The sequence below is a fragment of the Mauremys reevesii genome, linkage group 1 (assembly GCF_016161935.1).
Source record: "Mauremys reevesii isolate NIE-2019 linkage group 1, ASM1616193v1, whole genome shotgun sequence".
NCBI classification, from domain to species: domain Eukaryota; kingdom Metazoa; phylum Chordata; order Testudines; family Geoemydidae; genus Mauremys; species Mauremys reevesii.
The window spans coordinates 168,290,283-168,343,661 of record NC_052623.1 but is presented as its reverse complement, the minus strand read 5'-3'; the positions used below and the strand labels follow the sequence as shown (position 1 = coordinate 168,343,661).

At 43.4% G+C, this 53,379-nt stretch overlaps 2 protein-coding genes across 12 annotated transcripts; one reads left to right on the top strand and one right to left on the bottom strand.

Annotated features, from left to right (window-relative positions):
- Positions 1-818: 818 nt before the first annotated feature.
- DNAJC28 (DnaJ heat shock protein family (Hsp40) member C28) lies at positions 819-7,654 on the bottom strand. 4 transcript variants are annotated; one of them, XM_039510386.1, is made up of 2 exons: positions 7,373-7,654; positions 819-2,186 (listed from the first exon to the last, which is right to left on the bottom strand). In XM_039510386.1, exon 2 carries the CDS (start codon positions 2,149-2,151, stop codon positions 1,012-1,014), a length of 1,140 nt encoding a protein of 379 aa, XP_039366320.1. In that variant the 5' UTR covers positions 2,152-2,186; positions 7,373-7,654; the 3' UTR covers positions 819-1,011. The 4 variants fall into 4 exon arrangements, with proteins under 4 accessions (XP_039366320.1, XP_039366310.1, XP_039366300.1 ...); XM_039510376.1 differs by lacking the exon at positions 7,373-7,654 and adding an exon at positions 6,705-6,884; XM_039510366.1 differs by lacking the exon at positions 7,373-7,654 and adding an exon at positions 6,239-6,570.
- LOC120388475 (trifunctional purine biosynthetic protein adenosine-3-like) lies at positions 6,751-52,782 on the top strand. 8 transcript variants are annotated; one of them, XM_039510322.1, is made up of 23 exons: positions 6,751-6,980; positions 7,522-7,621; positions 13,153-13,337; positions 16,292-16,387; positions 18,617-18,791; positions 21,022-21,133; positions 21,853-21,921; positions 22,874-22,999; positions 27,366-27,453; positions 29,556-29,641; positions 30,510-30,678; positions 33,815-34,046; positions 34,184-34,278; positions 35,252-35,361; positions 37,896-38,094; positions 38,585-38,836; positions 39,195-39,347; positions 43,342-43,545; positions 44,553-44,702; positions 47,309-47,442; positions 49,768-49,909; positions 51,492-51,607; positions 52,279-52,782. In XM_039510322.1, the coding sequence occupies exons 3-23, from the start codon at positions 13,193-13,195 to the stop codon at positions 52,558-52,560; spliced, it is 3,135 nt and encodes a 1,044-aa protein (XP_039366256.1). In that variant the 5' UTR covers positions 6,751-6,980; positions 7,522-7,621; positions 13,153-13,192; the 3' UTR covers positions 52,561-52,782. The 8 variants fall into 8 exon arrangements, 7 of the variants coding, with proteins under 7 accessions (XP_039366256.1, XP_039366234.1, XP_039366288.1 ...); XM_039510300.1 differs by having other exon boundaries at positions 35,210-35,361; XM_039510309.1 differs by lacking the exons at positions 6,751-6,980; positions 7,522-7,621 and adding an exon at positions 10,060-10,345 and having other exon boundaries at positions 35,210-35,361.
- Positions 52,783-53,379: the final 597 nt, after the last annotated feature.

Below are 53,379 nucleotides of genomic sequence, written 5' to 3'. Positions count from 1 at the left end.
TTGTGCGCATCACACCAGTCTTTTACTTGCGCTGTCTGCTCATTTCTTATGGGGGCGGGGGGGACGGACTACAGAAACCGACAAGAATCCTGGAATCTGGCTCTCAGGTTTTTCAATTTCAGTCTTTTGCCATATCACAAAAACAGAGACTGCACGGGCAGCACACGCACAGTACAAAATGAGTGTACGTGTAAACAAATGAAATAAATTCAGGTTTGATTGTTGCTAGATCACCTGTCAAGGAGCTGTGATTTTAAAACTGTTTCAGCTTTCATTTGGAATGGTCAGATACTAGAAGCAACCATCGGGGGATGAAAAGTTGTTGTAGTGATACGGTTTACATTTTGGGCCTGTCAGCTTTCTTAGAAAATGGAACTATGCTCCCAGCATTCTCAGGAAAATGTTCAATCTACTTATCTAAAGAAATATGTACTAGCTCATGCGAGCAGGGACTCTAATATTAGCCACAATTCCTTATACCAGGAAACAGTCTCTGACATGAATATTTTTTTAAATAAGAAAAATGTATTACTTAAAAGGGCCTTTTTTTTTTTAAACCTGCCCACTGTTCCTTGCTGTGAGCATTCAAACTAAGAGGGTAGAATGGTTCAAATAATAGAGCACAGGATAGGAGGTTAGAAAATATAGATTCTATTCTTGGTTCTGTCACTAACTTGCTGTCATTTCTTTGCACCTCAGTTTCCTAATTTGTAAAGCAAAAGATAACGGTACTTTTACAAGGTTTAATTATTTCTGATTTACCCAAGTAAAACACTGGTTCGATAGATGCAGAAGAATAAGCATGACAAAAGCAAAACTGGCTGAGAAAAATTATTTATTCTTAAGCAGCTTTCATATTGACCACTTGGAGAACCAGGTCAAGCAGCTAGATTCCTTCTAAACATTGAAACAGGTAGGTTTTATATTTTCAGTAAACCTGAAAAATTCTCTCTCAAACTACGAAATGTATTAACATGAACATTTAATCAAAACTGGTATATCTGTTTTATTTTATTTCAGCATAAGATTTATCCACTTCAAAAAGCTGGATTTAAGCCTAAATATTTTAACTTTTTCCTGTTCATTTTCCTTTGTATCCACATCAATGGTCTTTGTTTTTTCCATCAGGATCTCATAAGCCGCCTGTGCTCGTGCAATTTCTTTGTCTGCATTAAAATGAACCATTTGTCTGTTCAGAATGGGAACAATTAAATTAAAGTCATTAATTCTTTTGTTTAGTTTCTTGATATCTTCTATTAATTGTTCACAAATCTGACTCCATTGTTTCTGTCTACATGGTGTCATTGGCTCTCCAAGTTTATTCCTAGATGCTACTATGTTCTTTCTTAGTTCCTCAATAGTTTCTCGTATTTCTTTCTGCATCAGAATCCATTCTGGTTGGTATCCATTATCTATGAGAATTCTGTTCAGGTTGTGAGTCATAGGATCAATATGTGGACAGTATGAAAATTTCTGCAATGGTTTTCCTTTACCACTGAGGTTATCAAAGTCTCCTTTAGCCATTGATTCCTGGATGAGGTCCTCAACCAAACGGTCAATTGCTTGGGTTATTTTTATCTTCTTACTCTGCCTTATATCTTTGGCTATCATAGCGTTCATAGCATACTGGCTCTCAAGTTTCTGCTTTCGATATTCCATCACCTGCTCAGCTGCACGGTCTACTCTAAACTGCTTGTACTGTCTCTCTCTTTGACTTGGAGTCCCAAAACCAACACCTTCAAAACTTAAATACTGCCTGTGCTGTGGTGCTTTGGATTTGAATTTGGTTTCCTCTTCATCTTCATTTTCACTTGATTTCATTTTCTTGGCCACATCAGAAAGCACAGTCCGGTATGCTGCTTCTATCTGCATAAATGTTGCAGAATCAGCTGTGATGGAACCACTGTCTGGATGATACTGTTTGGCAAGATTTCTAAATGAATTTCTTACATCATCTAGGGAACACCCCTCCTGAAGTTTAAGAAGTCTGTAAGAGTCTTTGATGTTATCTTTAGATTTGTAACCTGACAACATTCTATGCTCAATTATATAGGGATAAGGAAATGTTTTTACTTTTTTGGGAATCACTGTTGAAAGTGCCCAGAGATGACATCCAATTTTTTTTGTCAATATGACACAAAGCCACTTCATATTTCTTCAGATGCTGCTACATCCTAAACAATGACCTGGAAAAAATAAATAAAAAAAATAAAAACACTGAACATAAAATGAAACTAACATGTTGAATTTTAAAAGCCAATATTTCTTAAAAACTTCTGATATTAACTAGTTTTCATTTACTTCCAAAGATTATCAAAATACAGACTATTTTTTATGTACAAAAATCTTTATTTTAGAGGCCAACTCTCAGTCATACACTTGCCAAAATATATATAATGTAACAGCAGATTAGCACTGTTTACACACACAAGAATCCTGTATATACTACAAATGAAAATTCATTTGCAATACAGCTCTCCCAGTATCACAAAAAAAGTTCTCTTTGGCAGGGTAAATATCCTAGGCTTTACACAGGGATGAAGTTTTAGCATGTTTCTTAAAACACAGTTAGGTCCTCTCTACATTGCAGAGAGCTGTGCTTTATAATTATGTTGAAGACATAATTGTGTAATAACAGAGCCCTGCCAATACAGTTGCATTTTAGTCAGGCTCTAAATATAAAGTACCCACCAGCTGGACTCTATATCCACAATTATGAATGCCCCAGGATCTATTTTCCAATGTATACTTAAAAGTTTATTGGACCAGACCCTGGTGAATTTTGCAGCATAAGTTAAAGCCATATTCATATTATTCAGTTATTTAGATGGCAAACTGCTGTACCCCAGCAAGATTCAAATATCCTAGATGCCAACCTCTTTTACTCCTGTTAGTAAGATAAAATAAATCTAGAACATTAAGTTTTTAATAAGAATAGAAAAGAGCAATAATGCCTTAACTTTGATTCTGCTGAGAAGACTGGTTGCTGAAAGTGCTGGGATCCCAAAGCAATTCTTTTTCAAACACTTACATAAAAGATGATTTTTCACACAAAAATCAACTATAGAAAGATAGGAAGCAAGCAAAAACTACACACCAAATACACCACTGAAACAACCCATTATTGTTCATGAGAATCGTCATCCTAATTCCTTGTACAGTACACTAAGATCATCTTTACTTTCATAGCCACCACCACCACAAGTCTTTGTGTCAGCTTGCATTACAAGATATAAAACTGGACAGGTTGAATCAATTACTGTTACTTAAATTTTATGCAGCTAGCAGGCTATCTATTTGGAAGAACCTTTTGAAAAGAGGCAAGATTAGAAGCATTCAATGTTGATCATTTGTCCTGAATGCCTTGTAAAGGTACAACTGCACACATACAGGATCAAAGAATGGGTTTTTAAACTTAAGATCAGCAGGGGTTTCTTTTATTTTCTAATCACCTTGCCTTGTTTTACTTTCTTATTATAAACACTACCACTGTGAATTCTTATGGCTTTGGTTATGCAGGAGGTTGGACTAGATCAGTAGTTCTCAAACTTTAACAACCTGCAAACCCCTTTCACTAAAATGTCAAGCCTTGCGAACCCTCTCCTAAAAATTAATATTTCCAGGGATTATCTCCTTTACCCGAGTATAAATTATAAAAGCAGTCATCTTAGACATATAAAATTTGTTTTTATGACATGCTTATTACACACTATTTATTATTATTTTTATTACATTATGAAAATGGCAACACTCTTCCAAGATCTCAGTTTCATAGCTTGTATCACTTTGAATAAGCCTGTTATAAGACAAGGCTCCTATGTTTCACCAAGGAGTATCAGATGTGAAACAGCATGAAGGTATTTAAGATGCCAACTCGAAGAGTTCCTCCTACACAAACATTCAGGTCTTCAGCAGTCCAGGCAAACAACCCATGTTACAACAAAGCTTAAACTTGTTCTTCATAGTAATTTAAAAAACAATACCAGCTGCCTATTTAATTTTAAAAACAGCAGAAAATATCCACCTCCCTTTCCATTTCTTATAAGGAGTCTTGAAGTTTAAATCTCCTCCCTGTGATAGATATGCTTGCTTTGATCTGCTTAGCTCTGGGAAGTCCAGGGGCTCTGGGCTGCTGGCCCCGTGCTGCCTGGGGTCCCTAGGGACAGCTCTGTCCCCCCATTATGGAATTTTCCCCCCAAAAAAACCCTGTAACATTTTGCAAACCCCAGTTTGGGAACCACTGGACTAGATGATGATTATAGTCTCTTGTTGCCTTAAAAAAGAATGCAAATGTGTTAAATAAGATCAATAGACCATCTCTTAGAACTGAGTGCATTAGTCAGAGGACGAATCCCCTACAACTCTGTGTAACTGTTTTTCATATATTCATGCTTACTCAAAATAGTGTGTTGAAAGTTTTTATGTCCATTAGCCACTTTGAGTTGCTGTCAAATTAAGATTAGGCTCAGAATTAAACCTGCTTTATATTTATAATCTTGTTGGAAAAAAAATTCAGATTCTAAGTACTGTATCACTTAAAAGTATTTGTACAATCCACTACTCTTGTTACTATTGACTATTGTTTAAATCTACCTATTTACCTACATGCCTTCAGCTTCCATCCAAGACACATCACACACCCTAAAATACAACCAAATTTGCTCTAATCCCTCAGACCGAGACAAACATCTACAAGATCTTTATCAAGCATTCTTAAAACTACAATACCCTCCTGGGGAAGTGAGGAAACAGATTGACAGAGCAAGATGGGTACCCAGAAATCACCTACTACAGGACAGGCCCAGCAAGGAAAATAACAGAACACCACTGGCCATCACGTACAGCCCCCAGCTAAAACCTCTCCAGCACATTATCAACAATCTACAACCTATCCTGGAAAATGATCCCTCACTCTCACAGACCTTGGGAGGCAGGCCAGTCCTCGCTTACAGAAAACGCCCCCAACCTGAAGCAAATACTCACCAGCAACTACACACCACACCACAGAAACACCAACCCAGGAACCAATCCTTGTAGCAAACCTCATTGCCTACTCTGTCCCCATATCTACTCTAGCGACACCATCAGAGGACCCAACCACATCAGCCACACCAAGGGCTCATTCACCTGCACGTCTACTAATGTTATATATGCCATCATGTGCCAGCGATGCCCCTCTGTCATGTACATTGGCCAAACCAGACAGTCCCTACGTAAAAGAATAAATGGACACAAATCGGACATCAGGAATGGTAACATACAAAAGCCAGTAGGCGAACACTTCAATCTCCCTGGACATTTTATAACGGATTTAAAAACTATTCTTGAACAAAAAACTTCAGAAACAGACTTCAAAAAGAAACAGCAGAACTAAAATTCATTTGCAAATTTAACACCATTAATTTGGGCTTGAACAGGGACTGGGAGTGGCTAGCTCATTACAAAAACAGCTTTGCTTCTTCTGGAATTGACACCTCCTCATCTATTATTGGGAGCGGACTACATCCACCCTGATCGAATTGACCCTGTCAGCACTGGTTCTCCACTTGTGAGGTGCTTCCTTCTCTTCATGTGTCATTATATAATGCCTGCATCTATAACTTTCACTCCATGCATCTGAAGAAGTGAGGTTTTTTACCCACAAAAGCTTATGCCCAAATAAATGTGTTAGTCTTTAAGATGCCACCGGACTCCTTGTTGTTTTTGTAAATCTAAAAGTAATATTTGATTGTTGATCATTTTAAATAAAAGCTGCTACGATTATGTATAATATTATATACAGTGGTGTGTGGTGCTTTATATAGGATAGTTATGTAAGACCTATGCAAAGTGGTATTTTGTACTATCATGCGCTACAGGCATCTGTGAGAAAAATTAAATGAACATTTCCATCTGCAAACACTCAGGGCAGGTCTACACTTCAAACGCTGCACCTGCACAAATGCACCTGTGCCACTGAACATTTAAGTGAAAATGCTCCTGTGCCATTGGGAGAGCTTCTCCTGTCGGCACAGTTAATCCACCTCCCCGAGAGGCGGTATAACTGCATCAATGGGATTGCTGCTTCTGTCAGCCTAGCGCTGGCTACAGGTGAGGATAGGTCAGTATAAGTACATTGCTGGGGGGGGGGGGGTGGACTTTTCACACCCAAGTGACATAGTTATACACCAGTATAGATCTGTAGGGTAGACCTGGCCTCACTTTGCTCACAGCACTAGAAGGGTTACTCTAGACTCACCATTTATGGTAAGACTTGATCATCCAGCTCTAGGGCTACCTTTCCCCCAGGCCAAGCACCGCCTTGGCAGCAGCGGGTGCCCGCGGTGCAGGGACGTGGGGAGACCCCCCCACAGCTGGCTCCCCGCCTTGCCGTGACAGACTGACCGCCCCGCCTGAGAGCGGACACGCCGCCGCACGGGCCGCGGCCAGGCTGGGGCTGAGAGGCCCGGGGGACGGGCCACTCCCGGAGCTCTCCAGCCGCAACCCAGGGGCCGCCTGTGGGTGGCGCTGCCACTAACCGGCATCACCCCGCTCAGGGGGCGGGGCCAGAGGGGGACTGACAGAGTCACACCCCCAGCCAAGGCCTCGGCACAACCCCCGGTGTTCCCCCCCCCGGGGGCCGAGCCGGGCCCTGCAGCCCCCCTTGCCCCTCCCCCACTGCCCCCGCCTGCCAACGCCGCGGCTGCCCGACGCCCCCGCCTCACCTGGCCCCCCTCCCGCCCCCGTGCTTGGCGCATGCGTAGGGGGGCGGGAAAGCACGCGCGCGTTGAGGGGCGGTGTCTGGAAGCGCGGAGGGAGGGGCGGCTCCTAGCGGCTCTCTCAGGCGGAGCGGCCCCGCCCTCCTCCCATTCCAACGTGCCGCCTGGGATTGTGGGCCATGTAGTCCCGACCATAGACAGAGGCCTCTCGCGTGACCCCGACCGCTCCCGCCTCCGCCTGACACGTGACAGAGTCCGGGATTGTTGTGACCCGCGGCCCGCGTGAGAGAATTCACAGGAGCTGGGCGGGCGCCACGTGGGCGGGAGACCCCCCCCCAGTGGGCGGGGCTGGGGGAGGGGCTCTGAAGGCTGTTGGACACAGCAACAAACAATAAAAAACAGGAGTACTTGTGGCATCTTAAAGACTAACAAATTTATTTAAGCATGAGCTTTCGTAGCTCACGAAAGCTCATGCTTAAATAAATTTGTTAGTCTTTAAGGTGCCACAAGTACTCCTGTTTTTTTTGCGGATACAGACTAACACGGCTGCTACTCTGAAACAAGCAACAAACAATGAATTCCCTGCCCCTCTCCCCCCCAGTGGCATCTGTAACGTAGAGCCCGCCCCGAGACAGTGCCCCCCCCCCCCACAGCCCGAAACACCTCCAACTTACTTGAAAAGCCCACGTCGTTGGGACCTAAAAGCCTGGCGAAGTCCCCTGGGAAACAGAAGGAAGCTCTCAGGGCCAGGCCAGCTGTTAATTTATCGTGGTTAGAAACATGGTAACTTGGAAAGAACTGGGCATTCCTTATCCCGGGACAGGTGCTGGGTGAATGGACTCTCCGTGATGTCAATGAGTGCTTCAGGCTTAGGCGATGCCTTCAGTCGATCTCTTTGCTGGCTAACAAATGAACTCTGCCTGGTAGGTGCTGAACTTTCATATCTTTTAGGCAGTATAGATATGAAGTGTGGTTTGTGCAGCAGTAGTTGCACTGAAGCATAATGGTATCTTTTGTGAGGTAGCGGATTCAGTTTATCTGTGGATGGAATATTGGTTTCAAGATAATGTGTGCCAAACTCAGAAGTGATGTACATGGGGGTACAGCCAAGCTCTAAGATACAACCGTATTTGCTCCAATCCCTCAGACAGAGACAAACACAAGATCTCTATCAAGCGTTCTTAAAATTACAATATCCGCTTGGTGAAGTGAAGAAACAGATTGATAGAGCCAGAAAAGTACCCAGAAGTCACCGGTCAGTTTGTTCTCCTTTTGTTTGATCTGTATATGAAAACTGCAGCAAACCTAAACATTTACATGAAGTGGAAATGATGCCATGGAAGAAGTGTTTTTGTTTGGGTGTTAGACATTTCAACAGTTTGTGTCTATTATTGTTCTCTCTCTTTATTATTGCATGTCTGTCTGTCTCTTTCTTATCCGACCTAAGAAAATGACTTAAGTCAGATAATTGCAGTATGTTGTGGGCAGTTAGAATGAATGCAAATTTTCAGTATCTCCCTCTTATGTGATTGGGTAGAAGAAGACAGGGTTTCAGAATTGTGTGGATCCTTGTGATCTACACTGCAGGATCCCTGTGAATGTAAGAAGAAATGGCTTAAATATCTACAGACCAAATTGTGCCTCAGCAGTTGTGTGCTTGTTTGATCGGATTCCAACTACGGAATCTCCCTCTGTTTGTCATTCCCTAGAAGAAAGTAAAAGAGACGTGTGACTTGATAGGTGATGTTTAAGCTTATTGCAATGTGCATGGCTTTTTTCACTGTGATGCTAAAATCTGGCATCTGTCCATCAATATGTAAGGAACTGGAAGGTGTGCATGTGTGGGATTATCCTGTTGTTTATTAATGTAAATGTATTTATTTTAATGATGTGAGAGGAATGTATTGCATTTTAGAGACACAAACTTTTATTTCTCACTGTTTCAGTGTGTGCTTGTGTTAGGCCTGAATAAAGATGTAGCACAAAACCAGTGCCAAACCCACTGAAAGTCAGGGCTAACAGGAGGTTTCTTAATATCCAGAGAAAAAAAAAAACTGAGAAGCAGCATTGTCTCACAAGCCCTGGGAAAGAGGAGATAAATGAGGGGGTGTACCAGCCAGCTGTGTTTAGTTAGGAACAGTGTTTGAAGAACTGATAAGAAACACTATCCCACATCTAACTCCCTAACTCTTTTTTTTTTGTTTTTTTTTTTTTTTAACTCCTCTTTTCCTTTTTTTTGGCGTAAGATAAAATAAATAAAATAATAATAGAGTAGGCACTAGGCATAAAATAAAGGTGTTAAATCTCTAGTTGTTTTGTTAGACAAAGGGGGTGGCTCAAGTGAATGATAATGATGTCTATAAAACTATAATATAGGCTAATAGGGGCTGCTGGGGGGCTGGGGCTCTCTCTCTCTGTCTGCTCTCTGCTTCTGCTGATGCACTTGTCAATAAAGAAAGGCTTTGCTGGTGTTGCCTGTCTCTGGTGCTGTCTCTCTCACGACACTTGCTCTTTCGAGTCGGTTCGGGACTTGCTTTTAAGAACTTCACACACAGGTCTTGCTCAGTGATATATCAGCATGTTTTGATTTATTTTTCTGTAAACAATTGTAGTATTGGAAACATGGTGTTAGTCATGTCTCTTAATGCACTACTGGAAGATGTTCAAATACTATGGCGGTGAGGATGGTATAAGAACCTATAAGGAATGGAATAGAACATATTACTTATTGTGCACCTATCTCCAACGCTGAATAAACCTCATTTTATTTTCCACAACGTTAAAAGGTTCCATGTCCTAATTTAGGATTAAAGGAAAAACACTTAACTTTAATATGTGCTAGATATTAAAGTAGATTTTAAACTAATCTAAAAGTGTATTGATATTACTGATTTGAGATAGTGGGGAGTTACACATGCACATCAAGGAATGACTCTTCAATATTAATTTAAAGAATGTCTATCCCATCCTCTGACATCAGAAAAGAACAGTTTTTAACTTCTGTACTGTTACCAAAGATGTTTGTTTTATTGTTATAGAAAGTTGCCTTGAGATTCATTACTTGAAAAGGGCCATACATGTGCAGTTAAATGACACAGACTGATGAGTACATTGACCAATGTCTCAGTTTCAGAAATTATAATCTTTGTTTTTATAGGGAATGGGGAATATAGAGCTTGTGTGGATTACCAGCAAAAATACAGAACTGATTGGTGGAGAAGTAATGCCATATTATTTGTTGTTCTCCTGTGAGAAATCCAAAGAATGGAGACTAGCAAATGTTACATAGGTTTTTTGGAGGCATCCTGTTTTATATTGTTTTGTTTTTTAAAGGAGCGAGTCAGCTGCATTACCAGCAGGAGTTAAAGTAAGGAGGAGTACAGCTCTCTCTTCTCTGCTAAAAGGAGAATGGGAGCACACGCTCTCCTTCTTGTCCTTCTCCATGGCTTGGAGAGCTTAGCTCCGCAAGAGCTTGTCGTCCTTGGCTATGAGATCAGCTCTCATCACACAGAAGAATTTGAACTGGGAGCAGGAGGAAGGGGTTGTATCTGTCTGGGGAGTTTCTGGAATCATTAGATGGAGCAGTACTGCCTGATGTGGCAAGCCGAGGTCTCTCAGCTGCGAGTCCCCATCATATCTCCTCTAAAGTAAGTTCTGTTCTTCCACTAGCTCGCTTTCCTGCCAAGATGCCTTTAAGTTGACTGCAAGAAGGGGGGAAGAGAGAGGAAAGCCCTCTCCTTTTTTTCTTCTGTATGATAGGAAAAGAAAACATGCATTTTTTTAAGCACGAAGGGGTTTCTGCTTGTGTGTGTTCCCCCCCCCCATTAGAAATTTAGATCGATTCTACCTTGAAAGACTCTACTGAACTAGTGAAATTATGATGGGTCAAGAAGAGGTTGAAAACTGAATAATTGTGAGGGGAGAGGATTTAATTCAAATTTTTAAAAACTTTTTTAGTTAACACCTATTTAATTCCAGTGTATACTGAGCATTTGGGATAAATGGATGTTTTTGTTAAAATGTCATCAAATTCAACCTTTTGTTTATTGTGAGCTCTCTCATCCTTTCATCAGTACTGTAAAACACACACCCCAGGAAAGTCTTCCAGCAACAACAAGGAAGATCAGACTTAACATTTCTGGAATAGCTAAGACAAAAGGCAGGGCAGGGAGGGAGGGGCAGGAAAAATAAAACTTCATAAAGAAGCAAAAAAGGGAAGAACCCAACTTTTTAAAAAAATTGCACAAGGTAAACTTTATTTCAAGGTAATCTAATGTACGTATTTAGTGTGTCTAATGTATAGTACCCTTACTCTGAAAAAAAGAAAAAACAATGGAAAATACTTATTATATAAAGTAATCCTTTTCCCTGTAGATGCAGGATAAAGTCCCATAAAAGAGGGTATATAAAACTTTTTTAAATGGACATTATACTTGATCAGCTCCGTCATTTTGTAAATGTATATAATCAATGATTATTTTATCGATATTGGTGCTATCTCTGCTAGGAACCAAAATCTCTTTCCTAAAAGGTTACAGTTTACTAAAATCTGTTCTTAAACATAATGCTTTTGTATTTAAATATTGTCTCTGATTTTGTTTGTAAGCTATACAGTAAGCTCCCCACAGATCATCTGTTCCTGAGAAAGAGCAATGTTGTCTTGGTTGGAAAGCTGACATTTTTATGGTGTTCTTAATTTATTATGTATTTCGTGGCTATGGATTGGTTAATGTCAATAGCATCTATCTTAAAGGTCATATTCTGGGATTGGTTTTGTTCATGACATTTATATGTGCCCATTTTAATTTCATATTGGAAAAACTAAATCAGCAGATGTAAAATACATTGCATATTATAGTGTTTCTGAAATGCATCAAAACACATCTGCCAAGAAATACTATTGAGATAATTTTAAATGTCAGTGTACAGTAACTCCTCACTTAACGTTGTAGTTGTGTTCCTGAAAAATGTGACTTTAAGTGAAACAATGTTAAGCAAATCCAATTTCCCCATAAGAATGAATGTAAATGGGGGGGTTAGGTTTCAGGGAATTTTTTTTTTTGCCAGACAGTACAGTATAGTTGGGAGGTGCCCCCACCTTACCCCACAAAGGCACAGCCTACTGGCACTGGAGACAATGAGGCAGGCAAGGAGGCTGAAGGTGCTGTTGGCTAGGAGAAGCACGGTGCGCAGCGGCAGCTTTCCCTACTCTGCAAGCACCAGGGTCAGGGGGCTCAACCATTGGCCCACCCTCTCCACCCCTTCCCCCAAGCCCCCACCCTTAACCCACCTCTTCTTCCCCCCTCCCCCTTTACTCCGCATGGCACCTCCTCGCTCCTCCCCTCTCCCTCCCCTGCCTCCTGCCTGTGGCAATCAGCTGGTTTGTGGTGTTCGGGAGTCAGGGGAAGGAGGGGGAGCCTGCGCGCTGAGTCCTCGCTCCTCCTCCTCGCAATCCAGCTGATTGCTGTGGGCAGGAGGCGGGGGGAGGAGGGGGAAGGCGCTGATCTGCGGGGTCTGCTGGCGGGAGGGAGGCGCTGTGGGAGGGCATAGGGGAGCTGATGGGGGGGCTGCCAGCTGTGGACAAAGCCGGCAGCCAAACATTATAGCGATGTGTTGCACAATTTCAAATAGAGCATGTTCTGTAATTGAGCAGGGACGTAAGACAAACAAAGTTAAGCGAAAGGATGTTAAGTGAGGAGTTACTGTATTGGGGGGAACAGCAGGTGTATTCAGCACATTATTCTATCTTAGCAGCATTCTCACTGATTTTTATAGTTTGACAATTGCTGTTTTTAAAAAGTTACATATTTTAGTGCTCATTAAAGTTTCTGGATTGACATCCTCCATATTGAAGACTACCTTAAAGGTAAGTTAAATACAGCATTTGTATAAGTTTTCCCACACTGCCAATGTGCCTCAGTACTTCTGTGGAGGAACCAGACCTAGGTGGGTAGTTCAGTCACTACACCAGGGATCGGCAACCTTTGGCACATGGCCCTGGAGGGCGGGGCCAATTTGTTTACCTGCCGTGTCCATAAGTTTGGCTGATCGCGGCTCCCACTGGCCGTGGTTCGCCGCTCCAGGCCAATGGGGGCTGCGGGAAGCAGCACAGGCTGAGTGGGAGCCGGGATCGGCCGAACCTGTGGACGTGGCAGGTAAACAAACCGGCCCGGCCCACCATGGGGTTTGTCAAAGGTTGCCGATCCCTGCTCTGCATGTTGGCCTGTATACTTAAGGGATTAAATCTTGACCCCATTGAAGTCAATGGTAAAACTTCCACTGACTTCAGTTGGTCCATGAATTCACCCAGAAGACCAACACTGTTGCCAATCAATACCATGTGTGATGGTGTATTTTTGTCACCTGAATACCTATATGCTGGGAACTAGACTGAAGCTACCAATTATGAGTGGCTGTTAGAGACATAATTCATATGTTTTGTTTTTTCCCATAGGACTCTGAAATAAGTACAGTGACTGGCTCTTCACAGACTGATGGCTGATCGAGTGCTTGTGATTGGCAGTGGAGGCAGAGAGCACGCTCTGGCCTGGAAATTGGCACAATCTCCACATGTAAAACAAGTACTAGTTGCTCCAGGAAATGCAGGAACAGCCAATAATGGAAAGATTTCAAATTCAGGTAATAGAAAGCAAATAAATGCTATTTCAAGCTGTGCACATATATAGATATGTGAATATAAACAAAAACTGTTCAATATTATATGTTGAATCAGTAGAAATTAAGTGTGTCTTATTCTTTCCCACAAAAGATATCACGAATTATACCACGTGCAAATAATTTTTGCTGTGTGTTTGGGTTTCTTTGAATTGTCAGATTATCTGATAAAACACTTACTCCTGGGGGCATTCTGCGCATGCACCGCATTTATGTCCCCCGCAGATTTCTTTGCTTCCCCATAGAAAAATGACTTTCTGACAGGGAAGCAAAGGGAAGCCACTAGAGTGGTCATGCAACCCTGCCCAGCAATATGTTTCAGGTATCTAGGGCAGCTGGCAGAGAGATAAATCACTGTGGGGCAGGAGACGGGACTGGGGAAGACCTGGCTGGTGGCTCCTACTCTGTGCCGTGCTCAGCTGTTAGTCACAGCTGGGCTGGGGAGGATGGGACTTCCTCTTCCCCTGTACGGCATCTGGGGCCGGGTCAGACCCCACCCAGATTTCTCTCCTGGTTGCAGAAAATTCTGCAAAAACTCCCCACCCGCCCCCTCCGCTTCCTGCACTCATCGCTCCTCAGCTGCAGGGGGAGGAATCCCTGTACAGAGAGTTGCTCCCCCAGCCCCCGTGCATCCAAATCCCCTCATACCCAGAACCTCCTGCTGAGCCTCACCCGCACACTCTCAGAACCCCCCCAATGAGCTCCACTCCCCATGCACCTGGACCATCCCAACAAGCCACCAGCACCCGGATCCCTACCCCACCGAGCCCCAACCCACTGCACTTGGATCTCTACCCCACTGAGTCCCACTCCCCCAGCATCTGGACCCCCCACTGAACCCTCCACACCCAGACCCCCCACCAAGCTCTGTCCCCCTGCCCACCTGGATCTCCCCCACTGATCCCCAACGACCTTCACCTGGACACCTCGCAGAGACCCATTACTGTTTCACCCAGAACCCCCAACAAGTCCCTGTGCATCAAGATCCCCCACTGAACCATCCACACCCAGATTGCCCTACACAGAACCCTCTCAACCCTAAGCCCCTTCACACTTGGATCCTGCCTTGCTGAGTCTCCCTGCCCACACAGGGACCCTGGGGTGTTTCTGGGGCAAGCATAGTCCTTGCGCTGTGTCAGGGTTGGGTGCAGCCTCACTGCTGAGTCTGTGTCCTGGGAGGGAAGCTGCAGAGTGATTTCCCATCTCTGTGCAGCCAATGGCCTGTGCTTCCCAGTGCCATGCTGGAGCCTCCACATTTACTTAACAAATAAAATTTGCAGAATTTTAAAATATCGTACACAGAATTTTAAGTTTTTGGTGGAGAATTTTTAATTTTTTGGTGCAGAATGCCCTCAGGAGTAAACCCTGTATCACATGTGTTTTGATATAGCGCCAAGAATTAAAGTAAACAACACATGAGACTTGAGGACAGCTGGGTATAAATGGATACTAACCACTCCCAAAAACAAATACAGAGGTTCAAAAATTAATAGAGTGAAACTGATAAATCTGTCAAATTCACAATGTATTTTAGGTTCTACCTTCTTCAGTGGTAAAAGATTTACTTCACTGTCACTGAATCTGATCAGTATGTGTTTTAATGCTTGTATATGTGAGAATAGTTTGTCTTGCCACTGTTCCTAAAGTACAGATCAATGAGAATCTTTCTACTGATTTCAGTCGTCACTGGATCAGGCTCATGATTTACTCCTGGGGGAATTCTGCGCCAAAAAATTAAAGTTCTGCACACAATATTTGAAAATTCTGCATATTTTATTTGTCAAAATAACACAATATAATCATGCCAGTTACAATTATTTTGGTAATTTTTTCAAAATATCTGTCAGCAAGTATGTCTAACAATACAGACCAAAGGAAAAAAAAAGATTCTATTTTGGTTTTTTTGACAGATTCCTCACGAGGCATATTAATACAGAACTTTGTGTAATTCATTTAAATGACAATACAGAATTATATTTCCTGCACCTGTCAGAAGCAGTGCAAAGACTTGGGGAGTCAGGGGTAATGGAGGATCTGAGGGAGAGGGAAGGAGCATAGTGGTGTGGGTGAAAGTTTTTGCTTTGAGAGGGGGATTGTTAGGGTGTTCGGAGGTCTCCCCCATGCAGATCCTGGCTGACCCCAAGCCTCTCCCATTCAGTCAGGCACATCTACCCCTGTCCCCACACCCCCCATCTCCATGGGTCTCTGCAGCTCCTCTCCACTGTCCCCAGGCTCAACAGTGTCACCCACTATTTGAAAATTCTGCATATTTTATTTGTCAAAATAACACAATATAATCATGCCAGCCCATGCTCCAGTCTGTCCTCCCAAGTAGCCATTCTGAACCGCAGCCTGTTGCCCCTCCTCCCCCCCGCAGCCCTGTGGGCCCCACTGTGTCCTAACCTGGCTCTGCAAACAGAGTGCTGTGATGAACTCTTACTCCTGGGGGAATTCTACAGCACTGGGTATAGAATTTTGTATTTTCCTGCATAAAATACATTTTGCCTAAGAAGTGCTGCAGTTCCGTCTTCTGCCCACCAGAGGCAGCTCTGGTGCTAGAATGCCTTCCTTTTTATTTTTTAAATATGCTAGTCCATTTGTATAAACATGTTTTTAAAATGTTTGCTTGGGCTACCCAAAATAAACATAGCGTAATTAATATTTAATGACGGTATATTTATCAGATATTGTGCATAACCTTCAGTTATCTATTCTGGACTCCGTTTTTAGTTCTATTTCAGTTTTGATAACGTCTGTAAGGGCTTAACACCCTTTAAGTTGTTCAGCTCTCCTATAATATCCTATTCCAACACTGTATTGTCACTGTTTGGGGGTGGAATTATAGCCCCCTTTGTCTTTGATTCAGTGTACAAGTGTTTTATACTTGTAACTTAATTATATATCTTTATTCTTTTCAGCTGTGTTAGTCAGCAATCATACTATCCTTGCCCAGTTCTGCAAAGACCATAACATTGGACTTGTGGTAGTTGGACCAGAGGCACTCTTGGGAGCTGGTAAGGTTAGAATAAATTCTCTTGTTAGAAAAAGCCAAATGCCTTGAATTTATCTTAAAAGAATAATAATAATATTGAAGTTTTAAACTGTATTCTATCTTAATTTAACTGAAGTGTAAGAATATTCTAGGTTTTTCTCTGTACTGTACATATAAGATTATTTTATATCTAATTTTTGCTTCATAGCTGTGTACATGTTAGACATGTGCAGTAGCTGGATGGTCTCACTACAAGGCTTTGTAAAATAAGATTAAAGGTCTCTTGAAACCAAATGATGAAACAAGTAGCTTAAATCCATTTGTAAAATAACATTTTGAGCATTAAACTGTTCACTATACCAAAGGACGTAGCAGGCTGCTTGGATGGTGCTTTGGGAGGTACTTAAGAACATAAGAACAGCCCTACTGGGTCAGACCAATGGTCCATCTAGCCCAGTATCCTGTCTTCTGACAGGGGCCAATGTCAGGTGCTTCAGAAGGAATGAACAGAACAGGTAATTAACAAGTGATCCATCTCCTGTCTCCCATTCCCAGCTTCTGGCAAACAGAGGGGTAAGGAAACCAGCCCTGCCCTCCTTGGCTAATAGCCCTTGATGGAATCTATCCTCCATGAACATATCTAGTTCTTTTTTGCCTCTATCTAAAACCACATCTTGAATTCTGCATGCAGAACTGGTTGCTCCATCTCAAAAAGGATATATTGGAATTGGAGAAAGTACAGAAAAGGGCAACAAAAATGGTTAGGGATTTTTCAGCTTGGAAAAGAGACTGCTAAGGAGAGATATGATAGAGGTCTATAAAGTCATGACTGGTGTGGAGAAAGTAAATAAGGAAGAAGTGTTATTTACTCCTTATAACACAAGAACTAGGGGGCACCAAATGAAATGTAGGCTTCCATGCTAACAGTGCCCTGAATATTTTCAAATGAGGGATGAGAACAAAAATAAAATGGTAATAAAGCACACAAACCTATCAATAATGTGAAGATGTTATAGAATAACTGCCTTCACCAAACAAGGACACTCCACTAGAGAAATAGATTGCATTATGGAATGGGTCACCCAAATACCCTGAGAGAACCTGCTTCAATTCAGAAGAAAAGAACTCTCCAACACACCCTCCTAGTTGTCACCTACCACCCCACAATGGCACACTCAGGGGGTATCATTAAACAATTACAGCTTATACTTGATGGGGATCATATCCTGAAAGAAATCTTTCCTGAACCCCCTCTTCTGGCCTTCAAACAACCCCCCAGTCTTTCCAAGCTCATTGTCAAAAGCGAGCTCCCACAGATCAGGGCACTCCATCTCAAAGCAGCACCAGACCCTGGCATAACAACGGATGCAAAACCTACAGACATATCTCCACTGCTAGGATGATCAACTCCCAGCACAATGCTCCTTTCAAGATCCATGGGTCCTACACATGCCTCTCACAATATGTAATGTACCTTATCCAGCGCACTAAATGCCCCAATAACAACTGAGTGGGTGAAACCAGACAGTCACTATGCCTTGAATTCACACAGAAAAATGACAAAAGACAAAAAGACCGCGTCACCTGTAGGTGAACACTTTTCATGAAATGATCACTCCATATCTGACCTCTTAGTTCTCATCCTCAGAGGAAACTTGCACAACACCTTCAAAACATGAGCCTGGGAGCTTAAATTCATAACATTGCTAGACACTAAAAATGTATGGTCTTAATAAAGAAACTGGATTTATAGCTTATTACAACAATGTATAAACCATTAACACCCCTCCCCATTTTTTATTTTTTTGTCCTATGACTGGAGAGTTGTTAACAGGCCACTTCACCTTGAATGGTCTCTTAGAATATGGGTTAACTATTTATGCTAAACAATCTGTCCCACCTTGTATTTACTTCTGACACTCCTGAATACCTTTCCCAGACCTGAAGAAGAGCTCTGTATAAGCTTGAAAGCTTGTCTCTCTCTCTCCAGCAGAAGTTGGTCCAATAAAAGATGTTACCTCACCCACCTTTTTTCTATTATAGCAGTGGTTTTCAACCTTTTTTTTTTTTCATTTGTGGACCTCTAAAACATTTTGAATGGAGGTATGGAAATATTAGACACAGTCTGCAGACCCCCAGGGGTCTGCGGACCATAGGTTGAAAACCATGGTCTTATAGAATAAAAAGGCCATCTTAGGGAGACATCTGAATATTTGAGTGCATTTATCTTTTGGCACTTTTCAATTACTAGGAATTGTGGATGACTTGATGTCAGCTGGAGTTAGATGTTTTGGTCCCTCAGCCAAGGCAGCTCAATTAGAGACCAATACAAGCTTTGCCAAAGCCTTTCTGGATTGTCATAGGATCCCAACAGCAAGATGGAAAGCATTTGATAATCCTCAAGAAGCTTGTAGCTTTATTACCAGGTAAACCATCTGTCACTTGAAGCTTATTCACTTTTTGAAGTATCTTGTATATTTGGTCTTACCCATGGGTGGCGAGTATAATAGCCCAGGAAAGGCTAAACCTCCCCTGGCAGAGCCGCTGCTGCGGGACAGTGGGTTGTGGGTTTTTGCTTATTATTATGCGCTATGCCGGTTCCAGGGCAGCTGAGGCGGCAGTATCTGCTATTCAGTTTCCTGGGTTCATCAATAATCTCCCTGGACTCCAGAGCGATTACTGATGAACCCGGGAAGCTGAGTAGCAGATACTGCCTCCTCAGCTGCCCTGAACCTGCATAGCACATATAAAAAGCTCAGCATTCACCTGCTGGGCATCTGGGGGTCTCAGGAGGCGAGGCACACTGCCTTTCCCATTCTCCATCTCGGGTTGGTCAGCCAGCACAGCAAGGGCCAGCCCGGGGCTCCTCCGTTTGTGATGGGAATGGATTGGGGTTCCACCGGCCCAGGGCTTCTCCGGCCATGGGAGGAAGGGCGCAGGGCTCCTGCCGTGGGGGAGCGGGGCTTCATCTGGAAGGGGTTGGGCCATGGGACTAGCCTCCCCAATGTATATGGGGGGGGTCCCCCTGCCGCCCATGGTCTTACCTCATGATATTTTCTTTTACTTGTTGATACTTTATTAGCTACTAGTTGTCATTAAGGTGCTTTAATAATCAAAGACAAGGGTAGCCATTGGGCAACTGAAATGGCACTAGTTTTTCTAGTTTCAGCTCAGAGATCATAGAGGTTTTTCTCTGTTAAACTACATAAGGATAACAGTTGGCCATCCATGATAAGGGAAAAAAATGATCTAAGAAAAATAACATTGTATTTAACTAAAGTTTTCTTCAGCTATTTCATATATGGATCAGGCTCTCCTGTGTGCAATCACAGATAACAATGTTATTCCTGGAGCACTATGAAAGGATACACAAACTCACAGCTGAAGCTCAACTTCTTACTCATTTAAGGCTAGATTGCATATTCCTTACTCATGTTGGTGAGCAGTGACTCTAAGTAGTCCCACTGAAGTCAGTAGGATTCTTTGGGGGAGTGACTCTCAATTGTGAAAGGGGTTCACAATCTGGCCTTAAGTAGTGATGCTCCATTACCGCAGTGCAATTGACCACAGAAGAAAGCTACGGCTGTACAACTGTTCTGTTCTACAGCCATGCATTGGGTCCACAAATTGTGTTTTCTCTTATGTCGTGTATTACGTGTGGTACTATCAATGAGAACAGGCATTTAAAAATAAAATCTTTCTTCGTACTAATTTTGCCCAAACAAGTTTAGATTAATAGTTTCATAGACTCTAGGACTGGAAGGGACCTCAAGAGGTCATCGAGTCCAGTCCCCTGCCCTCATGGCAGGACCAAATACTGTCTAGACCATCCCTGATAGACATTTATCTAACCTACTCTTAAATATCTCCAGAGATGGAGATTCCACAACCTCCCTAGGCAGTTTATTCCAATGTTAGTAAGTTCTACTACACTATTTTCTATTACAGTTATGCAAAGGAACTTTGATATGTAAACAATAAAAGAACCTACAACACAAAGAAGAAAAACAATCCCAGATTGGCATTCCATGCACTGCAGAATATGAGCTTTTTGTGCTTGCTCCTGCTCCTATTGAAGTCAAGAATTGGGCTTTGTGTCAGTGGATTAAAATATGAAAGAGAAAACATGCTGTATCAGAAAATGTGTGTCTATTTGCATGCTGGTGTTATGAATAATCTGTTCAAATATTCCATTTAGTTTTGCTATCCAATATCTGAGGGAGGAGGAAAGATGTATAAAATGTGGTTAAACTATCTTTCGGAATTGGATAATAAATCATTTGATGCTCAAAGAATACATGCTATAATGTTGAGTAAAATACACCATATTCCTCATGTAACAGAGTAGCTGAATCTCTGCTTTAAGTGCAAAACTCAGCATTAATTATGACTGTGACCTGCACAGTGAGCGAATGTCAGAGCCCACACTAGTCCTCAGGAGTTCCTGGTTGCCAGTCCTGTGCTTAGACTTAATGTGGTCTTGTGGCCTATCTGAAAATATGACATGTAAGATTGGCACAAGCAGGTACATTTTAATGTATTATTCCTCAGAAAAAGGGGAAAATTTTAGAAGTGTTCAGCTTAGAAATGTACCTTTTAGAGGATGCATTGGAGATGTCTGATCCTGACTCTAATATACCCTGCCATCACTTATAGCACAGACTTTCCTGCACTGGTTATAAAGGCTAGTGGCCAAGCCGCTAGAAAAGAAATAATTATTGCAGCCAGCAAAGAGGAAGCCTGCAGAGCTGTGCAAGAGATTTTGCAGGTAAGCTACCCTTTGTTTAAATACTGTGAGGTCTGATTCTCGTTGCGCGGTGACCTGGAAGAAATGAATTTGGGGATTTCACGTCATTCTCTAGCCCGAGCAGACAAGTGTTTTTCATCACAAAACCCACCACTTTGTTGGCCTGAGAGCTGAATGGACCTTGAAACTGAAGTATTTTCTTAACCTAAGGAGGTCTCTCCAGCTCAGGGCTGGTGTACTGGGAAGCTTACTCTGCTGCTGTCTATGCTGTACCTGTTCTCTGGGTAAAAGGAAGGTTTCAGTCACCAAAACTGTCTGCTTCTTGTGACTGTGGGCCATTTTCCTGATGCCTTGCCCAGGCACATATCTGGGCAGAGTTCCTCTGGATGGCATCTATTGATTCCTTTGACCCTTTCTCATGGCAATGGGTGTTGACAAGTGTTCTCTGCTCGGTTTCCCCCTCTAGATCCCTCATTTTGTATTTGTGATCTTCACCCCTGTTTTATTATCCCGTCTGTAATCAGTTAAGTTCTGGGTTCTGTGGTGCCTCTCTGATCTAAAGGGGGTGGTCTTTTCATTGCTCTGGTTGTCTCTGCCCAGAATCCCAGGATTAACATAAACTGGCTCTTTTCATATACTTTGTCTTTCCTTCCCTTTGCGATGCTTTTCTTTTCTAAAGAGAAGACATGATCTAACTGATGGATGTCACAGCTAATAACTAAAGAATATTTTTAATGCAGGATAAAGTGTTTGGAGAGACTGGAGAGACAGTTGTCATTGAAGAACTTCTTGAAGGGGAAGAGCTATCTGTATGTTCAGTTTTGGCTCAATAGTTTGGTCCAAATTCTTTTATGCACTTGTATTGTTGTTACACTTTTTGCCTAAAAGCATAAATTCTTCATTTTAACTAGTCTGTGTTGTATATGGCAACACATAAATATGTAAGACATGCAGTCTGATGTCAAGTTAGTCAATATACATTCTCAGCACAACTCTATTCTACATTAACCATAAATATGCAGTAACTGTGATCTGTGGGGGTGAATTGATTCTCTAGAGGAGAAAGAAAGAGTTTGCTGATTTTTAATATATCCACTTTGCTGTAATTCTTACATTACATCCTAAATTGTTGTCCCAATGCTTAGTTCACTTTTTGTATCTGTAAATAAGTTGTGGTGCCTTCCTTGCTGTAGACTATGTGTTACCCATCTGCAGGATAAAATTTAAGCTTACCTATATGGAACAGGTCTGGATGTTGTGCCACAGTTACAAGATTAATTCTCTACACAAGATTTTATTCCGTTACCAGAGATAATATTTTGCTCTCTTTTTAGACCCTGATCCTCCAAATCTTTTCACCTGTACTTAATTTTAAGCACTTGAATGGTTTCAGTGAAGTCAGTAGGACTACTTATCCTACTCACATGCCTAAAGATAAGCATAAATTTAAGTGGGCTTGTTGGATCAGGACCTTAATTTACCCAGCCCTGATAGAATGGTAGAAGGGAATTCTTATATATGGCCCTCACCAGTCGAAACCATTGTCTCCAGAAATCTTTGTTAATACCTAAATAAATAATTAAGACAGGCTACTCCTTGTAGTCAGTGGAGTTACAACCGGATGAATTTGGCCCACTGTTTTCTAGTTTTGAACCTTAAATACTAATGACAGGGCTAAATCTGTGGCCTTCTGAGCTGATTTCAGTTAATGCAGGACATAACCATTTGAGTACATTCTGTGATGTTTGTTTTTCTTTACAGTGCTTGTGCTTCACTGATGGTGTCACTGTTGCTCCCATGCCACTAGTCCAGGCCCACAAACAGTTAATGGATGGAGACCAGGGCCCATACACTGCAGGGATGGGAGCTTATTGCCCAGTATCACAGGTGTAGTGATCTTTTGATTTTATTTTCCAAATTTACTCATGAAATGTAATTAAGCATTGATGAATTTGCTAATAAGGGCCCAATTCTGTTGCCATTATATAAGCAAAACTCCCTGTGAAGTCAGTGCTTTGTTTGCATAAGGATGTGGAGCCCCAGTCCTATTATTCATTCTTGGACTTCAGGTCTGAGTTCTGGGAAATGATCTCCCTTGTGGCTTTTCTGTTAATTTTAGGAATGGTGTGCCTCCCAAGCTGCTAGCAACTTTGGAAATGAGCATACACTTAAAAAAGTGGACCTGTGTAATTCCCGACATGTCTGGAGGCTTTCTGTATCTTAAACATGACCTTAGTTAATGATTTCAGAATTGTTATATTTTTTGGTAACAAAGAATGTTTGTGACCACCTGCTTAATGCAGTTAACATTAACCTGGAGAAGGAACACAAGCAAGAACAGGTTAAAGAATATTTAGATAAGTTAGATGTATTCAAATCAACAGGGCCTGATGACCGAGGGTATTTAAGGAGCTAGCTGAAGCATTAACATTGATCTTCGAGAACCTGTGGAGGATGGGTGAGGTCCCAGAAGATTACAGAAGGACAAACATCTTTTAAAAAGGGGAAAAAAAGAGGATGTGGAGAATTATAGACCAGTCAGCCAAACTTTGATACCTGGGAAGATACTGAAAGAAACTATCAAACACATTTTTAAGCACCTAGAAGATAGTAGTATGATAAGTAATAACTAACAAGGATTTGTAAAGAATAGATGGTGCCAAATTAACTGAATCTCCTTCTTTGACAAGGTTATTAGCCTAGTGCATTGGTTCCCAAACTTTAACAACCTGTGAACCCCTTTCACTAAAATGTCAAGTCTCGTGAACCCCCTTGTAAAAATGAATATTTCCAGGGATTTTCTCCTTTACCTGAGTATAAATTATAAAACAGTGATATTGGGAATATAAAATTTGTTTTTATGACACACTATTTATTATTAATTATTATTTATCATTACAATATTTTTATTACATTATGAAAACAACACCACTCTTCCAAGATCTCACTTTCATAGCTTGTATCACAGGAGTCGGCAGCCTTTCAGAAGTGGTGTGCCGAGTCTTCATTTATTCACTCTAATTTAAGGTTTCGCGTGCCAGTCATACATTTTAACATTTTTAGAAGGTCTCTTTCTATAAGTCTATAATATATAACTAAACTATTATTGTATGTAAAGTAAATAAGGTTTTTTAAATGTTTAAGACGCTTCATTTAAAATTAAATTAAAATGCAGAGCCCCCCAGACCAGTGGCCAGGAGCCGGGCAGTGTGAGTGCCACTGAAAATCAGCTTGCATTCCGCCTTCGGCACACGTGCCATAGGTTGCCTACCCTGGTTGTATCACTTTGAATAAGCCTGTTATAAGACAAGGTTCCTATGTTTCATCAACGAGTATCAGATGTGAAACAGCATGAAGGTATTTAAGAAGCCAACTCAAAGAGTTCCTCCTACACAAGCATTCAGGTCTTGAGCAGTCCAGGCAAACAACGCACGTTACAACAAAGCTTAAACTTGTTCTTCATAATAATTTTAAAAACAACACTAGCTGCCTATTTAATTTTAAAAACAGCAAAAAAATATTCACCTCCCTTTCCGTTTCTTATAAGGAGGCTTGAAGTTTAAATCTCCTCCCTGTGATAGATATGCTTGCTTTGATCTGCTTAGCTTTTGGAAGTCCAGGGGCTCTGGGCTGCTGGTCCTGTGCTGCCCAGAGTCCCTAGGGACAGCTCTGTCCACCATTAGGGATTTTTTTCCCAAGAACCCCCTGTAACATTTTGCGAACCCCCAGGGGTTCATGAACCCCAGTTTGGGAACCACTGGCCTAGTGGATGCAGGGGAAGGAGGGGAAGAAGTAGATGTATATACTGTATCCTAATTTTAGTAAGACTTTTGACATAGTTCCAAGTGACATTCTCATAAACTACTAGGGAAATGTAGGCTAGATGAAATTACTATACAGTGGGTGCACAAGGATTGAAAGACTATACTCAGAGAGTAGTTATCATTGGTTTTCTGTCAGACTTGGGGGACATATCGAGTAGGGTGCTGCAGGAGTCTATTCTGGGTCCAGTACTAGGTTTATAAAATTTGTGGATGACCCCAAGCTGGGTGGGGTTCTGTAAGCATTTTGGAGGCCAGGGTTAGAATTAAAAATGACCTTGACAAACTAGAGAATTGGTCTGAAATGCACAAGGTGAAATTCAGTAAAGACAAGTGCAAAGTGCTACACTTAGGAAGGACAAATCAAATGCATAACTGCAAAATGGGGAATAACTGGCTAGTTAGATGGTAGTACTGAAAAGGATCTGGAGGTTATTGTTGATTCATATTCAATTTGTGATCTATTAATAACATTCTTGGGTGTATTAACAGGAGTGTTATAGGTAAGACAAGGGAGGTAATGGTCCTGCTCTGCTCTGCACTCCTGAGGCCTGCCTGGAGTTCTGTGTACAGTTCTGGGCATAGGCGCCAACGATGCTTAGCACTCACTGGCAGCCGACCTCCCCCCTACTCCTCCCCCGAGCGCCTCCTGCCGCGGGTGGCCCTGACGATCAACTCCTCCCCCTCCCTCCCAGTGCTTTCTGCCTGCCGCGATCAGCTGTTCCATGGTGTGCAGGAGGCACTGGGGGGGGCGGGCAGGAGTAGAAGCGGGGATGGGACATGCTCAGGGGAGGTGGCAGGAAGAGGTCAGATGGAGGTGGGCTGGGGGTGGTGCCTGGGGGGAAGGGGTGGAGTGGAGGCGGGGCCTGGAGCAGAGGTAGGAACTTGGGGAAAGGGGTGGGGGCGGGGTCTGGGGCTGAGTGGGGGTTGAGCACCCCCGGGGAAAGGAAGAAGCTGGTACTTGTGGTTCTGGGGCTACATTTCAGGAAAGATGTGGACAAATTGGATAGCGTTTAGAGGAGAGCAACAACCATAATAAAAGGTGTACAAAACCTGACTTATACGGAAAGCTTAAAAAAAACTTGGCATACTTAGTCTTGAGAAAAGAAGACTGAGGGGGGACCTGGTAAGTCTTAAAATATGTTAAAGGCTGTTATAAAGAGGACTGTGATCAGTTGTTTTTCATGTCCACTAAAGGCAGGAGAAGAAGCAATGGGCTTAATCTGTAGCAAGGAAGACTTAAGGTAAAAAGTAGGAAAAACTTTCTTTATAAGGGTAGTTAAGTACTGGAATAGGTTACTGAGGGAGGTTGTGGAATCCCCATCACTGGAGGTTTTTAAGTATAGGTTAGACCAGGGGTTCTCAAACTGTTTTAATGGGGTCGCCAGGGCTGGTTTAGACTTGCTGGGGCCTGGGGCTAAAGCCAAAGTCTGAGCCCCACCACCTTGGACCAAAGCCCAAGCCCTGGGCGGTGGGACTCAGGTTATAGGCCCCCTGCCAGGGGCTGAAGCCTTTAGGCTTCAGCTTTGCCCCCTCACCGCACCAAGGGTGGTGGGACTCAGGCTTTGGTTTTGCCCCCCCCCCCACCTGGGGCAGCAGGGCTTGGGTGGGCTCAGGCTTCAGTTCCCCCTCCTGGGGTCATGTAGGAATTTTTGTTGTCAGAAGGGGGTTGCGGTACAATGAAGTTTGAGAACCCCTGGGTTAGACAAACACCTGTCAGGGATAGTCTAGGTATACTTGAACCCGCATCAATTCAAAGCGCTGGACTCAGTGACTTCTTAAGATCCTGCAGATATAACAGAATATGTTGGGTGAAAATAGGCATATAGCAAGAGAATGTTATGGTTTTCAGGAGAAAAAGACAGTGTTGAAAAGAAATGTCGTGTGATAGATCTTTAACCAGAGAAAGAGCTTTTTAATAAATAACATCTTGGTGCTATCTTAATACATTTTCACTGTAATTTAAATTCAGGCACTTCTTCTGAAAACATGACAACTTAACTGGCACAAAAGAAATGGGTTATGTTCAGTGCTTTTTAAGAGACAAGATGAATTAATTATAAGAGGAAACATACCACAAAAGGCGTACGCCAGGGGTAGGCAACCTATGGCACGGGTGCCAAAGGTGGCATGCAAGCTGATTTTCAGTGGCACTCACACTGCCTAGGTCCTGGCCACCTGTCCGGGAGGCTCTGCATTTTAATTTAATTTTAAATGAAGCTTCTTAAACATTTTAAACCTTATTTACTTTACATACAACAATAGTTTAGTTATATATTATAGACTTATAGAAAGAGACCGTCAAAAAACATTAAAATGTATGACTGGCACGCGAGACCTTAAATTAGAGTGAATAAATGAAGACTCGGCACAGCACTTCTGAAAGGTCGCTGATCCCTGGCTTACGCTCTCAATTTGGAATTGCTCATCAGATTCCTGAAGCTCTTCTAGAGAGAATTAAAGACTCTATCCTGCAACCCATTGTTGATGGTATGAGACAAGAGGGAACAACATATGTAGGTAAGTGCTCACCTGAAAGGCAGATAAGGACATGCCAAGTAATTCTATTGAATAACGTTTGAACTCCAAATTATCTCCATCAAAAGAATGCACTAGTTTCCCATTCTATTATAAATCTCCCCAGCATTGTATATAGCTCTTCCTTTGAGAGAAACACCTTCATTTCTACTCTGGATGAGATTTCAGGAGTTTTATTGTGCTTGCTTTTTTTCTCATAGTTGGAGAAGGGGAGGGACTATGAATTTCTGAGCTATAAAACAGAAATACCAACTGGATTATGAGGGACTTGTTAGTTGCATTGAACAGTAGGGAAACCTGCATTGATTTGATCAGTCACTTTCCTCAAAGGGAGAGAACTGAACTACCCGGTATAGTAGTCAAAAGATATTCAAGTTTTTCTTTTTTACAAAACTACATTTCTAGTTGATCCCTGTGTATTATACCAGATGGAGACGGATGATCCTTAACTCTGCATGTTTGTTTTATTAAATTAAGCTCTACAGTTCACACCTACATTCAGTAATAAAAGTTTTCTTCGATACTGTAAATAAATTAATTTGAAAAAAAGGATGCTATATGAAAGCACTGTCAGCCATCTCTTCATGCCAGTGGGTGCACTAGCCATCAAAAGCATCAGGATCATGTATGTAGGAAAGTGGAGCCCAATCCTGCAAAGCGCTAAGTGTCTCTTGTTTACTAAATCAATACGTGGTGAAAATGCTCAGTACCATGTTGGAGGCACTTGCAAGGTTGACTCTTTCATCCATATCATTCTCTAAATCTGTACTCAGGAACCTAGCAATGAAGGATTCATTTCAGATCACTATATGTTTGTATGTATTGTTGCAGATTTTACTGATAATGATTTTAGTTACTGTTTTGGTTAAATAATTTTAGATTTTGTTTGTTAATGAAAATTCTTGGCAGTGGATTTTTGGTTGGGACTTTTGTCTTGTAATAATGAATAAAAAATACAGAAACTACTATGCATTGCAATGTGACATGGAGACTTCACTTAACTATGCATAGGCTTGGAAAGTTTAGATTTTTATCAGTAAATGATGGTAAACATCAATGTTGCTGTACACACAAACTGATGAGAAAATATTTTCATAGGGTATAATTGAAATTTACATATAGGCAAAGTAAGTAAAATGCTGCTTGAGAACCCATTAGAGTTTGATTTAAGGACATTCACTTTGTATATATTGGCGTGAGGTTGACAACTTGTATTTTAACAGTTATAAAGCTTTAACTTTTTGAATCTCAACATCTTCTGTCATTAAATAATTGTCTGATCCCACCCATAATTTCTCACAACATTGAAAATGCAAATAGATTCAAGTTTATTTTTAAGGTTTTTTACCTTCTTTGTTGAAATTATAAAAAATAAAATTGAATTCTGCTGAGCCTGGCTATACAATGCAACATAAACAAACAGAAGTCTCCCCTGTACAGGAGGCAGGGCCAGCTCCGTTTTTTTGCCACCCCAAGCGGCGAAGGGGGAAAAAAAAAAAAGATAAAGCCGTGATCGGCGGCACTTTGGCGGCACCTCTACCGCGCCGCTTCATTCTTCGGCGGCAATTCGGCGGCTGGTCCTTCCCTCCGAGATGAACCAAGGGACTTGCCACCGAAGACCCAGACGTGCCGCCCTTTTCCATTGGCTGTCCCAAGCACCTGCTTCCTGAGCTGGTGCCTGGAGCTGGCCCTGACAGGAGGTATTCTTTGGGAGCTATTTGTGCATTTTTCAAGGCCCCTTTATACCTTCAGAGTGTCTACAATTAATGGGCTTTGTCAGAGGGCAGAATCTTCCCCTGTGTGTTTAGACTCTAGAGACACTCAAATGTTTCTGAACCAGCTCTGTCCTTCTCTAGTATCTTCAGTAATCTATGACAGAATATATTTGTTATGGCACTGCTATGCAGTTTGCTGGATTTTTATGGGATTTTAAAAGGATTGTCATAGAATACAAACATTTTGCAGAACCCAGGTGCAGATACCCTACAGTTTACCTAAGTTTATCGCACATTTCAGTTTACTGCTTTTAAAGAAAGTGAACAAACTGTTTTGAACTAGCTTGTATAGTTCTGCTTTCTGTTCAGGTGTGCTGCAAACAGGATTAATGCGTACTAAGGATGACGTGAAAATTATAAACTTTAACTGCCACTTTGGTGACCCACAGTGCCAGGTGAGTGAGAGATGTTGGAAACCTAAATATGCTCCATGTTCCATACCTGAATCTAATGACTTGCTACTAATATAATTTACATAATTTAACAGGATATATATATCTACCACAAATATGGAAATCTACCAAAATTCAACTTAGAGAATGTAGCAGTAACTATTAGAAATTTGCTTGTTAGCATTTATTTTCTGTGAAATGTTCATTGACTTAGTTTGCGATTGAAGTTATTGCTCAAATTCTGGTTTTCTGAGTAGTAAAGGAGCCCAGACAAATTTGTGCTAAGTAGTATCATACTTGGTCTCTACAGATGATGGTTGCTTTCTGCCTGTTGCTAATAATGATGGATGAAATTTTCTTAGTGATAGTAAATTTGCCAAAAATGTGTGTTTGGTATACTGAAACTATCTGAATTCATGTTGAATTCAGTGAATAGTTTCAGCTGAAAAAACCCTGAAAATAAAATTCTTGGAAATGTCAGAATGGTTCGTTTAGAAAATGTCAAAATGAGCTGTTTAGACAATGTAGTTTTGAAACAAATGTCAAAACAAAATGTTTTGATACAGAAAGTTTTTTTTTAAAAACTAGCCAATTTTTTTGTTTGTTTTCAGACTTTTTTGTCCAGCCACCAAACAGAAAAATTATGTGCTCAGCTCTAGTGTCTGGGAATAATTGCTGCAAATTAATGTTCACTGATTTTTTTTCCAAATCTGCAAATGTAGCAAAATATTTCCTGTTCTCCAACACATTTTTTGCTCACTAAGGTGGGCTTCATGTGAGTTTTAATTTTTGAAGAAAAGCTTAATAATTCTTTGACATTTCAACAGTTAACAAAAACCATTTAACTAAATTGTTTAGCAAACTTTTGCAGGTAATTCTTCCACTGCTTAAAAATGACTTTTATGAAGTGATTCAAGCAACAATTGATGGCAAACTCTGCAGCTGCATGCCAGCTTGGTCAGAAAACCATACTGCTGTGTCTGTGGTTATGGCAAGTGAAGGGTACCCAGGAGAATATGTCAAAGGCATGGAGGTAACAGGTAACTTTCTTCTTTTTTTTTTATTTTTTTTATTCCAGACCAGGACTACTGCAAGGGTCCCAGTGAGTTTGATTTAGCAGAGAGTCATATTGTTACTGGTCCTGAGGAGGTGCATGGAGGAAAGGAACCTTCCTTCATCACTCCTTGCACCCGTGCATGGGGGACAGTCATCATCAAGGAAATGTAGGTTTACACACCTGTCCAAAGTACCACAGGGGCGAGAAGTTTCAAACAGCACTCTCTAAGGACCAGACTGTGGCTTGGAGTTGGGATGAGAAGAGGGCTCTAGTGCAGTGGTTTTCAAACTGGGTCGCGACCCAGTACTGGGTCACAGAATGTAAGGCACTGGGTCGTGGCGGCTCTGGTCAGCACCGCCAACCGACCAGGCCATTAAAAGTCTTGTTGGCGGTGCTGCCTGGCTAAGGCAGGCTAGTCCCTACCTGTTCTGACACCGTGCTGTGCTCCGGAAGCAGCCAGCAGCAGGTCCGGCTCCTAGGTGCGGGGGCCATGGGGCGCCGCGCTTTGCCTCTGCCCCGAGCACCGGCTCCGCACTCCCATTGGCCAGTTCCCGGCCAATGGGAGCTGAGGGGGATGGTGCCTGCGGGCAAGTGCCGCATGGAGCCACTTGTGCACCTCCGCCTAGGAGCTGAACTTGTTGCTGGCTGCTTCTGTGGTGCAGCATGGTCTGCGGTGCCCGAACAGGCGGAAAGCCTGCCTCTGCACCCTGGCTGCACCACTGACCGGGAGCCAGTGGAGGTAAGCCCGCACCCCAACCCTATCCCCCAATTTCCTGCCCAAGCCCTGAGCCCCCCTCAACCCAGAACCCCTTCCTGTACCCCAAACCCCTCATCCCCAGCCCCACCCCAGAGCCTGCATCCCTAGCCCAGAGTCCTGACCCCCTCCCACACCCCAATTCCCTGCACCACCCCTGAGCCACCCCCAAACCCGGAGCCCCTTCCTGCACCCCAAGCCCCTCATCCCCAGCTCCGTTGGGTCACGGGCATCAACAATTTTCTTCAACTGGGTCGCCAGAAAAAAGTTTGAAAACCACTGCTCTAGAGCGTTAGGAATTCCTGGTGGAATTCTGGCTGACCCATTCAGAATTCCTCCAGAGACTTTGTGGGGAGCACAAACTGGAGTGTCACCTTTTCACGTGTGCTCTTGTACTAGCTGAGCTTTGCTGGCTTGTAGGTATGGTGAGCCAGTTGTCTCAGCCGGACAACGCCATGCTAAAATTGGAACACCACCACCTTGGCCTGTGTAATACTGAAAATTATTAATCTTTTTAACAGGAGCAGAGTGCACTTCCCCTACACCTGTGGTTCTCAACCAGGGGTACATGAACCCCTGGGGGTACTCAGCGGTCTTCCAGGGGGTACATCAACTCATCTAGATATTTGCCTAGTTTTACAACAGGCTACATAGAAAGCTCTAGCAAAGTCAGTACAAACTAAAATTTCATACAGACAATGACTTGTTTATACTGCTCTATTGTACGATACACTGAAATGTAAGTACAATATGTATATTCCAATTGATGTATTTTATAATTATATGGTAAAAATGAGAAAGTAAGCAATTTTTCAGTAACAATGGGCTGTGACACTTTTGTCTGATTTTTGTAAGCAAGTAGTTTTTAAGTGAGGTGAAACTTGGGGGTACGGAAGACAAATCAGACTCTTGAAAGGGGTACAGTAGTCTGGAAAGGTTGAGAGCCACTTCCCTACACCAGATCTGGTTTGCAAGTCCTTCCTTTGCACCAGCTAGCAAGCCTGAGCAGTGCAGAGAGGAGTTCATGTTACAAAGCTCTCACTGCACCATGTGTTCCTGGAGATATTGTGTCTGAGTCAGAGAATGCTGCTATTGCATTCCCCCTCCTCATCCTTTTCCCGTGCAACCAGTGTCTTTATTTTGCTTATCCCTGTGGTGCTCTGGAGAAGTGTATATTTCAGTTATAGGAACCCTAAATCTACACATGAGTAATGACAAAAAACAGTAAACGCAAAGAAATCCCTGGTTAAGTTTGACGCTTTATTCGTAATCCATTGCTTAGTGTATATACATGTAACCCCCTGCAACACCTAGACTCTTCAGGACAGAAGGAAATGAGAATCTTTGCATATCACAACTAGAATATGATTGCCCTGTGTGTTTTTCTGTTGCTTACACTGTATGTAGAATGTGAAAAGCATATGCCAGAATAAAATGTTATCTCTTAAAACCTTAGGCACAAGGGCTAATTTGAAATCAGAGTCATGAAGCACAGCCAACTGTACTTCAGCTCTGACCTTCAGTGCAGTGCAGCCTGCATAGCAATGTGACACATTATAATTGCAGCAAGTGGAAAGGGTTTCTTTTGCTGGTAAAAACAGTTCCTAGCCTATTGTGAGATTGGGAGTTGCTATGCTGGATTTTTCTGCCTAATGATGACAGCAGCAAATTTCTCCCTCAAAAAATAACCTCAACAGTAAAACCCTCAAATCCTCTCCTCCTGCCCCAGAAAAACCCTTTATTTTCCTAGTATGTATTGAAAGAACTTAAGGTTTTTAACTTGCCTAAACAATGACTAGGGGTGAGGAGACAACCATCTACAAGTATTTGAAGAGTGCAGATTCTATGGAAGGCGAGGAATGGTTCAGGGTGCTCTAAGCAGTATCATTTGATATAATAGGATGAAAATTAAAATACAGGATGAATATCAAGAAAATATTCCAAACAGAGAGTTCTTCTGGGGTGCAGACTAGTATCTCAAGGGAAGCCTTGTCTCTAGAGTCATTTAACATTAGACTGGACAAGTTCTTCAAAAACATGGTGTTGAAAACATCTTGCCATGGCAGGTGGGTGAGTTTTAGACGTCCTAATGCATCTCTCTTATTCTATGAACCGCTGCTCTTGAGGGAAGACTCAGCAGGAAGGTTTAGGGTGGAATGGGCATGTGAGGTGAGCTACTCTCTCACCCTGGAAGTGATCCTTTCAGGATACACACATCGGTGAGGAAGTCTAAGGAAGCGTGTATGGCCACCGCCTGTGCAGTATTTGTGCTATGAGGCAAAAAAGAACTTCAGCCGCCAGCACTGTCACCAGCATTATATTTTATTTAAAATAATGAGATCTAATTTTGCTTTTATTTTTGTAGGACTTCTACAAGCGCGAGAGCTAGGGGTGAAGGTGTTCCATGCAGGCACAACCATGCAGGATGATAAAGTGGTGACTGACGGTGGCAGAGTCCTTACAGTCACGACTATCAAGGAGGATCTGATGTCAGCACTGGAAGAAGCCAACAAAGGAGTAACAGCCATACGGTTCCAGGGTGCCATTTACAGAAAGGACATTGGTTATCAGGCTATAGCTTTTCTGCAGCAGTCTGTGTATGTAAGCAAGGGCACTAGCAGAAATAGATGCTTGCCTAGCCCACAGCCATTCATATTGTTCTGATTCTGTGATGAGCAACAATGATGCAGAAAATGTCACTATAACCACAAATGTGCCCCCTTTTCCCTTTCAGAGGCCTGATAAATGGTGACGTAAGTGTAGACGCTATAACCAGCAGTGCTTTGATTAATCAATCTGAACCACCAACTGCAACTGGTAGTAGATCAGGTAAGGTTAGAACAGTTCTGCAAACTTCCACTATTTTGAATGAAACCTGAATTCCTCCTAAGAAATGAGCAGACTGACCTTTCCACTCAGGTGAAACGCCTGGCATTGGTATCACTAATGAGGCGATAGCACTTGCACATGATTGAACCAGGGCTTAAATCATCTTTACCAACGAGAATTCTCATTTTCTTCTGTCTCTTTCTTGTTTAAACCATCCACTTAAGTTAAACAAGGGGAATGGCATTCTCTTTCAGTTACATCCGCGGCTTGACCTTGACACACTAGACAAGGGGAACTTGTGGAAAGAGAGGTTGCTGTGAAGTGAATTGTTGGATCATCAATTTTTTAAGATAGTATGTAAGCCAATAAAGTTTGGGAACCACTGCACTAGATTACTGTAGTATAACAAACCTTGCCACTAGCTTTTTAGTAGAATATTATGTCAGTGTCCACTGAAGTAATGCTGTATTACCACTGGTCAACTGTTACAGTACTTCTTGTACCAGCTTCATATATTTTTTTAGCAGAGTATGATATGCATACATATATCTGTGATCTTGCTAATGAACACTGAATTTTGAAGTCTGCTGTTCACACTGTACCTTTTGTTAGTAACAGTCATGTGGTTGGAGGAATGCTTTCTGTTACATAATTAGTTTTTAAAGTGGACTAAGAAAGATTATCAGCTAACAAGGGATCAGCTGGTAAATACTGGTCACCAGTGATTTTTGCTGTAGATACACTATAATTTACAAAATAGTAGGCCGTAAAAATTAGTTATAACAACATGAAATATGTGATTTCAGGATCTGTACTTCATATGATTGTACATGTTTCTAGTTTAGTTGATGGGACCAGTAATAAGTTGTCCAAGCTGTAATGATTTTCACTAGTAATGCTTGTTGTTGTTCTTGTTGTTTTTTTTCCTTAGAGTTACCTAAAAGTTGTCCTGGGCATTTTTTGTACTTGGCAGGCAGCCACGCAGAGCTGGGAGGCTCTGCTGATCTCTTTGACTTGAAAGCATCTGGTTATGATGATCCTATCTTGGTATCTCGAACTAAAGGCATTGGAACTAAACTGCAGGTAACCGCTGGCATGCCCATACCAGAGCTTATGTTGTTTGCTGAGAATTTTAAAAATAGTACAATATATTGTACAGCGTACAACTCTCAGCATTGTAAAGACATTGGAGGACTGTCTACACTGGAATAAAAGACCCGCAGCTCACCTGGGTCAGCTGATCTGGGCTCAGGCTGCAGGGCTAAAAATAGCTGCATAGATGTTTGGGCTCAGGCTGTAGCCTGGGCTCTGGGACCCTCCCCTCTTGCTGTGTCCAAGAGCTTTGGCTCCAGCCTAAGCCCAAATGTCTACAGAGCAAATTTACAGCCCCACAACCCGAGGCCTGTGAGCCCAAGTCAGCAGACCCGGGCCAGGTCTGGGTGTTTAATTGCTGTGTAGACGTACCCTACAGGTCCACACTAGTCAAATGATATGAGATGCTGCTATCACACACTCATAACAAATATTCTACACCCACCACCACCTGTCTCCCTACAGCCTCACCACCACAAGTGTGTTGCACGTCCTAGATTAAGCTAATTGAGACTTGCGTGTATGTGCATGTATGTATTTGGGAGTAAATGAAGGTTCTAGAACAGCCATGATGATTTTTTGGTTCTTGAATGTTTCCTACTTCAAAAAAATCTCACTGGGGAAACTTAGTACCACTCTTTCCTCGCAACAAATCAGCAGAGGACTGTCCCAACTCTGTCTTACATTCCCTCACTCCTGAGACTCTTCCTTGGCTGACAAGAGATTGTTAATAATGCCCATCAATGCTGTTTGCTAGCTGAACCAGAGGGATTGTTACAGTGCAACAAAAGATGCTGAATAACTCCATAGTGCTCCCAGTCCCCACTGGTCTGGGGTGAAAGAGTCCTGGCTTTGCAAATCAAACCCAGATTTTGCATGTGAGCCTGATCCAGCACCCTTTGAAGCCAATGGGAGTCTTTACCTATGTTTTCCGCTCAATCTTTCTGTACTGAATTCTTTTGTACCGGTGTAGGTACGCAAGTGCAACTCCCCACTGTAGACAGGGCCTAACATTCAGCCCTACACAGAATTTTTTTCTGCTAGTTTCATCCTGTGTAGCTATCAGTTACCAGGGTAAGTTGCACTGATGCAAGCCCTGATTTGCATGAGTGCACTGTGTCTACATTAGCAGTTGGCACCAGCGTTAACTGCATTACCAGAGCTTCACCAATGTAACCAACCCATTTGTAGTTACACTGGCGTAAATTTCCCTACTTTGGAGAAACCCTCAGTGACAGTTGTTATGGGAAGCAGAGATGAATGGATGCAAGCAATATGGTAATCTTAAAAAAGCATTTAAAAGTCTTTCTTGGGAAAACAAGACTTCATTGTGTGTGTTGATAAATTGTATAATCAATTGCTTGACTATGCTTTGGTTCATTATTTTGTTATGAAATATACTCAAGGCCAAATAACCAATGTCAGTCAGGTTTATTAATATGGTACAAGAAAAAGGTTCTATGTGATACCAGTTTCTAAAGAGCAGTCCCATGCAGATATGTTATATTCACCTTATGAAGAAAGCGTGCTCCCCAAGTTACACGCTTCAGCTGGTATTATTTATGTGGTTTTGCAAGTTTTTCATTTCTTTACACATCACTAAAATCCAACTGTTTGCTCCAGTTCCCTAACTTGTTGTCCTGTTCCTTCCTTATTGTCATTTTGGATATTAGCATTCCAAGTATTGTACTAAGGCATAGGAAACTTGTCAAAATCAAGATACATACATTCATTCTGAATGCTTACTTCAGTAAATGCAAGGTGTTATGGGATACTTAGCATTAGTGACCAGGATTATGGGAGAGGCCAGTTTGGGCTATATCGCTGTTGCAATATTTGTGCTAAATGTTATTGGTGTTTAATGCATACTAATATACATATGATGCAGGAAATACATATTATTAACATGATGTGTTTATATCTAGCCAGCATATATTAGTCAACAGTGTGACTTTTAAGATTCCATTCAAGGCCCTGCATTCCAGTGGAACAGATCCAAGTTGTTGTCAATCACAATGAGATGGGGCTTCTTTATCAGAGAGGGTCAGTGAAATATCACTGGAAGGAGGAAGTCTCATCCCCTTTACACCTAATAAAGCAGAAGAAAGCTATTTAATGATGCTCTTCAAGTTTTGCTATGGTGTTAAATGATGACAATGGACTAAGTAATACAGAACGCAAAACCATGTTTGATGGATTAATTTTATACAGATATTGATAAGCACATACTGTAGTTATCACGAAAAAAGTGATGGCTGCCCCATCACTTTAGGAGAATCTAATATTAGACTGGACACAGCATTTTAAAAAATTATACTGAAGGGACAAATTCTGCACAGGCAGAGAGCCATGAGGTGAACTAGATGATCTGACAGGACTTTCCCGTTTCTGATGTCTATAGTGGACAGCGCAGGCGATAAGAAGATTGTCCACTTTTCTTTCCTATGAAATGGCAACCATGTCAGAGCTGCAGAGTTTGCTTCCTATCACAGCTATAAATTGGTTCTCTGACTCTCTTGTTGCAGGTTGCACAGCTGTGTAAGAAACATGACACCATTGGCCAGGACTTGGTTGCCATGTGTGTCAATGACATCCTGGCTCAGGGAGCAGAGCCCCTCTTCTTCCTCGACTATTTTGCCTGTGGGAAACTTGACACTGAAGTGGCTCAGGCAGTCAGAGCGGGCATAGCTGAAGCTTGTACAAAGGCAGGATGCGCTCTCTTGGGTACGAGCACTTGCTTCCTGTACGGGATTTGGAGGTTCCGATATAAAATTATTACTGCCATTAGTACGCAGACACTGAGCCTGATTCTCCTCTCTCGCTTACTCTGGTGTAAATGGGAGCTGAATTTGAGGCGCTGGATTCTTAGTGTACTAAAAAATGTCAATTTCCTCTCTAAATAGAAATATGAATAAATAGAAATATGAATAAATAGAACTTCCCCATCCCAACCCAAGAGGCACCATTTTGATTTTTTCCCAGAAATCAGTGCTCAGGTAATACTTTTCCCCTTCCCACTGTTAATTTTTGTAACTCTGAGCTTAACTAGCTTTTCGGTGGTCCCTTGAAATAAGAAACGTGCAGTTTAAGCCGTGCCTGTCTTTCTAGCAACACTGAATACATCCCCAATTTGAAAACTGTCATTGATTCCACATTAGAAATGAAATGCGGATGTGTTTACAGGTAGTGCTGCCTTCTTTCTCCCTTCCCCTAGGAAGAGATACTGCTGAAATGCCAGGCATGTATTCGCCTGGAGAGTACAACCTTGCTGGCTTTGCAGTTGGTGCAGTGGAACGAGGCCAAATGTTCCTGCAGCCGGAGAGAGTTGCTGAGGGGGATGTCATCATTGGACTAGCTTCTTCTGGGATTCAGAGCCATGGCTTTAACCTTGTAAGGAAGATTCTCTTAATGTCTTCCCTACACTACTCGTCTCCAGTACCTGGTGGATGTGGCGACCAGCCATTAGGTATAATAATATCTGCTTTTTAAAGGTGAACCTTCCTGGAAGTGAATCCAGTTCAGTTATTTTCTTAAATAGACACTGGCAGGGTTTTTAGACCTCAAGATTGAATTTCCTAGTTATGGTTGCCACCAGCCCAGTTTTAGGCCCATGGTCCAGTTCCTTGGTTTCTGAGATCTTTCATCCATTTCCCCACAGTGTGGCAACACTGCTTGCGGTCTTCCCACACTACTCTTGGTAGGTTCTGTGTCCCAGAGATAGCAAGAGAAATGCTGATAAAAGCATCATTTCTTGTATTGCCTGATAAAAGTGCTTCTGCACTGATTTTCATCTCTAATGATTTTGTAAACTTTTATGATCACAGGAGAACTATTACTAACTCCAACCAAAATCTACAGCAAGGCTCTGTTGCCTGTCCTTCGTTCAGGGCATGTGAAGGCCTTTGCCCCTATCACTGGCGGGGGGTTACTGGAAAGCATTCCCAGAATCCTACCTGAAGCATTTAGTGTAATTTTGGGTAAGTTGAAAAGAACCTTTTCTGTTATCGGTAAATGACATCTAATATAGACCTGATTTTTTTTAAGCCTGGTCTTTAGGAGATTTAGGGTATGTGTATATTCCACAAGGGTCGTAGTGGGGAAATCCCAATAGTGAATCTCAGAGCCTGAGGCTACGGTGCTAAAATTAGCAGTGTAGACATTCCTGCTTGGGCGGGAGCCTAGGCTCTGAGACCTGTCCCCCATGCTGGGTATAGGAGCCCAGACTCCCGCCCAAGCAGGAACATCTACAGTGTTATTTTTAGTGCTGTAGTGTGAGCTTGAGTCTGTAGACCTGGGTTGTAAGACTTGCTGCGGCTGTTCTTTTGCAATGTAGACATACCCTTAGAAGTGAAGTACCTGATTTATAGGTACTTGAACCTCTGAGTGGCTTAATGGGTACAAAAAGCAGGGCCGCGGTCTATAAACGTCTTGCTTAAAATGTTTGTGTTTATAGTTTTAATAAGTTTCAGCAAAATGTGTAGCTGCTAAGGAGCATCTGTTTCTAGGGGGAGACTAAGAATTCATGAAGATAGCTTCTGCTTCTCAAACTGCGTACTCAGATTGAACGTTAAAAGCTTGGTAAAGGAGTGAAATGCTACACTTTGGGCTACAGTCTATATATAGCTTATACAGTGTTATGGAAAGGCAGTAGCTTCTCCACAGATAAGGACGCATCTCAGTTTCCATTACAAGTCTGATCTTGGCCACCAGACAAAAGTCCACAGAACTGAACATCAGACATAAAATTAGCTCATAATGTCTGTAGCTGAGATAAAATTTCTCTCAGATTTTAAGTAACTTGGACAAAGCGTCTATAAATTACAAGATATTAAAAATATAGGTGTTCATCAGAGTCCACAAAGTCTTCTAACATTCTCTGTCCTTCAGTAGAATGAAGATAGAAAGGAAAGAAATGAAAACTGAGTTTACTGTTCCCAGGATCTAAGATTAGATGATAAAATTCTAATTTTGAAAGTTATTAGAAATGTATATAGTTATGTCAAAACGGCATGTTGGCTCTGTCAGCTTAAAATAGGCCACCAACTGACTACAGGAGACAAACTCATTAAAAAAGAAAAGTCTCTAGTTCTCTTCCTGTGGAGATACATTTGCAAGGGAGGCTGGTCAATAGAGAAATGTTCTAGCAAAGCTGGAGCTAATTAGACAAGTTTGTAAATTAAGACACTAAAAAACGGTATTCGTCATAGTTAGAATATTTTATCTAAAACATTTTTGCCAGATCTCAGCTTGAGAGTGGACAGTAGGAGATAATTAAAATTAGGTCTGTTGGGTTTCTCTCTATTTTCAATATGGTTCACAGGACCAAGCTTCTGAACTTTACAGTCAAGTTTTAAAGGTTAGTAAGCGTTCAAATAGGAACATGAGAGGGGCACAGCAGGCTATGACAACCATTACAGTGCTCCTGATGAGCCTTGGGCAAATCAGTAGGATGCTGATGAACTTTACAAAGTATGCTGACGGCTGGCTCAGCGGCAGTGCACCAATTCACCCTTCAGTGCACACAGTTACCCATCATAAAGTGTATGGCAGTGTTTCCCAATGGTGGGTCCTGATAGAAGGTTTAGATGAGTCATGAGGCCCTAGGTAAATATACACTTATTCCAGCTTCATGTAGAGGGGAGACCTCGGGGGGTTGGAAAATGACCCTGCCCCACATTCTCACTGCAGCAGTGGCACCTGTCCTGCAGGGCTGGGCCCAGTTCCCCACCCCAAGCATTGAGACCCAGCATGGGGTCACAGCACCACTCAGGTTTGGCCTGGCTGTCTCTCCCCAGTAGGGTGACCAGACAGCAAGTGTGAAAAATCAGGACAGGGAGTAGGGGGTAATAGGAGCCTATATAAGAAAAAGACCCAAAAATCTGGACTGTCCCTATAAAATTGGGACATCTGGTCACCCTACTCCCCAAGCCTGAGTGATGCTACATCCCTCCCCGGCCTAGCCCTGTGAGACAGGAGGCACCGTGTCAGTGTGGGTTGGGCTCGGCCTCTAGCCCCCCTTTTCCTACCCCCTGTCCACACGGGGCCAGTATTAGGGTTGGGGTACCAGCAGTGCCAGGTTTACAATGGCGCCAGTGGCTCCATGGAGCCGGTCCCATGCTCAGAAGGGGCCCCAGTCTGCTCCACTTGCACTGCGCCCCGAGACCCAGTCAGCCTGCTGGCTCCCCACCACTTGCTCCTCAGGCCGAGGACGCTTCTCCACCCCCTGACCCCACCCCCCTGCTCCTCTCTGCCCCCTGGCCGGACCTCAATGCACCTCTGGCTCTGGGCAGTCTCTACTTCCCACCACCTGTGCGGCCCCACCAGTCTCCCCGGAGCTGAGCTGCCTGGGACTGGTGCAGAAGCCTGGCCAGTCTCAGCCAGGTGTGTGCGGGGTGACAATATGGGGGGAGCTTGCCTGGGCCCTTCAGGCAAGTAGGTCCTGAGGGAGCCCGGGCGGAGCCGGCCCTGGCCTGGCTGATCGCACCACTCCTGAGGGGCCAGAGTGATTCCCGGCCCCGGGACCAGTTCTGGCTGCGCTGCTGGCTCAGCCCGGCAGACACAGTCACCTCCCAGCAGTGCTGGTGAGTGCGGCCGGGAGGCGGGGGTGGGAAGTGGGTCTCTGGGGGGTGCTGGGTTGTGAGGTGGCAGAGAAGAGCTGTGTGTGTTGGGGCACTAGGGAATGGAGGTTCCATAGGGGGTGCTGGGCAGTTGTGCTGGGCAGCGCTGTCCTTAGGCATACGCAGCTGCATAGGGCACCCGAAAATTTGGGGCACCACCAGGACAGCAGGTAAGAGCAGGTTGGCTCCCACTCACCCAGCACGCGCAGCAGTCTCCTTAGGCAGGGGCCATATTCACAGAGCCAAATGCAGCTGCGCATTCTGCGTGAGGGAGAGGGTACGGGGGTCTCTGCGGGGAACTGTGACTCTCCGCTGCTGTGAGATGGGCCGGGCAGCTCAGTATCCTTTGGTGCCTCGTCCCTCCCCTCTGGGCTGCGAGCCCAGGCTGCCACAGCATCTGCTGCATACAAAGCTCAGTGTGTGTCAGAATTTGGGGGGGAGGGTGTCTTCTGGGGGTCTGCGGGCAGGGGTGATGGCGGCTGTGCCCCAAGTTGGGCATAGGGGCACCAGTTTAATAATACTGTGTAGGGCCCCATAAATCCTAAGAATGGCTGGGGTGGTGAGGCTGTGGGCAAGGGTGGTGTTGTGCAGGGTGCTGTGCATTTGGGGGGAGGTGCTGGGCATAGCAGGTCCAGGAGACTCTAGCCATAGGGAATTGGCGGGGGAGGGTGTTCCGGTGTTGGGTGGGGGGGCTGTGTGGCACAGCATGGGCCCGCCCACGAGGGAAAGGGGCATGCTGGCAGCACAGGGTCAGGCGGGCCACTATGTGTCTGGCAACTGCTGGTTTGTAAATAGTGCCCCGGCCATGCCATGCCATGCCCCATTGCCTCTGGCTTGCCCCTCGCTCTGGGGACTGACGTCCCCTGCCATGCTCCATTGCCTCCAGGGGGGCCCACAAATATGTTTGGTGCCAGGCCCACAAAAGGTTAATCCAGCCCTGTTGGAAGGTGCATAAATGTAATGGTGTGTCACAAAGAAAAAAAAAGTGCAGTGGTGGTTTGCTTATTAAAAATTGGGGAACCACTGGTCAGTAGCAAATTCCTCTGCTCTCTGAATCAGTCACTTTGAGCCATCTGCACAGCACAAGGAAACCCCTGCACTTTCCACGGTGGGTGTAAATGGCCTGGGGCTTGAGGTTTCTGACTGATCTGGGACAAATGTCACTTTGCTCTATCATGGTTCATCTACAGCAGTATGTTTTCAATAGGCTGTTCAATAGTTCCCATAAGTTTTAATGTGAGTTGCACAGGAAGTTAGCTGCCCAATGCTTTTAAAATGTAGAGGATATTATCAATTATACAACAGTTTATATCCAATCCTTTTGCTGATCTATAAACATTCCAACCATTTTCAGATGCTTATAGTTGGCAGATACCTGAAATCTTCTCCTGGCTCCAAACAGAGGGAAACCTCTCAGAAGAGGAGATGGCCCGAACGTTTAATTGCGGGATCGGTGCTGTCTTGATGGCAGACAAGGAGCTGGCTCAGCAAGTTCTGAAGGATGTACAGAGGCATGAGGAAGCCTGGCTGATTGGAAATATAGTCCCAAGCCACACAGGTTACTGGGCCTCTTAACTTGAAATAAGAAAAATGGAATTCCATTCATTAGGGCCTGATCCATCGTCCATTGAAATAATAAAAAGCCATTCATTGATTTAAATGGGGTTTGGACCAGGCCCTTAGAGATGCCCTATTTAGGCTGTAAACCAACACAAAGTAGATCATTAAGGGTCTATTTCTTGGTGGTTCTGAGCACTTATTAGGAGACAACATGCTTTCACATGCACGTCTCCTCAACTCAGCACCCTGCAGAACTGGGGCCTTCATTCTTCAGTATAGATCAAGTGAGAAGTAATTTGCTACTAGAGAGGGACCTTACTAAGTCAGTGGACAGAGATACCTGTAAAACTGCTTGAGACTTAGGCAAATCTCCCTAGTGTCTACAGGCATATAGGTACTCCTTATGTTATGACTGCAATAAAATCATTATTTCTTTGGGTCATATTTTACCAACATTTTGTCAACAAAACTCCCATATGACAATAGCAGCAGTTATTTTGTGCAAATTTGGAGGGTAGAAGGAGGCTACTATTACATGCTTGTGGGTCTGCCAAGTGGTAGCTAGATCATCCCTAGTTAGGTGACTCTCCGTTAAGTAACTCCATCCACTTGGGTGTGCATGCAGTGAGACTTTCACCAGGCCCTTTATGATCCACAAGCAGCCGCTTTAGTAAGGGAGATACGAGGAAGTTTTGGTTCAGTTGAGATCACTTTTAGCATCCCCTGTAGGGCAGTACGAGGTGGGTGGGGGGGACGAGGGACAACTAAGAGAGAGGTTTGATATGGGATGGAAGAGATCTGTTAATACGTCTTTACTATTTTAGGTCCCAGTCTTGCAAACTGTTACATGTGACTAACTTTACACATGAACTTAATGAGATTAGTTAAATTATTCATTTCTATATTTCAAATATTGGATGAGTGTTGATGTTAGCATAAATTATCACTGATAGGTTTGCTTAGTTGATTCTAAATAGAAAAGTATTTTGATATTTTACTTTGAAGGATCTTCTCATGTCAAAGTCAAGAATCTCCTTAAAGCCTTGCAGTTAAATAGATCCCAGTGTCTGCAGAATGCTGCTGATATGGACAGTCACCTGCATGTTGAGGCCCCAAAAAGCAAAGTGAAAGTAGCTGTTCTCATCTCTGGAACAGGTGAGTTTGCATTTTTAAGTGCACAGGATGACATCAAATTCAGCCCCACCGTAAGCATTTACATCTCCATTTACTTCAGTACACTTGTACCTTCTTAAACCAGGACTGAATTTGACACAAGGTCAAAAAGATGTTCTGTGCTAGCCACTAAAAAACATTACTTGTGTGAAACAGGGTGGGTGGCCCTTCTATCAGCAGATAAGTCTTAGACCACATGTGACACGGTTGTCTTGCCATCCCAGATGGAGAGAATGAATTAGTCACATGACAGCCATGAGACTAAAGCAGCCTTCTGGGAGGGTAGAAAAACAGAGATCTAGCCAATGGGGGACTGCAGAGTGAATCTACAAGAAGAGAAGTTTCCTGCAGTGGTCCCCAAGGAAGGAACTTGGGGCTGGGTAGAAAGACCCAGATGGAAGATTTGTTTTCTTTTTTGGGAGAAAGCCAAAAAGGCAGGCCCGGTCTTGTCTTCTCCGTTGTCTCCAAGGACAAAGGAAGAGAGAATACCTCGGGGAGGAGGGGCACAGCTTAAGGCTCAATGGAAGACTTTTTTGTGTTTGTTTGGAACTTTGTTAATAAAACCAGATCCCAGGATGGGCTGTTACTGGACTTGTGAGAGTCTCTTTTTTAGTTATTGAGTATCAAAGATGGGAAACTGAGGTTGGGGACCACAGAGGGGCATGCGGAAGACAACTGACTTTGTTGCATACTGCTAATCCACAAATTCTTTAGTCCTTTTCCATTCGCATGCTTGTTAAAGCAGATAGTATTTTAATGCATCCAAACACTTTGATGAAACATACGAGGATTAGATCGCATAGGTGACGGTAACACATTGTCCCTACCTTGCCAAATCAAACAACACCCGTGTTAGTAGTGACCACAAATTATTATCTAATGGCTGTTTGGTGAACTGAAGTAGTGCTCTGTCTGATTCTCAGTGGACAGAAACCACCACCACCACCACCACCGCTGGCACTATAGCTGGTCCCCCTACTGTCACTCTCAGGACTGGTCTACACTAGAAAATTAGATGAACCCAGCTGTGTCACTCAGAGGTGAACAAAATCCACACCCTTGAGTGATGTAGTTTAAGCCAACCTAACCCCTAGTGTAGAAATACTAGGTCAATGGAAGAACTCTTCCATCAACGTAGCAACTGCCTCTTGGGGAGGTGAAGTTATGGGAGATGTGCCACTGTAGCATTTCAAGTCTAGACAAGCCCTCAAAAGAGGCCAGGGATTGAATACACACGGAGACTGAACTGTGCTTGCACCCCAGAGGGGCTCCCTCCAGGCAGGTCATGTCTGAAACATGTTGCTATAGTAGTGGGGGGGAAGCTTATACTGGCTACGGCTGTGGTATTCCTGTTGTATGGATAAACAAGACTTTGGTCTTGAAGGCTGTCTACCTGGCACTCATCCTTAACACAAATTTCACATATAAAAATTGAAAAATATTTAAAATTATATAAAAATAGTAAAAGGAGATAACATGGTTAGCAAGATTTCTCCATATAATGGAAATCCAGAATGTGTAGCATCACAGAGGGGTGAAATATAGGATAACATGAAAAGGACTCAAAGCTCTTTGAAAACGGGTTCAAAGCAGATTGCCAAAAATATTAAGAAAACAAGGCATTGTTCAATAACAGCCAACATGGAACACTCCTAACTGTTGTTTATTTAGGAGCAGATGTTATCCCCAGTGCCCTCGCTCAGTAACTTTGCTAGGCATGGGAGAAGGGGGTGAATCCTCCCCTTAAATAATAAAGCATAGTATCTGGAGTAATCTGTATAACATTAGTACCTCCTGCCACCCTACTCTTTCCCAGTGCACATCTGCAGCTGGACTCTGTGTACTTTGTAGTGAGCTTTCCCTAGGTTGCAAGAGTGGCCCTCTATGCCTCTGGAAGAGGGGACAGGCTTTGCCCATTAATGTGTCTGAGCTCTTCTGGTCACTTGTTGTTCGGAGATTGTTACAATACCTGTGCCAACTTTGGAGCCCCCAAAAGGAAAGCTGGTTGTATTATTGCTTTTTATGATGCTGCAGGCATTCATCCCCCAAAGGGTGATAGCTAAGGCTACATTTTAGTCATGGGTATTTTTAGTAAAAGTCATGGACAGGTCACAGGCAGTAAACAAAAATTCACGGCCCGTGACCTGCCCTGACTAAATCTTGGGGGGGGGGGGGCAGCCTGGGGGACTCTGTGTGCTGCCTCTGCCCTGAGCGCTGGCTCTGCAGCTCCCATTGCCTGGGAACCATGGCCAGTGGGAGCTGCAGGGGAGGCTCCTACAGGTGGAGGCAGTGCGCAGAGCCGCCTGGCCGTGCCTCCACCTAGGAGCTGAGCAATATCCCTGCTTCCGGGGAGTGCCCCAAGGTAAGCGGCACCCAGAGCCCTCACCCCTTCCCATAACCCAACCCCCAGCCCTGAGCCCTTTCCCACACCCACACTCCTGCTGCTGCTGTGTGAGGAAGGGAGGCACGGTGGCCCGACACTGCCCCAGCGTCGGCCGGTGCAGTTAGTCCAGGGCCAGTTGATTCACAAAGTGAGTAAAGTCTTCAGCATCTTGTTTATAAGACTTGTTCTTCTCTTTTAATTTGAGGTACAAACCTTGCGGCACTTATCGCATATGCAAAAGAACCAGCAAGCTGTGTACAGATAGCTCTTGTCATCTCTAACAAGTCTGGAGACGTGGAAGAATTGAGAAATGCAGCCCGGGCTGGGATTCCCACCAGGGTAAGGACATCCATTTCCTTTCAGTCACCAGAGAACCAGCTACTGCTTTTACAAATCTGGAACAAGTTTTCACTAATAATTCTGGCCCCACATTTATTTAAACTTATGTTAAATTGTTAGCTAAAAGTATAAAACAATGACATCAGATAGCTAAGATCAAATCCAAAATCTTGTAGGACCTGAGCCAATGCTCACTGAAATCAGTGGACATCTTTCCATTAACTTCAATGGGCATTAGGACCCCAATTCAGTGAAGGATTGAAGTGTGTGCATTGAAATCAATGGGACTTTAGATGTGTGCTTGCTTTGCTGAGCCCCATGCAGCTTACACCTTTAACTGACAAGAGGAAGAAGAAATCAGTAAAACGTCATTTTTTTTGGACTGCATGTGCACACTTTCCCCTCCTATGCTGCATTTATCCATTGGCTTCTTGAGTATGTAGTGAATATCTGCATAAGAAGACCTCCTAGCTCTCACACCATCCCCAATTACTTTCAATAGCAAAGTGAGTCTGATTCTGTTGTTATTATTATTAAGCAGAACTTCATGGCCCAAGGAGTCCCATTGATTTCAATTGCATAACATAGGCATACAGTAGAAAGAATTGCACACACACTGAGAATAGTGATACCATCTAGAGCAGGGGCGGGCAAACTTTTTGGCCTGAGGGCCACAGTGGGTTTCTGAAATCGTATGGAGGGACAGTTAGGGGAGGCTGTGCCTCCCCAAACAGCCAGGCGTGGCCCAGCCCCCGACCCCTATCCAACCCCTCACCCCTGCTTCTCGCCTTCTGACAGCTGGGACTCCTGCCCATCCAACTCCCCCGTTCCCTGATGGCCCCCTGGGGACCCCTGCCCCATCCACCCCCCCCCATGCTCTCTGTCTCCCACCCACCCCCGGACGCCCTGCTCCATCAACCCCCCCCCCCCTTCCTGACAGCCCCCCTGGGACCCCTGCCCCATCCAACCATCCCTTCTCCCTGACTGCCCCCAGGCACCCCGCCCCTGACTGTCCCCTGCCACCCCATCCAACCCCTCTTCTCCTTCCTGACTGCTCCCCAGGGACCCCTGCTCCCATTCAACCCCCCTGCTCCCCGCCCTCTGACTGCCCCAACCCCTATTCACACCCCTGTCCCCTGACCACCATCCCGAACTCCCCTGCCCTCTAGCCAACTCCCACTGCTCCCTACCCTGGCCCCAGGACAGGCAGCCACACCACGCAGCACAGAGCACCGGTTCAGGCTGGGCTCTGCAGCCGCTCTGCCCCAGGAGCTTGCTGCTCCGCCACCCAGAGCACTGTGCCAGTGGCGCAGTGAGCTGAGGCTGTGGGGGGAGAGGGAACAGCAGGGGAGGGGCCGGGAGTGAGCCTCCCAGGCCAGGAGCTCAAGGGCCGGACAGGACAGTCCCAAGTGCCGGATGTGGCCTGCAGGCCGTAGTTTGCCCACCCCTGATCTAGAGACTTCTGACTTAAAACATAGTGAGCCAAAAACACGTTCTTATAATAACATTTAAGATCCTGAACCATTCTCTGTTCATACAGCTATGCTCAGACAGTAATGAAGGACATAGTAGCATTTAGTGGTTCTCCCATGCATCTGAAAGTTTGAGCTAGCTCCCCCAAACTGTTAAACTGGAGGCACCTTAAATTTTCTCCAGCAGTCTATAGGTTCATATCTGAAAAACATGTGTTAAGGGCCTTCAAAAGGTTTTCATGGGGACGAGGAACACTGCTCCATCACCTGTATTGAGGAAAGTTGTCTTTAAAGGAATTGAAACACTTCCCTTGGGTATCTGGGTTTTGGTCTGGAGTAGGGAAGAAAACGAACTTCACTCATCTTACACACAATGTCTGATCAGTCCAGTGTCTTTTAAAATAAACTCCCTGTTGCACAAGTCAATGGCTGTAAAATGATGGTGCTGCTTTTGGTGAAACCACATTGTTTTAAAGTAAATCTATTCACTTTATATGCATTCTTCATGTGCATCTGGATTCAGGATAGGAGTAAGAACTTTGTCAATCATATCTTCTCACATGAAAAAATCACTAGAAAACACCCTTTTAAGGGATACTGCTGCACTGACTGGCAGGTGAACTTAGATGATGATATAGATCTTTCCAATTTCTGCTTCCTATGATTCTGTGAATTGCAAACACCGATTGATAGTACACGTGAGCACTAGCAAAGCTATAATAACTTTTTAAAAATATTGGTATGTTTTGGCATGGGCCTATTTTGATTTTCCTTTGTTCTCCAAGTAGTTACCCTCATTCTTATACATTGAGTCACTTTTAGTGTTTTGGCTTTGGTTGTTTTAATATTTTAGGTAATTGACCATAAATTGTATGGAAGCCGCTCTGAATTTGACCACACAATTGACAGAGTCCTTGAAGAATTCTCTGTTGAACTGATCTGTCTCGCAGGATTTATGAGAATTTTGTCCAGTGCTTTTATCAGAAAGTGGTATGGTAAGAAACGAGAATAAATAATTGTTAGCAATAGCTGTAAAAGAGGCATGAAAAATATCAGTGCTTGGGGCCCATTCGGGAGCCTGGGGACTTTTCCAGTAGCGCACGGCATTGCCACTACAGGGCAAGATTCTAACGCCTTTTGTCATATTAAGTAGCACCGTCTTCTGCATACAGTTGTATTTAAATCAATGGGGAGTATCTTATGCTTTCATTCATGTAATTCATTCACTCGAATCAATGGGACTTTGCAAAGGGTAAGATATTACCCAAAAAGATTTAAATTGTGCCCTGGGTATTGGGGTGGCAGAGGGGCAAAGAGGAAGGAAAGCAGGGTCCCCAGAGTCACTAAGCTCCTCCCACCCCAGGCAGGTGGCTGAAAAGGGCTGGGGAGCAGGTGGAGGGTTGGTTCTGTTCACTGCAATGCACCTGGTGGCATAGCTGTGCCCGTGCATCAAGGAGCACATGCTGTGCTGGGTATAGACCTGGGGCAGTTACTCTTTGCCAAGAGTAGCAGGAGAACTGGGAGTGAGACTGTGAATTCTCAAGTCCATCCTGAGCTGCTCTATGAGCAGCACAACAATGCACTGCCCCTTACCCTGGGCTTGAGGTAAAACCATGATGGAGCCTAGAGTGAATAAGGCTATTAGAATCTGACCCACAGGGTATATCTATCCTGCCTAGGTCATCTGACTTGGACTATGAGGCAAAAAATTGCATTGTAGATGTTTGGGCTTGGGCTGGAGGCCGGGCTCTGAGACCCTCCTCCTCGGAGGTTTTCGGAGCCTGGGCTCCAGCCTGAGCCTGAAAGTCTACACTGCTATTTTTAGGCCCATGATCCTGAATCAATTGATCCAGGCTCTGAGACTCAGTTCTGTGGGGTTCTTGTTGCAGTGGAGATGCACCCATAGAGACCAAGGTTCCAGTCACAGAGGCTGGGAATGCACACTCCCTAGCCGTCAACACCTCTATCCTGTTAAAAACCGTCCAATTCCTGAGGCCTCAGTGAGAGGTTACTCCCTTTTTATTCAGACCTTATTCAGACATCTCCTCCCAGCCCCACCCCCGGGGGAGTGATCTGTGTCACACTTTCCCATCTGAAGATTACTGCTGTCTCTGCACTGGCACAATAGCATCCCTACAGAGTGGTCTCTTTCTTTCCCAGCTCCCCTTATGCACAGAGTTGTGAGCTGGGTATGCAACTTAGGGAGTAGAGGGAACCTTCTGACCCCTTCCTCCTATCTGTGGCCATGGAGGACAAGTGACTGTCTTGCCTTTATCTCAAACCTCATTTTGCTTGGCTTGCAGCAGCAGCTGTATTTCGCTATCCTTGGCCCTGGAAATGTAATATTTCCTAAACGATTTCCTCAGATCCTAGCCCCAGCATCTCTGCTTTTGCATTTTAACCCTTGTGCACCTTAGTAAGTTCTGATTGCTGTTTGGAGCCTTCCAGATTGTGGAATGACACCTAGTGTTATGAGCTCTTGCTGACAAATATTTTATTAATTGACTATCATCTATGTTTTTTATTTTAAAAGAACTTCAGCTTAAATTTTTGTTCTGTTTTTTTAATGATTTTTAGGTAAAATTTTGAACATTTGTCCATCACTATTACCTTCAGTCAAAGGGGGAAATGCCCATAAGCAGGTGCTACAAGCAGGAGTCAAAGTCACTGGCTGTACAGTACATTTTGTACTTGTAAGTATTGTTCTGCCTCTAAGAATTATTCTAACTCTAGGCAAATGATTATTGTATCACAATAACAAATGCATAAATGTTATCCAGATAATATCAGTGTAATGAACTTGTACCTGGAAGTACTGGAATTATTTCCAATAAAATAGGAAGAGTTGGAAGTTAAATTTCTGTAGGAAGATTAGTTTATGAATAGGAATGTGCAAAAATGTGCCCCAGTCCATTAAAGACCCAATGCATGCTTTACCCTATGCATGTGAATAATCCCACTGATGCCCTTCCCAAGTGATCCATCCCTTTAGATCGCCTTATCTCTATTGCCTTCTTCTCATTCCCTCCTTCACCCTCCTTCCCTTCACGATAGAGGCATGTCCCAGTCTTTTCTATCCTGAAAAACTATCCATCAACTATCTTTTTGCATCTCTGACATAACCCCCATCTCTCCCTTTTATCGCCACTCATCAAACATGTGGTCTGCAACTGATGCAATGAATCCATCCCTTCAGTCTGCCTTCTGCCATCTCCACACTTCTGAAAATGTCCCTACTGATCTTTTCTTGGTCAAATCTCAAGTCCTGTACACCATTCACATCCTCCACCTAGACCTTTCTGCTACTTTGGATGCTGTCAGCCATCTTCTCCTAACAACAGATTTATAAATATCTCCCACTTAGGAGGAAGCTAATACAGGAGCAATAATTCTCCAGGAGCCTGTCTCTGTGAACACAGATGATACCGAGGAGACCTTGTTGGAAAGGGTGAAGGAAGCAGAGTGCCGAGCCTTTCCCATTGCCTTGCAGCTGGTGGCCAGTGGAGTGGTGCGACTAGGAGCAGATGGTAAAACCTGCTGGAAACAAGGAACCCAAAGCTTGACTCATCATGAAAAGCAAGATTGCATTTCCTCCACTACTACTCTGAAGCCACAACAGTACAATAGGCTACAGTCAAATGCATGAATGTTCTACTCATTGCTCACTGGTTTTTCTCTGTCTGTTGTTTCTTCTGTCCTGCTTTCAGGCAGACCAGTTTCATATCTTTCATTCACAACTGGAGATATATCTTCCCCAATCTAAAGTTACAATTCCTTTGCTAAATCAGTGTTGGAACCTAAATTACCACATGTTGGGTTCGTGCATGTTCAGCTGTTTGTTAAAGGAATATATATATGTATTCATAAAGCAAAGAACCAGAGAATTTAAGGTGTGAAAATAACAATGGTTTATAAGGGAAATCTAGTTTTGTCAGTATCTCCTTTTGATTGTTAATCTGATTCCAGAAAACCATGAACTTCACAAATCAACCCTATATGAATTGAAGCAAGGACAGGGGGGCAAGCTATCACTAGGCATTCTACCACCAAGGGCAGATCCAGTCAGATCAAAATTAGGTCCCTACTTGACAGGTGAGGGAGATGGAAAAAAATTAGGCAGCTTTCTTAGAGGAAAAGTGCTAATTTTGTAGAAAGAGGTTGGTGTCTCAGTGAGAAGTCTCCCCTTTCCATCGCCATGGTTGGAGGCTCCTGGGTGTCTCTCTGTCTTCTCCCTGGTGGGTCTGTAGCTCTATGTGATGGGGAGTGAGCCTGGTTATTATGGCAGAGAAGGGGGAAAGAAGTGTTAATTTGATCAATGGTCAACTCCATCTGCCTGAGAAGTCAGAGACAAAAATTAGCACAACTAGGTTTAGACATTAGTCACATTTCTAGAATTAGGATCAAAGCCTCCGCTACTAGCAGTTCCTGGGGCCCTGCTCTCAGATAGGTAAAAATGCAGACAAAA

Bases quoted from the DNA above. Each gene is read 5' to 3' on its own strand.
- LOC120388475 (XM_039510300.1), top strand. From the start codon at position 13,193: ATGGCTGATCGAGTGCTTGTGATTGGCAGTGGAGGCAGAGAGCACGCT. The intron at 23,000-27,365 runs GTGTAGTGATCT...ATTGCTCATCAG, and splicing joins CTTATTGCCCAGTATCACAG to ATTCCTGAAGCTCTTCTAGA. The intron at 34,047-34,183 runs GTATGTAAGCAA...TTTCCCTTTCAG, and splicing joins GCTTTTCTGCAGCAGTCTGT to AGGCCTGATAAATGGTGACG.
- DNAJC28 (XM_039510386.1), bottom strand. From the start codon at position 2,151: ATGAAGTGGCTTTGTGTCATATTGACAAAAAAAATTGGATGTCATCTC.